Below are 57,124 nucleotides of genomic sequence, written 5' to 3' on the forward strand. Positions count from 1 at the left end.
TCCCACCCCAACCCCAACCCCAACCCCAACCCCAACCCCAACCCCAACCCCAACCCCATGACAAGTGTTAACGACCTTCGCATTGTGCAATATATTTATATTATGGATGTATGCTTAAGATTTTACGGTTTTAAATTTTTTGTGCAACAGAAGCCAGAAGACTCTGCGATGGGTGTTTTATGATATAATTTAGCAAACATGTGAATGCAAATAATCCCTGCTGTGAAAATTGAGGATTAAACGGGGGTTCGCAATGATGAAGCTATTTTAATTCACGGAAAATGGATGTATATGCCCCCCAACCCCAACCCCAACCCCAACCCCAACCCCAACCCACCCAACCCCTGCCTTTTTGTTTTGTATCTGTAGTCTTGGCATAAAATTAAAATATATTTAAAATTTATGTTATAATGTATTCCCCTTTTAGTTATAAGATGTTATAATTGAATTGAAAATTAATTCCTTTGCATAACGATGTAAGACGATTTTTACGGAATAAACAAGAAAATCTATAGGAAGTATCAGTTGCATAATGTAGGAACCCAAAGTAATAGCTCTGCTTCAAAAAGTACAACTCTCATAACCCAGCATTACAGACAATGTATTCTTACCTGGCCAGCCCGACCTCAGTGCACCTAACGACGCCTATGAACCTGTTCAAATCCCCAAACAAAACATTCTAGAGTAATCGCTCAGGAAATAAGTCGAGTATATCATTTTCGCTGAGACTTTCATTAACTTAATAGTTTATGATTCGAAAGAAGCTTCTCCCTACACAAAAGAGTTGGACCCCGCAGCCTACGGGGTCGATGTGCTTCCTTACTATATGCCTAAATCGAAATAAGATACCATTTTAGTCTTCGAGTCTCGATTCTAGTGTGGCAATCTGAGGAGAGTCATCCAAAAATCTGAATTCTAATACAATTTAATTTTAGCCACTGACTACAATACGAATGCGCACACTCAATGGTACTTCTTTTCGATAGCCAACACACGCAAGAACTTGGAGTATCGCTTCAACATTATAAACTTGTTGAAACCAGATAGCTTATACAACGTAGGAATGAAGCCACTGATATATTCTGAGAGAAACGCGTCCCAAAAGAATCTAGGATGGCACCGAGATGCAACTGATATATGTTATTACACCACGAATATGAAGAGAAAAAGTGCTGGTTACTACTGTAGTTTGGCATTCACTCTCAAATTCGAACGTATTTCTTGGATTATCCTAGATGATTACGACACGGTTTACATCGCTCACTGTTATCCCTACACTTATACTCAGCTGCAGAGGTTTCTCAAAAATATTGAGCAAGACCCCACGAAGAGGAATCGTTTTCAAAGAAAAGTGCTCTGTCTCTCAGAAGCCGGCAATAAGTAAATATTCTACTTACTCAAGTTGCGATTATCTGACGATTGGAGAATACGGAACCAACCTCAAGGAAAAAAAAGCCATCATTCTGACTGCCAGAGTTCATCCCGGCGAAACTATGGCTTCATACATCATTGAGTACATCATCGAGTTTCTCGTTAGCAATAACCCAGTTGCCAAGACTCTACGTGACAATTTTATATTCAAAATTGTGCCCATGCTCAATGTCGACGGAGTGATTGTCGGCAACTACAGATGTAATCTCTCGGGAGCTGACCTCAATCGCCAATGGGTCGAGCCATCGAAAAAGTCACACCCCACTATTTATTTTACCAAAATGCTCATACGAAAAATGAAGGAATAGCGCGAGCTGGGCTTCTGTTGCGACATTCATGGTCATAACCGCAAAAAAAACATATTCATCTATGGTTGCTCGGGGAAGGATCCGAGCAAGAAGTAACAGATATTCCCAATTTTGATGAAGAACAATTGCCCAGTTTTCAGTTTCAAGGATTGCTGTTTCGCGGTGCAAAAGGATAGAGAAGGTGCAGCCCGCATTGCCCTATGGAAATAGCTAAATATCATAAACTGCTTCACACTCTAGCTATCATTCTGCGGCTCTGACTTCGGCAAGTACGAATACTACCACTTCAACATCAATATATATAAGGACATCGCGCATGCATTTTGCCAGTCGCTCTAATAATTTTACGAGCCGACTCAAATCAAATATAAAAAGGCTTTAGAGGAACTTGAAAATTTATCCAAGAACCCCAAGCTCGAGGACAACAACAAGAAGTATACATTCATGTTATTTAGGGATTCGAGCGATTCTGATTACTCAGGGGATGAAACTGCTGAAAATGGGGCAGACAAGGAGAAGTAGAAATAGAGGGAGAAGGAGAAGGAGAAGAAAAGCAATAGCATGGAGCCGAGAGAGGTCCGCGACAGCACCACTTAAAAGCAAATCATGATAAAGAAGAAAGTGCCAGTGAGCATCAAAACCAAGAAAAAATGACCCTGCATGAGTCCTAAAATGTATAATATCATTAATACTATTTCTGTGCTATCACACCGACCTTTCATATTACATTCAATTATCTGACTATATACTTCAGGATCAATTGCAAAATAAAACTTCGGAATCTGCTTCAATGATGGCTTCATTTCAATGGTGGTGCCTCACATCCCTATGAGTTTGCAAATCACGTTTTCCATTAATGCCTTCAGCTTTTCATGTTCGTTTTATCTTTACTCGCACTAATTCTAAATTATGACATTGCAATACCTCTATAGACAAATTAGAGTTGGATTGAATTTCGAGAAGGGAGTCCTAAAATTCAACCATCCTTTCCTCCACATTGTAATTTTACTCGCTTAATCTTGTTTCGAGCATGAGGATTTCCTCGCCCATTTCGTTGATCAGGCCTTACCAGCCTTCTTCTCTCTATTTTTGTTCTTGCTTAATGCTGCGTTCCGCATTCTACAGCCTACGATATAAGCAATGATACTTGGACTTAGTGGATTGCTTGAAGAGTCGTTAAGTTTCATCGTGGCCTTTCTTTATACTCTTTTCAGAATCCCCGAATATACTCTGAATTTCAGTTTGCATTTAATTATACCATTTCTTTGTGCGATCTGATTGATGTATCTTCCGAAAACTGTCGGCCATGGAAGACTCACACTGTTTCAGGGATTCTGCTGATTTCAATTGCTATTACAAAAGCTATTCCCTTAATTTTCTGGTCGCATTTTATTGTTTGTGAGAAACGTCCAAGGATATTGACTCGAATGTTTACTTCACTTACTTCTGTTGCAATTCAGAATGCAGTACCATTTTACTAAACTCGTGATGCGTACTGTTTTTGTCTATGCTTTAAATAAATGTGCCCGCTTCGAGCATGTGTGCCATCGCCCATAGATTACCAGTTTATTGAAATGCTGTGCTATCATTGCTATAGATGAGTTCATTTGTTTTTAAATTGGAGTTCATCATTATTAATTATCATGTTCGAATTGTATGAAGGTCTGCAGATAATAGAGAGTATAATTGTAATATTTTCAAGATAATAGGAATCGAAAACGATAGAGACGAGATGAAGATAGAGATGGATATATTCATAAATAATTAGATATAGATATAGATATAGATATAGATATAGATATAGATATAGATATAGATGGATACATAGATAATATACAATAGAGTTTGAGATCAATAGCTTGCTGTAGATTCATCTCGTTTGGACAGGCTGACCACCAATTTTGTGGCCTATAAAGTTTATTGAATTTAGTCTTCATTCAAGGGCTAACTGCAAGTTTGGTAGTCTTTCCATTCATGTTCGTAATTCAGCACTTTGGATATAAATGTGTTCTTGCCTTAGTATGGACAGTCTCCCTTGAATGTCATTTCCATGAGTTAGGCGTTCCTGTGATACTCGGATGACGACTCGGAGTGTTCTTCAAAGGTGTTATTATGGCTGCTATTGATGTGACTGTGGGTGCTCACATCCAGCTCGACCAGTGCCATTTTGGAAATGCGGGCAATAAAATTTTATAGTTCCTCGATCCGTGAGTTTTTGAAGATGATTTATTTTTTAATTTGCGCCAGTTTCGATAAAATGATCGAGTAATTGTGGCAATGTCTGCAGGATGAACATTCATTGCTTTCGATTTCGTACTTCTCTGATTCTGAACAGGCAAAGGATGCTTTTGATGGCTGGCTCATGCTCATCGACTTAGTTATTATATCATTCAACGGCTATTATATTCATCATGCTCTATATATTGGATATATGGCTATATTGGAAACTTTCAAAAGCTTTCTATTTCCACTGGCTCTTCATCTTCATTTACATCTACTTATTCTCGTGTATGTTGATAGAAACTAGAAGCGATGTTCGTCAGCATACACACATAATGCATCATATCAAATTAACTCTTCTTCGAGCAATAGTTATTCATTAAATACTGTCATATTTTAATTTCCATTTCTTCAGGGATTCAGACTAATGCAATATAAACATTAGTTGAATTCGTAGCCAAGGTAATTTGTTTCTATTGCTGATTTTAAGTAAATTTTGTTTAGCAATGACTAACAATGACTAAATCGCTCCTGTTAATCACAATAATCCGCATAAATTAAAAATGATTTATTGCTGTATTTGCACTTTAGAATATAAGAATGTTATAAATTAACCTTATAGAACTTCGATGCAAACAAAAGATCAGTCGTTATTGGGTAAAGCATGGCTTCTATCGCATAGAATAGTAACTAAAACTGCCCAGAGATAATTTCAACTTGATCATCAGCAACATAGCCTCCAACTTTATCCAAAAGTATTAAAACAGAAGCAATCGCAACATGAGCACAATGTTAAGAGACTTAAAGCAAGCACTCAAGTAACTTGATCTCTACTCATAATGTAATTATGCGCTATTATTCAAGACGCCCTCGATGTTATGAGCAAATATAAGTAATTAAAAAGGTTAGAGCAATTGATGCGCAATGTCATCAACAGCCAAACTTCGTTGCTGAGCTATGTCATCGAGGATGTCGACACCCTGCTTGAAATCAAGGCTCAGTCCGAGAGCCAGATCAGTGAACTCCTTCATAAAGTGCACGTGAAGTGTTTGAGCTGCTAGAATAATGTGATGAAAAGCAAAGTTTCGAAAGCTCACGCATAAATTTCCATGCAATTCCATGATGTATTCTCCTACTTTGACTATGATCTCGAATAAATGAACAAATTGGAAAAATAAGCGCGTATCAACCTGTACAAACAGGATCTGAGTTTGGAGGGCATCACCTAGGAGTGCTACATGGAGAAGTTTATGCAACTCAAAAGCAATATGGATTTAGCAGCTGTATACCTCTCTTCCTCATTGTAGAGCATCGGCAGATTTCAAGATAAGTTTGTCTCAATTAAGCAATTCCATAAGTGTGCAGAAACATCAGGATAAGCGAAATAATTTGATACGAACAAGTACACGTTGAACATAGCCAAGCACTTCAATTCCAAGATCAAGACTTTGGATGGAAAGCTTGACAATATCCGTCGATACTTTGTCAAAACGGGTGACTGCGAAACGCAAACTCTCGGAACCGATGCTGGGCTCGAGAAAAAACTTAAAGCAATGAAGTTAAAAATGTCAGAGCTCGAAACCGAGAATAATCAGATTCAAGTCTATAAAAATTCCTTGGAAATGCAGTTAGCCTAATACAAGCTCAGAAATAAGGGCTTCGAAGATCATAAGAATACAGTCGAAAAGTAGCTTTAAAGATATGCGACCAGGGCTAAGAGCTTAGAGGTTTAATTGTAATCATATAAGAGGAAAGAAGAAATGTAGAGTTTAATATCCAAAATAGATAGTAAAGTCGCTTCAGCTTCGAACAAAGGTGAAATCCAAAAGAATAAATCGATCAGCCGCAACAGCAAATAAATTGAAGATGCCGCGCTTCTCTCCAACATCCTCGAATAAAATCGTGAAGGCTCGTCATAATAGTTATAGACCTCTTTTTAAAACTCTAACCAGCCTCCTGGGACTCTTCAAAATGCTTAGAACTAATCTTTTTCAGCCATAGTAAAGAGGAAAAACAAAACTTTAAAGAGAAAGACAACGAAGATAGAGCCTTATAGCCATGAACCCTAAATTAGCATGTCTCGAACCCTTGATAGCCAGAATGAACAAATAAACACCATTAAGACCAATAAGATTATGAAGAGCAATTTAATGAAAAGCAATAAGAATCTGAAGAGCTTAAAAAAGATTCAGGAAGGCTAAACCAAAAATGCATTATCATCAGCTACTTTCACGCCAATGGCCGCTTAAAATACCATTTTGAAAGAAGGAAAGTCACAAAGAACAATCCCTCAACCTATCGAAGGGAAATAAAATTAAATCAAAACAAAGCAGAACCGTCCCAAAAGCTAACTTAAGCCATTAAAAATCCATAAAAATATTCGCCAAATTTCCTCACAAGTTTCAATGATTGTAAACAAGACAATCCCTTCACTCCATCACAATAATAATGAGTAGCAAAATAAGAAGTATGATGCAGGCAATGACACAAAGATAACAGTAAAGAGCACAGAGAAACTGGGATTATTGTAGAGTTTATACTAAGCTTATGTGAACAACAATAAAATTAGCGGCTACCCTGATAAATTGAAAATGAACAATTTTATCGAGCGAATAGAATAATTCCTCACAAAGGAAGTGAATAATAATCTAAACTCGAGTACTTTTCAGAGAAACAACAGCACTATGCATTCACCTATCAAGTAGAACAGGCCACAACACAAGAAGAATATATCGGATCACAACTTTTTTAAATAGTCAACCCCCCAATCGCAGATAATTCTTGTGCGAAACATTAAGAAAAGGTTCTCATAACTCAACGACAACCTACTTCTGACTCAGCATCTCAATCCCGATGTCAAATCGACATCTATGAGCGGTTAAATCACTTATCGAGCCACAGTCGCCTCATTAACGAATGATCACCTGGCTAGTAAAGATAAAATGATCATGCATACCAACTTTAATCAGTCCGCACTCGGTTGCAAGATGTTCAATCCTCAGAAGGTCAAGGAGTTTAAAGGATCAGAGCAGACAATAGGAAGAAACAAAGAGATATTGGAGAATTATCAGTCTCTGCTTCAGCAAAAATAAGTATAATCGTTTGCTACTTCGAGTATCTATACTGCGGTAAATTTCAAAGTACCAAGCCAAAGTAAACACCAGTCAATTGTGAGTGGAGATGAGTTTGAAGAACAGGACTATATGATTGTGTTCGGATAAGCAGAAGGGAAAGGCTGCAATGGCGCATCTTTTTTGAAGTTATACGCCTCTTTTCATGAAAAGCATATGAAAAATGGTCAACACGAAGACAATCTCAACAAGGCAGAGATGAGATACATCAAATAGTTTTTGACCAAAATAGCGAATATCCACCTCAACGACATCAAGTCTTATCACATGATAAAGCAATTCATCATGAGTCCATTCTAGCCAAAGCAGTCGCTTGCTCTCCCCGACTTGGCGCCAAGTCCTCACCTGAGTAAGAAAACAAAGCATAACTCTCTGATCAGCAACTACCTGAGTTTCATCATCCTCATGCACCTCCCAACCCCAACCCCAACCCCAACCCCAACCCCAACCCCAACCCCAACCCCAACCCCAACCCCAACCCCCAACCCCGGGGGGTACAACAAAAATTAGGTAACAGGAAGTTGATACATTCAACAAATTTCATTTGATTCATTCACTTATATATATAAATTAATCTGAACTCGATCACTCTTACTACTGCACCAACTTATTAAAATCCATTTCGTTTTCGTAATCTTCCCCGAAGAAATCGTCCACTTTCTTGCATTCTTCCCGCAAATCCAAAAAACCTTCGTCTTCGAGCAGCTCGTTCAGTTTCATCTCGCTGTACCTGCTGAGATCATCCTTGGTTTAATTGATCTTATTCTGGGTGCTGTCGGGAGTGCTTAGGTCTATACTCTTTAGCAGTCCATCACAAATCTCCACATTGCACTCCTGTAGCTATTTTTATAATTCTGACGGATCTGTCGTGCCATAAAAGTGGTTGCGGAGATATATCAGGATGGCTTCAAATGACTTATAACGCTTCTCCATTTTTTGGTGGTGGCTTCTGCATTGCTCGGCTTACCTGGTGCCTAAGAATTTCTCCATTGTTTTGAAAATTTTGTCACTCCTCCTGAGATGCTTCTAGAGGAAGTGCTGGTGATGAATTTCAAGGAACCAGTGATACTTTTTGTTTTCGCCGCTATCCCAGTGGCCTGTCTTCTTATTTTGGTTGGCGTCAGTGGCTTTTTGGTTTTTAGGTTTTTTCTGTGAGTTCTTTTATCCTCTGGGACGACCTCTTTGAGTGTTTTTGTCTGCTAAGTTAGCAGGATCAAGATAGGTTGGAGGGTGGATGCTTTCCACTTGAAAATGATCAAAGAGTGAGTAAGGATCGCCGGAGGATAAGCTGTGGTTGAGCATACTGTGTTTTATTATATATAGAGCAGAGATTCCCAAAATTTATAATCTCATATATTCTGAGCATTGCCGAATTCCCACGCTAGCTCGCTCTCTGAAATTTATGGAAATGGTCAATAAAATAGAGCTTATTTACATTTATTTGAGAAGGCATTAAATTGGAACTGCAATATGTTGATATAAAGTAACAATGAGTGTATTATATCGAGTTAATTAAAACATTAACACTTCGGGTCATTGCATTTGGGAATAGTTTAAGAAACATAATTTATATCTCTACCAATCTAATGCTACCGAAAAAGTCTAATATCCGCCTCAAGTACTTCACATGCAAGGAAGGGGGAGAGCACGAGAGTGAAGCGCTGAATTATGTATGTCTTTAGAAGTCTTGCCCCAAAATAGGGCTCATTTGTTCAATTTGTAAAAACAGTCATCAGAACCACAACATCATGCCATTAAAACTGTTACTATCGACTCTGCACATGCACAAACAGTAGCCGATGCTGTCCTCCGAAGGATTTCAGGACTAGTTATAGCAATTGTAAAACGAGTATAAATTATTGATGTATGAACTACGTCTCTCAGTCGAAGCACTTGCCGAACAGTTTCGTAACCTCTAGGATCATATTAATGAACAATTCTCAAATACCAAAATCTAATTGTTGGAGAGAGTACATCTTGTTGTGATATGTGTAGGTGCAGATGAACATGAAATTCAATAACTTCGTCGAAGAGGCAATCCGAAACTAAATGTAGAATCGATAAGCATTCGAAGCGGATGTGAGCCGCCTATCCGCCATGATTTAGATTAATAGCACCACAAACTAAGTAAAATTCAACACAAATTTGGAGAACGTCGTCACAAAATTTTCGGCATTTAGGCGTCAGACTGTGGCGAAACTTGCAAAGATATAAAACTTTATCATCAGTTAAAAGATCTTGATTTCTTTGAATCAAATTCAATAGGAGCCAAAGTCAGCCAAAGCGAATGAACCCCCTCTTGAAAATAATATTAACTTTGTTCCGTTAAAGTACACATTCTCACTCCCTCCCAAAACGTACCTCCATTCTTAAAATAGCTCCATTGCAGTCGAAAAGAACAATCGATAAGCGAAACAAACCAAAGTGGGAGAGGAAAGGTTTATCTTTGTAAAGCAAGGGGTCGGGGTGAGCAAACAAAAGATAGTGTTTAAGGTCACATCTTTAAAGAATTGGGTCGGAGTCGGTATTGGCCTGACGTAGAAATTGAAAAAAGATAACTTCCGCTTCGAATGTACTTGATTAATTACACGCAATAGACAACGAGTTGAAGCATGGTAGCTACTTGGTGTCATCTAATGGCTACTCATGGTCGCACAGTTAGAAAACAGATAACATCGCGACAATTAACTTTAAGTTTGCATAGAACGACATTATCGAAGTGATTTTTTAAGTGAACAAACTCCTATTCACAAAACGGAGCACAAACGAAAAATTTACATTGAAGGTCAATTTCAGTGAGCTCTAGATGCAACAAGTCTGTTTCTGTGCCAATTTATGCTCGCCGGGGGACGCAGTCGAACTGATCAACTAATGACACTATTTTAATACCATTTCCCAACCCCAACCCCAACCCCAACCCCAACCCCAACCCCAACCCCAACCCCAACCCCAACCCCACAGAATCTCTGGTTGAGACCATCGAAATATAGAATCAGGCCAACCATTATAATAATGTGAGATGGCATAAATAAATATACTATTAACTAATCAAGGGATAATCGTTATGTTTCAGTGCGATCATGATTACTGCCCTCATCTGCATTTTAAGAAGTGCATGAAAGCACGTCTCTAAGCCATTCCTTACACTATTTTTCCAGATGGTCAAATCGATTCCTTCACAAATGTGCCCTTGAGATGTGCAAAACTATATTACTCCAACATCCCCACGGTTGCTTACGAAAATTATACGGTGGCTCGGGGCGCAGTGGATGATGATCGGAACTTTGTGAAGAACTATTATTTGGATAAAAACAAACAAATCGATCCAATTGTTAACAATATCGTCGAATAGCAGAGAGAAGACATGGCGACTCGCAGTGCTTATGTACTTGTCAATTGTATCTTAGGTTCTAGCCGATATCGCAACCGAAGAATATTCAGAGTTCTAGCGGAAGAGAAAATAAGCACTGTAAAATGCGAGAAGGCGGGCTGTTTCTACTTACAACGAGCATTTTAATTAACTGAAACTCAAGAAATTCCAGTAGGGCTAATAAAACGTAAGCATTCCTTAACGATAGAGTAAATGGCTCACCAAGTTGTATCGGAAATTGGAGGAGGTTGCTAGGCACATTGTCGAAGGCGAAGGCTAAAACATCGGCGAAAGATAAAAACAATTTCTGCTCTCCAAAAGCAATCTCAATGCAGCCTATCTGAGCCAAATTAAAGTGAGAAATCCGAAGGTTGCCTTCGAATTGCTGGAAGAGCTAAGAACTTTGATGCTGAAAAAGAAATTAAGGTTTGAAGAGCAAAGAGAACAACAATAAAACAATAAATCAGTTTCCATGAGCTTTGCCAGTGAATCAGGAATGTCTGGAAATACTTCTCAAAACTCAATGCTCTCTGAAGCTACATCTTTAAATGACTCAAATGTGTTTGGAGAAGATCAAATTGTGAAGAAATATTGTGACTTCGAAGCACTCAAGAAGAAATGGAAAGTCTAGGATGTTTAGTAAGTTAAGGAAATTCTTAGAAGAGTTTTGGCAAGATAGATAGTCTCAGATGCTGAACTTCATGCAGTGAAGAAGCGCCAATAAGCGAAAAAGATTAATGAGAGACTAGGTTCAGGGTAAAAGATTAAAAGAGGCAAAATCTGCAGTTGTCAAGGCGGAGGCTCAAAGAGGAAAAAAGAAACTCCATCTGTACAAGAATTGAAACCAAACATTTTTGTCGATCGATTGAAACTAACAAAGTAGTAAATGGCGACAAAGGCCTTACTCTTAAAAGGTGGACAATTTGATTCGATTGGCGAAAAATTCGAAAGAAACAGAAAGTATTTATTCCTAAATTCATAGCTATAGCGAAATGTTCAAAAGACGCGAGCAAAACAACACAGTGGAGTTCATTTATAAGTAGAAAATGCTAGATATCAGCAAAGATTGCTGTTCAACCCAAGCGTGAAATAAAGCTCGATTATATTTATTATTCTCATATTACATACATTGAATACAGCTAGTTGATTAAATAGTAACAACTAAGCAAGATGTTGAATATGTTAAAATCAAAGTATATATACGTCATTTCGCCACAACTGCTTCGTACATGTAGAATTTGAACATCTTGAGGATGAAATTTCCACTACATCTCTATTTGAGGTTTGCAGTCACTCCTTGCTCAACCAGGAAATTTTCGAAGTCTGATTTGTAGGTAATTTTGCCAAAATCAACAGTTGTCAAGTACTTCAAATAAGGCTTTGAGATCTCAATGATTTTGTTAAATATGGACTTTCTGTCATACAAGGTCAAAAGGAAGTAGATGCGGCCATTCTTTGATAAACGGTCTGAATATTATATGGTTTTACTCTTCGCAATTTCGAGTGCTTTGACCTGATCGGGCATCAACATGAAAGAGGACCCAAAGATAATGACATCGAAGCTTTTCCCTTCGAAGGCATGATCCATTTCATAAAAATTCATGAGCTTCACAGTCACATTTTATTTCTTGGCGAAGAGCTTCTGGCAAGACTCGACATAACTCTTGTTGATGTCAATAGCAATCACTTCGCTCTTCTCGAATGCATCCATAATGCTGTAAAGGGGCTCCCCAGTCGCGGTTCCGATATCGAGGACTGTTTTAACTGTTTTGTCGGAGTTCCTCTCAGCAATTCTTCTATAGGTAGCCCTGAAATAACAGTAAATTTACTTGGTGAACCAGTGAGAGTAAATAAAGGTATAGACGAGCGCAGGGATGTAGCCTACAATCGAGCTAAAGATGTTCATGATGAACAGGAAACTTGTTTTGATCATCTGGGGATGGTTTGGTGAGTTGATAATATTATATTTTGACAATTTTAAGCTGTCATTAATTCCTATATTTCTACAATCTGACGTGTCTGACGTGTTTATTTTTAATTAAATTTTATTCATATGATTTTGGCAGCCGGAAATCGTCCACTGAAGAAATCCAATAAGGTATATATCCTAACATGTAAATAGGTTTGGAATCGTATCCTCCGAACTGTTTTTCGTAATATTTAAAAATATTAAAATTTATATATTTTGAATATTCCTATTTAATAAATCTATTAAGTACAATTGTCAAATCATATTCATATCTTTGAGTCTTAGTAAATCTTTTTGGCCTGCTATTAGTTCATAAATCCTTGTTCAGTTTTATTGTTCTATAAATAGTAGTGAAGGTTGGCGTCGATCTTTCTTATTTTCTTAATGAATGGCTACAAATCCTACAGCTCTTTGGGAATTTCAATAGTGAGCGATCTTAAAAAGTTGGAAAAATTTATAATCGAGGAGTTTGTGTACCTTTATCTCTTAGACTGTTCATATTGCATGAGCCGGCATGTTAATCTGGACGGAAATATTTTAGGGTAGTATTTCGTTTTGCTGCATATCAAAATAGAAACTCTCAAAAAAGCGCATTCACAGAGCCTATAGTCCTCGCTTTTTTCATCAACAATCTTCAGACACGAATTCACACACTCTTTGAGAAAATGAACCAAGTCTAAAATCACAATTAGAGCTTCGATTTAAATTTCGTGAACTATTTCTGGGGTCAAAAGTATGCTTATTTTTTTTTATGACTTTTTCATTTCTTCGGATTGGAGGAGTTACAGAGTATATGGACTGACCAAAGTGAAGGGCATCTCTTCATAGAAATCAAGCAGCAATTGAACGAGCATGCTCGTTTTCAGTGATTCAACTAACTGGGCTTCTTGGTGGAAGAATTAATGATTGTTTATTTTATTCTGAATAGAACAATAAAAATACTTTGATTTACTGAATTTATGTTTATTTATCTTTAAGCTACTCCGATGCATTTCCAACGAGTGATACAATTATTTGCTTTCCTTAGGAGTTGGATAGTCTTTTCCTGAGCTCTGCCAAAATGCATGAATGAATGTAAGGCTTCTGTCCTGCTATTTTTTGCTATTTTTTGAGGAGGCTCACAGTCTGCTTCTGCACGAACTCTGAAAAGGATTTATAGCCAACTGGGCCGAAAGACTTCCATCTTTTCTTCAGCTCTAGTATAAAACCAAAATTACATTGTTAAAATTAGTGTAGAAATTATCTCTGAGATGACCGCGTCAAAACTCCTTGCCTTTTTGCAACTGCTAAATCAATAGTTGCCTGAGCTGTGCAACGATTGTGATAAATCAGCCATGAACATATCACCAGGAGAGTTCTACCTCGTCCAGCATGGCAATGAACTGAGATCTTACCTCCATTTTGGATGATTGAGATATAAAAAATATTCATGATTCTCATCATATGTTCGAATGTTGTCGCTGTCATGTCCTCCCAGCTTTCATTGAAGAACAAAATTCCATTGGCGAAAAATTATTATGGGTAGTAGCTAAAGCCTGCTTTTGATAAGAGCCCATCGCCACAAAAGGGGTGCTCTCCTGGTTCTTGGAGATTTAGAATAGCATTAATGTTTTACTTTTTGAAAGCTGCGTAAATATTGTACTGCTTGATGATGCGATCGCTGGGTCTTTGCATGGCAAGAATGTCATCATTGATCCAGTTAGAATGCAGCCCTTCGATAGCGTTCGGTTGAATTTTATTGGTACGAAAGTCCTCTTGGGGGCATGATTATCCACCACAGAATTGGCAAAGAAGTACAGCTTTTTCTTAAAACTACTCGGCTATGAATCTATGTCACTGAGTGAATTACTTTTTTGGTTTTTGTCCAGAGGCGTTCTCCGGGTGTATTTTCGACATTTAAATCACAATATTATACAAATTATACAAATAGCTTCCAAGTGAAACCCGATCCAAAAATGACAATCAAAATCTGCGCACACCCAAAACAGTCAATCTGCAGTATATATCGATGGTAGTTACAATTCGAATCTTAAAAGAACAGCCATTTGATACAGATTAAAAAATACAAGGTATAGGTATATCAATTCTTTATGATGCTTTCTGCGAACTTCAATTAAATCTTCTCTTTATGTATGAGCAAAGGCTCTAATGTCCTCATCAGTATTATTTTTTTTTCTTTGGTTGCTTCAATTCTATTCCTTACCTCTTCCATTTCATCTTCCTTGCTGTGCAGTGTACGGCTAATCAGCCTTCCCTCCTCTTAGAGAGTGCCAAGCTCATTGTAGTTTCTTCGGCGCTCCTGATGTAGCCTCTCTATGACTTAGTCCATAACCCTTTTTTGCTTTTTTTGCTTTTCGAGTTCAGCCTTTAAAAGTCTGCGTTCCTTTTCAATGATTTCGCATTTGATTCGCAACTTGGTGATGTTGGCCATTTTTTACTATTGGATTTCTTCTTACTTTACGGATTACTTTTACTTCTCTAATAGATGCTTATTGTTGGAGTAAGTGCAGATCAGCTTCTTCAAGTTTATGTTCTCGCTTTGGTCCTTTATCGTGAACTTGCATAAGGGACATATGTGAATTCTCCGCTTGTACACTTCTTTCTTCTTCTCTCCGTCTTCGAATAAGCAGACTTTGCAGACATTGTGCCCGCATGGGAATAGGATGTAAGGAATATAAGGAGGAATCATGAGCTCTAAGCAAATGCAGCAGATATTGCTTTAAAATTACTCCCCAATGAGTTTGGCATTCTCCATTGATATCGTGGCTGCGTCATTGCTCGAACTATCTATTTTTTCGATGAGATCCATTGCATACTTATGTGCATTGTCCTACGGCTTACCTATATAGCTTAGTTATTAATTTCTTTTGCTGCGAATGTCGGTGTTCCACTTCTTCCACTTTTCCTGATGCCTGCGGATTTATTGCTCACGCTCATTTAAGGCTGCATTAGACATGGAGAGGAAATTAATACAAATGATATGGCAATTTATAAGCTGTTTTCAGCTGACTATGATGCAATCATGCATATTATAATACAAAACATTAATAATTTGATGAAAAAGATACAACCTTTCCATTTGGCCATCCCTGTCGTTGATTTGTATAAGTCTGAAGCCTTTTACGGGAAGCTTTTAAAATGCGTAGAGGGCCGTCGAAGCAAATCCAACAAGTGGGTCGATTATAACTTCTTTGGACATCAGCTTGTTTGCCATGTGACTCCTCCATAGTATATCCCCAAAGGATATTGCAATCCTGTGGATGGGGATGAAGTGCCTGTTCCTCACTTTGGAATCTGCTTAACAGTCACCCAGTGGAAATAAATCAAAGCTATTCTCCTTGAGGCTCAGATCAAATTCATAGTCGAACCCCATCTCAGATTTTCAGGATAGCCAGGAGAGCAATACACCATGTTTTTCAAAGATCCATCAGGAAATAACATCGAACTCAAAGCAATGACAAACGAGGATAACCTGTTCGCAAAGTATGAAACGTAATGAGTGTGTCTGTGATCGAGTGATCTCTGCATATTCAAGTATATCAATCTCAGACCCTATCAATTCTTAAAATAAATCCTGAGGATAGCATAGATCATCAAATTTACAAATTCATCTCGGTCACTTCATTCTTTATTATTTCCTCTTCGAAATGGTAGGTGATTTCCTTGATTTTTGCAACTATTTTGCCCATTTTTCGCGTAAATAGGCCGAAGAATGTGGATTTTGTAGCCCTTTCTGCCTTTTCGACTTTGTTATAGTACCGATCAACCAATATGGCAGATTATTTTTCAGGATCCTCAGAAAAAGAAACTCGATCTTTCATCAATTTCTCCAGCTCCCCAAATATTTGTGTTTCGTCCTTTTCAGGCAGTTACTTTACGATATTTTTGAAAATACTGAGACCTCGCTAAGTCTTTGGCCAAATGTCCTTGATTTCCCCATTGCACATACCGTAACTAAAGTCGGACACTAAATTTTAAGGTACCTTCATTGCATTTTCCGAACAAATGTAGAAGACCTTTCCACTTCGCATGCTATAAATAACTAAGTTAAAGGCAGCGTATTATTGGGAATGAGCCAGGATTTTACTGAGCCTTGCGTGAATCTTGGCATCAACTTCTTCGATATTCGAAGCGTCTTCTGCAAATTGAGAAGTGAGAAAGCTATTCATCATCTTTCCTCTCGATTTCCCGTATCTAATTTCCTATAGATCGTAGTTGGTGAGCACCGCCATGATGCCAGTTTTAATATTCAGGCCCAGCCATGTCCCTCCTGACTTTAAGTCCTTCCCTGCAAAGATGTTTGGGTCATTTGCGAATTCCCCGAATTTCAGAGTTTCTCTCTATACTTGTTCATCCCGATTGAAAACAATGAGGAACTAGATGTTTTTACTCTCTCCAGTCGAAGGTCTGATGATGAAGAATGTTATGCACATGGTTATATAAATGATAAAATATACTAAATACGAGTTTTGATTATATAATATGTCAATTTTGTGATATTATCATCACATGACGTCAATAATCTCGAAAAAGTAATTGCATTCATGATACTCTCTCTCTATCAAATGAAATAACTAGTGAGCCAGCATTATATATAAAATAGAGCAAACCCTGAAAGGTTGGACGTTAAAATATCACTTCATTAACGAACAAGGGAAAAAACTGACTATTTGAGCCGATTGATTTGATGTTGATACTTTTCTTTTTATTATGTGGTTACTTTCTTTCTTCTCATTCTTTTTGCTTTCTGTTTTGCAGATGCTGATATGGTACCCAATGCCTTTGTAGTAGACATTCTTCTTGCATTTGTAGCACACACAAAAGCAACAGAGGGTATGATGATTGTCGATTTCGTTTCTTTTTATTTCTGCCTCACAGCGCTCGCAGGAAACCCTTTACTCGCCACAATAATACATTTCATGCACTTTTGCATTCTATTTATTTTCTTCTTCGAACGAGCTGTGGTGATATTATTTATGGCATTTGTTGCAGGATTCACGGTTCGAGTGGAATAAAATATTATGAGAGCTTAGTCTCTCTTAGGAGGGGAAGGATAGATTGCAGGCTTAGCAAGATGAGTGGGACAAGGTGCATTGATGAGGGACTGCAGGACTACGAAACATCCCACATTTATAGCATATTTCCGTAAATAGTGGCTATTTGATTTGTGTTGCCTTTTTGGAGAGCGGGAGATGTGATTTCACGCTGATGATGTTGTTAGAAATGGATTGATGCAAATCCATGAGTTCTCTTTTGGTGATCATCAAATCCTTGTAGGCCCTTGCAAGTGAAGTATTCGGTTTCCTTCTGAACATTTTTCGAATAATACAAGTCCATCAAATTGTGTTTAATAGTTCAGACTAGCCAAACTTAATACTTATCCACCGATCAAGTGCAATAATTAAAATATAGATAATTAAGGTCAGTTTTCACGAGATTCGAAATTGCGCAAACTGTGATTCATTTCAATTAGTTTCATAGGATTGCAGTTTTCTTTTCTTTTCATTTGCCGGATCAGTCTGGGGGGGCTTCTCGGCGTGCTCCATCTTAGAGAGTGGAATTGACTCTGCTACATGCTCTCAGTTTCGAGAGGCATCGAAATTGGTGACTCTTCTACCATAGAGTTTGTTTTCATGAGTTTGGACTCGTCTTCGATTGCTTCATTGAAGACACTATCACTTTTCAGAATAATCTAATAACTTTTGAGATCTTTTTGCACAAATTATTTCCAGATCTCGGACCTCTGCATGAATTTGTCGAGGTCGCCTTCTTTGCTCATCTTCCCATGGATGTATTTTGCCATTGTGAATAGGAACTATCGATCCCCTTGGTGGCACATTCGCATAGTGGATAGAAACACATGCCTCTTGTTCCTGGAGTTCGTGACGATGGTTTCTATTAAGGTTTCAGGGGAGTTTTTTGAGGATTTGCTATATAGATGGTGCAGGAATCTCTCATAAAAGTTCTCGATGTATAGTTGGAACAGTTTGACCAGTTATATCTGCATAATGTTATTCCACTTGTTGACGTTGATTGCTTCGATGATGATTGGCTCGATGTGTGGTAAAATGAGCTCAATTCCTAGCAGTTTAAGCGTCGAAGAGGAATGGTACTCCATAATGAACAGCATCTCTGCAAGTATCTTAATTGTGTAGAGGCGTGATAAGCTCATCCTATTCACTTCTGATCCTGATGATTGGGGGATCCGATAGCAGAAGCTTTGATTCCGAAACTCTGATCCTAAACGTTGATCAGCTAGGTTTTCATTGATCTATTTCAGCATTTTCTCACACTTTATCTTAAGCCTCTAAATCCCCACACATCCATTTGTTTAGTTTCTCTTAAATTCTACTGATTACTTCCTCGGCTTACTCTCGACTTTATTCGACGTGCTCCCCTCTTTCGAACCCACACTGAACTCTGAGCAATAAATAACCCTTCCTGAACTCATGCTGATTTCCTCATATGAAGAAGAGATGATTTCATCATAAAACATAGTAATGTTATAAACTATCTCGTAAACTAAGTCTTCTAATTCGCCAAAAAGTTGTTTGACAATGGCTTTTTGTTTTTACTTCTGCGCATCTGGTTCTTATTCGCATAGTTTAAGAATCGAGCTGTCGATAAGACTGAGAAACAGGAACAACTTTGAAATATAATGTTGTTCGAGGATTAAATCGATGAGCAGTTAAATAATGCCCTTATGAATTTTTTACATACCTTTCACGATTTCTGAGAACATGCTTGAAATATTGGCAGTAATGCCGATCAGCTATTCTAGGAAGGCTTATAGCTCTTCAAATTTATGAAATGTAAACTTGCTGCTCAGATTTTATCTTCGTTTGTTTTTACTCTGCTGAGCCAAACGACATTTCAAATCACATAAATGAGATTCTTAATTTTCACTCGTACTCCATCTGATTTCGCATGTAGGTTCAGACGGTAGCTTAGAAGGACAGCGTTCCGCTTGAATTTCGGATGACCTGCTTTCTTCAAGGATCGACTAAATTGGCTAATCTTGCCAATAGTCTATATCGAACAGAGATTCCCCGTTTTAATCCTCGAACAAAACAACAAGTAATGAGTACAGCACTGGAGTTAGAAATTTCTCATGATCAGCGATAGCTTGGCCGTTGAGACAAAATACCATCGTGTAAATAATCCGATATACTTCGGGTGTTTTCATATTATCAGTGAAGAGATGCTGAATGTTCTCATCTTTGATTAGCAGAAGCAGCTTTGATATTATGGGATGTTACTTTATCGGGGTAATTTCTAGAAAATGCCAGGAATATTGCGCTAAAAATAGCCATGGCACTTTCTGAAGTTGCTTTTTCGTCTAAAAAGCCAAGTACCGACATTTTATCGAAGCTGGCATTGTGCAGCATGCATTCGATGAAGCCGCTCCCTGACTTAATAATATTCACTAGCCTATTTGCTAATTTGAACTCCTCATCCGTCCGTCTTTACTATTTTGGGAACACGTGCTTCATAATAGTTTCTCTGATTTCCGGGCTCATACTGAAATTATGCACGAAGTTACGAGATGAAGAGTTCGGAATCCCCTGCAACAGAAGGCTCTGATTAGCAATAACAGATTAACTACTCAAAAGTCATTCTTTAAATGGGGGCCTTTTAAAAGTAGGAGCTGTGAAAAACTGACATCGAATTCCTCCGGAGCTGCTTTCTTTTCGACATTTACCAAAAAATGTTTGAATTTAGTTATTAACTTTATTTTTATTTCAGCTACAATCACCGCAATTGCATCAGTTTAATCTGATCACATATACTTATAAAACATAATTGAAGCAGTAATAACGAACATATATGCATACGGACGAAATATAGGCATTTCTTAGCTCACGTACAATTTATATTGAATCAGCTCATCTAATCGTCTCAGTTCTAGAAGAAAGATTTCAAATCATCTGTCACTCAAACCTACTAATTAAAGATTAAAACTCACATGCAAAGCCATCTCTCTTGAGACCTCATACAAATTCAGTTCTACCCCCAGAAAGTGTGACACAAATTTAGTAATATTGTTCAAAATATGTGCCTATTGCTCCAGTGTTCCAATAATTCTCAAGTATCGTTTTTTTTAGTTAAGGTAAAAGGCAAGGGCAGGATGAAGCTGCTTCTGCACAAAATTAGAGGTTTTGGGGGGCCAACGAGCAACTAGAAAGAAGACTCGAGGAAGAACTTAGGAAACTAAAACAAATCGATATTTAAATTGACAGCATTGTGAATTAAGAATTTGACAAATGCAACGAAATCGATGGAATTTAGGAGAACATCCGAGTAATTCTTAATAAAAAGCAAAGCGGCCACATCCAAAAAGCAGAGCCATTTTGCTAGAATAAACAAAGATGCATCGAATATCTCAAAAAAATAGCAGCACATAAGTAAAATGCAAAATCCAGGAAACTTGAATCTATTATAAAGATCCTCAAGCTCTTGTCAGATTTAAAGGAGCATCGCGAGCAAGGCTTTAAACTTTGTTCTCAGGGTAGTTTTCTTATGAAGCAAGGATAACATACAATTCCTTTGCTCAAAGATGCAATAAGCTAGTTAAAAATAGTAAACATAAGATTAGCCTTAGATCATACAAAACGGATAAAAAATGCATTCATTCCGTTCGTAGTAGACAATGATGCTAAAAAATGTGATGAGCCTGCAAGATACAGTATGAGTTTGATTATTTTCGTAGGTGCAAAGTTTATCAAAGGAGCTACTTTTTTGTTTGGATAAACAAAATCAATCGATGAAAGAGTTTTCAAAGATTTTTATAAAGAGGAAAGAATTGTAATTGTTTGGCATGAAATTTTTAGAGGTAATAGGCTTGAAAAATATGCCTGAAGCAGCACATTTGTCCTCACTCCTGGCAAAGTATGGGAGTATTGTTACGTAGGCTTGAGAATTATGAAAGATAGGAGTTCGACAGACAAAAGCAAATGTAAAAAATACAAGCTGGAATCCAAACAACCAATAAGACGATGGAGATTTTCGAAAATATCTTTGGCAAAATCGAGAATGAAAACCTTCGGAGGAAAAAATTACTGTAGAGTATATCCACAATCCAAAAACGGCACAATGATCAGAGCAAATCAAGGGAAATGCTCGCATAAAGGTAAACCGAGGTCTAGAAATTGGTCGTTAAGAAGAACAGGCTTGATAAGAATCTATCCAGCACAATAGATGAAGCTGATGTCGCAGCATACAAGAGTATCCATAAGTAAATATAAAGTTTGAGCCACGTCATCAAAGCCAAAGAGACCGAAACTCAGAAAATGAAAACTGAAATAAGCAAAAACGCCCAGAATTTGTTCGATGAAACCGCAAAACTTCAAGAATAGTATTCGGATATCCTTAGTGAAGTGGTCCCAAATGATTGGTTTCAAGACAATGACTTTACGACTGAAGAGGCAATCAAGGATCTGAATTTATACTTGATGAAGACATTCAAGAGACTGTCTATCGCTGATTGATCGAACTCGGATTATTTTGAATAATTGTTAGCTAACTTATCTTAAAGTTTGAGAATGTGCTGGTTTTAGAACAAATATTTATTATATAATTTGAATTTCGCAGTTATGCAGGGATAAGGAGAAGTTAATTTGCTCGACGATGCTGAATACGAAGAAATAACCAATAAGAAGGTCCCACTGATCTATGCGTGGGGCAAAAACGAAGACGGTGAGCTTGGAGTGCCTGGCACAAAAAATGCATTAGCCCCAAGTGTATGCCGTGGGTTTAAGGGCTATGCACGGCAAATAGCAACGGCAAGAAGCCATTCGGTTGTTTTAAATGAACGCGGGGAAATTTATATGGCGGGTTCTCTACTTTTTGGGAAAATAGGGATATCTGCCCAAATCAATAATTTCAGGGAATTCCGACTCCATAAGCAGATGTTGCAATATAAAGTAAAGAAAGTAGCCTGCGGAGACTATCATACCCTCGCGCTCATTGATGACGGTAGCGTGTTTTCATGGGGAGGGACTCTTTGGGAGAAAACTGGACACAAGACTGGGGGAATAAATCGGATGGAGCAGCTCACCAAAGAGAAAATAGTGGATATTGCTTGTGGTGACTTTCATAGCATTGCGCTCACGAATACAGGCAAAGTCTATTCGTGGGGTGGCGGAGGTCAGAATAAAAATAAGGGTCAATTAGGCCACTCCAATAAGAAGGACTTATCAGATCCTCTTTAAATTAAGTTCTTTAATGGGATGAAAATCACTAAAATAGCATGTGGGGATTATCATACCATCGTTATGACAGACAAAGGTGATCTCTATGCCTTCGGTGAAGGCACTATGGGACAACTCGGAACTGGAGGAAAAGATGACTGCGCCATTCCTAAAAAAATGAAGATTAGTTTCGAGTTAGCACTCGAAGAATATTTCAGGTCAGACGTCGCGGATGAAACGAGAATTGAGCAGATGGCTCTTGGAGGACACCACTCATTACTACTGACAAATAAAGGCCATGTTTATGGGTGCGGATTCGGGTCTCAAGGCCAGCTCGGCTTAGGGCAGGGCCAAATTGAAAATAAATTCGAGCCCGTTTTGATGAAGATGCTGCTCGGCAAACAAATCCTAGCAATTGCGGCAGGCGCAAACCACTCACTCGCCTTATCTTCGAAGTATAATGTCTATGCTTGCGGGTATAATGCAAAAGGGCAGTTAGGCTTAGGAGAGGAGAAACCAGTGACAGTTTGGACTCATGTAACTGCACTCTAAAAGAAGAAAGTAGGCAGAATTTACGCGGGAGGTGACCACTCATGGGCTGTTATTGATGAGCTTTCGCCGTTCATTGAAGATTACGAGCCCCCCTCCCCAATCCGGCTCAACATCGACGAAGCCACTATAATCCGGCAGAACGAAAATGAGTCGAAGCCAGACAAAAGCAGACTCTCCGGTAATTCAATGGACGACATTCTCATCTCTCTCATGCCCAACCGGAAGCTCGAATTGATCCTGACTGAAGTTGAAATGAGCCATCGCTTCATACGGTTCATCGCAAAGGACAATTGCAGCAAGCTCAAGAAGAGAATCGATGACTACATCGACTACGTGTATGAAAACTAAAGGAAAAACATGAAGTACCATAAACTGACCGACGATGAAGAAATGTATGATGAAAATGGCAAGGTTGTATTCAATGCCAATCCGAAAGGCATCACTATAATGCTTGTCTGTGAAATCCCCGAGTCGGCCAACGAGTTTCTGTCAGCCAAACCTAATCGAACCTCGATTGGAATAGGGTAGCTGATGATCCTGGATTCTTCCATGCTGAGGGCAGAGGGGAACAAAATACCAACGCATAATATGTGGTTCTTTAAATTCAACTAAATGTTCGATGATGTGATAGAAAAGGCCAGATTCTACGAGTTGCGGCCCAAAACGATATGATATACATTCCAATTATTGTTGTTGCCCATCATCAATTCCTCATCATCAATTGCTCATCATCAATTGCTCATCATAATTTATCTCTCGAAGGTTGAGGGTTTGTCAGATTTGGAATCCTCTTGCAATTTATATCCTTGAGCTTCATGTAAATATCGGGCTTCAAAATATTCGAGATATTTTCTTGCATATTCTGTTAGCATTTAATTATGGATGTCGATAAAATCGTAGATGGCGAAGACTCGCATATTTAAATACATCGTAAGGTCCTTACAATAATTACCAATCACAAATCTTATTTGAGAAGGCTGTTTATGGTCCTTGGTGTTAATAATACATTCTCTAGAACTGCAGTCAGGCTCAAAAGAAGCAATTTAGTGACACATATCAAACTGCTGGAGGTGGTTAACCACTCTGAAAGCGAATGATGTCTTGCGGAGCTATCTGACCAAAGAATAGTTTAAATAGACCGATTCGGCCATCTGTCCTGAAAATTGCTTCGATTCCATACAATCCAGAAGATTTGAACCAGCAAATCAATGATAACGCAGAGAGTAGCAACAAGGAGTGCTCGATCTTTCGGTTCCACCAAAGTCCACAATGAAAAAGACCATGAGGCGCCTCGGAATTTGGCCATCAAGTATACTCGAGCACTTTCGGGGGGAGAATGCAGCAGAGAAACTGCATTATTAAAAAAGATTCATCGCCCAGATTTATGAATCTCCTTACTTCTTGCACTAGCATTGATAGCTTTGATAACAATTTAAGATTTATACTAAAAAATATGCAGATATTTATATCATTCTGATGATGCCATTTGCTCCTTCTGTTGTTCTCCGCTTCTCTCCTTTAGGACCCATTAGTATTTTTTGAGTTCCTGCACAAATCCAGAATTGGGATGGATGACGATTCTGATATTTTTCACATATTTATGAGCCTACTCGTACGATTTACCCTAATATCTCATCAAGTATGCAATAACGAAACTGGCGCTTCTGGACATCCCTGCTGCACAATGCACCAGAACGTTCCTACCCTCCAGAATCCTCTAGTTGATCCACTCGGTGGTCCCATCCAGCAGGTGCATCAACTTCTGTTTGGGGAAGTCATCAATGTTCAGCTTATGATATAAGATCTACTTGAACTACCCACTCATCTCCTCATTCTCGAAGGGGGTCAGCAATGAACTCCCACAGACACACACGGCCCGTATATGCTTATCACCTATTACTTTCTCATCCAGGGCTGTATCTTCGTTGCCCAGAAACATTTGTGGCAAAATTTGGTGGAAGTCCACAAAGAGTTTGGGCTTATTTTTTTTGAAATCAATCAGCCTGTCGTTTTGTTGAGCATAACAGAATGAGCAGATGTGTTAATTATTATCGGAGAACTCAATTAGTTATGGCCGCCAGATTATTCAGTCTATGTGCAAATGAGGCACTCTTTGACATGCTAGGTTTCTGAATCCTTCATTTAAGGCGCGTAAGTGAAGTGTCTATGTATAAATGTACAATAGTATGTATACTAGTATGTACAGTATATTTTGATTATATATTGGGAATTATTATCAATTCAGGCTAGTGATTGTGGTTTGGTAGGATTCTAATTTCGGCTGATTAGAAGTGTCGAATAATCAATACATGAACAACTTTGAATTTTCAAGCGAGAACAAGTGGGATAAATTCTAGGACCCCAATATCATGAAGCCTGACTCTAGCTGCCCTCTCTCCAAAGAGGAACTCTAAATCATCAGCTATATGGATATCCATGATCTTAATCAATGCATTGATTGGAATCGTATCAAGCAATATCTTAATGCCTACATCAACGGCACATTTACTGAAGCCGATTCTCTCCCCTACTTGCTCAAAATCATCTACAACCTCCTCGAAACCAAGCGCCCTTTATGATAGTCTGAGACATGAAACAATGAGAATGCATCCAGAATGAACATGATATTTGTTATAATGTGATGCCATAATAAATATTAAAGCTATGTATGAGAAATCAATCGATGATGGTTCGACCAGACTGTCAAGAAAAGAGTAGATCAGTCACGAATAACAATGCGAGGGGGGATCAACCATCTACACGATAACTGGCTTCTGCGAATAAATCAGAAATATAATTCTACCATATTGCGAATAGAGCAAATCTCTATCTTTGGACAATTAATGCTACTTTGATGATTAGTAGTTTATAACTTTAATCTCCGTATCATTCATAGACAGAATAATATATGAATGGCTTTGGATTATTTTGAGATGAAAGAGCCGCGTCAGATGAAATGATGGGGTGTGTAGGAAGCTGGCTATTTGAATATATTGGTGATATAATTGATGTAGTTGACATACGATATGATTGATACTTGATTATATTTATAATTCTTTTGAAATTCCAAATTGGGACATTGATAATAATTCGATAACTGCAGATGAAGAGCAAACCCCAAGGTACGAGTATGGTAATAGAGACTTGATTGTTTGCAATCACTTTAAGCTTGTCCGGAAACTGGGCACTGGAGCATTCGGAGAGATCTACTTAGCCGAGAATAAAAGCAACCCCAATGAAAAGTACGCAGCCAAGCTCGAGGAGGCAGTCACCAAGTACCCCCAGCTCTACTTCGAGGCGAAAATGTACAAGTATTTGAACTCCTCCCCGCACACCCTCGGGATCCCCAAAGTGCACGCCATCACCACCTAAGGCCAGTATAACATCATGCTTATGGACTTGCTGGGGCAGAGCGTCGAGGACATATTCGTCGAAAATAACAAAATCATGAGTCTGAAGAGTGCGCTGATGATTGGCTACCAAATGCTCGAAAGAATCGAACTGATTCACTAGAGGCAGCTGATTCATCGCGATATCAAGCCCGATAACTTCCTCATGGGCATCAATAACAACTCACATCTCCTCTACATCGTCGACTTCGGGCTCTCCAAGAAGTACACCAAGGACAGTACAAATTTCATCACTCAGATAAGCACATCCCTTACAAAGAAGGAAAATAACTGACTGGCACAGCTCGATACGCCAGCATCAACACACACATGGGTGTCGAGCAGTCCAGGAGGGATGATATTTAGTCCATCGGTTATGTCATCATGTATCTCCTCCGGGGGATACTGCCCTGGCAGAACATGAAAGCTAAAGATACCAAGGCCAAGTATAAAATGATCATGGAGAAGAAGATCTCCACGCCCGCCGAAGTCTTGTGCAAAGGATACTCACAGTAGCTCGCAGCCTTCATCAACTACGCCCGCAATATGAAGTTTTAGGAGAGACCAGACTATACTAACCTCAAGAACTTGCTCAAGTCCGCCATGAAGAACCATGGTATCGAAATGGACTATGTCTACGATTGGACCAAAAAAACTGTCAAAAAGGTCGAAGAACCAGAAAAATATTAAATTACCAAACACCCAGCCATCATTCTCATTGATAAATAAAAGGAAAAGGAAAAACTTATAAAATAAAAGTTAAAGCCATCTTCCAAGAAAGAGGAGTTCAGGGAAAAGACGAATGCTATGTAAGGAGTGCAAACTCGTGCTCAATGCTACAAGTAAAAATCCATCGGGAACAATACGAGCCTGAACAATAATAACACGACCAAAGTCATCAGCATAAACAATGGCACGAGTAAAGGCTTGGATTAGATCATAGGCCAGAGACTGACAGCCCCCAAAATAAGTACAATCAAAAGATGATTCTGTTGTATAAATGAATTTTCAATAAGCAGCACAGCAGTTGAAATAGGTTTAAATAGCCCTAAATAGCTAGCTCATAATAATCAATGAAGATATATTAAAATAATCAAGATAATAAAGGTATTGCATTATGGAATCATTCCTTTGTGGATTTTTTAGTACTTATTTTAGTAGAGCCGAGTTGTTGGTCGTTGACACGAGTCTCGTGCAGCTTGCGCAGAGCATTTTCTATGAACTTTTTATGTCTCTATTGTCCTTTTTCTTACTTAATCTTAGAGATCATCCCTAAGAGATAGCTTTCGTCTCCCTTCTCTTGACTTTTCTTGCAGAGATACTCGAGGGCCTCCATTCGGGTATTAGCATCGTTGTTCTCATCTTCGAATATGAGTTCATAACTGTGCTTGGCTGCTTCGTTATTGCCATTAGTAATGGAGGTCCTTGCCTTGGCAATGATATCTATTCTTGCTAGTTCTGATTTGATTTTAACTCGTTCCTCTTGCTGGGTATGGCCCTCGTAGATTTTGTCGACAATGATGCTCTTGATGTGCTGGTCGAGCTTCCGAAACTCCTCCGGGATATTCTGCACGACGGAGTTCAAGATGATTTTATACCCATAGATCAGGTATTTCTTATAGCGGCAGGCCTCCTCGGGGGTTAGCTTTATCAGGATTTCCTCGCACTAGCTGTAGGCAGCATATGACCTGTTGTTATGGTTCATTTTCTTGATAAACTGCAACAGCCTTGTTTCTGTGTCGCTTTTCAGTTCCTTTTCTTGACCGGCCTTGGCGAGGCTAGTGGAGTACTGACTCACTACCATTTATTTGATGAGCCGAGAAGGTTTCCTCTGAAAGTGCTGGAACTAGTTGGAGGAGAGATACTCGCAGTGCGTTTTATAGAGAAACTATGAAATATAGAGCTCATCATTGTTCTGCATCTAGGACTTGACAAATTCCACAGGCGTTATGCTTTTGAGGCGCTAAATAGTCCTATGAGGGCTGCTGAAGAGGAATCGATGGATGATGTCTTGCGGTATTTTCTTATACTTACTCATCACGTTTCTTATCTATCTTATTATATTATCGATTTATGCACTGCAGCACCTATTACTTAACGATAACCAAGTTTATATTTGTATCTGCTGCCTTTACTTATTATCATATTCATAATTATCTCCTACCAGCACCCATTATAATTATCTCCTACCAGCACTATGAAGTGTATTTTGGCTTTTCTGTTCGGGCTTCTTCTGCTGCAAGCTCAAGCCATGAACCAATCAAATGTTGGCTATCGAATTGGTCAAGTTAATGGCTATAAGCTGCTAAAATAGTATAAACAATCAGCACTGTATTAGGTCGATTGCCCTGAAATTGATGATGGAAGGCCGATGAAGCTGCTGAACTTAGTCGGCACTCACTACGAAGCAGGCTATGCATATGGGATGCTGATGAGTGAATAAATATACTTCACATACAACACTTTTTTCCATAGCATGCTTGACACTGAACTTGAAGTCAAAGCGGTCTAGATGTTTCTGGATTGGCAATACGAGTCTTATGTCAGAAAGCAACTACCTCCAGAATTCTTACAATAGCTCAAAGGGTTGGCAAAAGCTGGTCAGCTCAAGGAAAGAAAACTTTTGGCTGTGTATTTCGAAAGAGTGTTGGTTATCTCGTCGTTTCCTGGAGCAATCTAAAATGACATAATTTCGATTCTGGCTGATGAATTTCTCAAACGAATTGGAGTTCGCAATGAAGAATTAGAAAGCTGGATACAGCAAAACTACTTACAGTTTGTCAAAATCCTAAAAAAATTCATGAAAAAGGTATCCATTAACTGCTCCTTTTTTGCAGTTTGGGGCTCTCGGACACTGAACGGGCAACTTTATACCATGCGAAATTTGGATTGGGCTGAGAACACAGGAGTGAATCAAAACAAATTAATTACTGTCTGGAAAATAGATGGCACAATTCCACATATCACATTAGGATACCCAGGAATCTTAGGAGCACTGACTGGCATGTCAGCGGCTGGCATAACTGTCCATGAAACTGGCCTAAGCAGCCATCTCTCAACCGAGTTAGGATTCCAATGGACTTTGAGAATGAGATATGTGATGATGCATGCCGCAAATTTAGCAGAAGCCCAACAGATTTGGAAGACAACCAACAATACTCTTGGGATGAATTTTATGATTGCCAGCGCAAATGACATCAAATCAGGCCATCCATCTTTGGTGCTTGAAACTATGAGAGGATACACGGCCTATATTCAAGATAATGATTCTCGTTAAAATGGCACAGTATTCAAAGATCCTAAAACGAACAAGACATTCGTTGCAGGGTACTCGATGCCTTAAGTGGTCTTCAGGACAAACCATGCTTATGACCCAATAATTAGAGACCACCTACGCTCTCAAAGCGAGGCACATGATGATTCAATGATCCGATACTTCATTCTGAAGGACGGATTCAACTGGTATCAACAAAATAAGATTGAAATGGATGTTTTAGAGAGCGTCAATATGACAGCAGTTCTTGGGGATAAAGGCAGTGAAAAGTTTTTGACTTGCGAAAATAACTTTAGAGGGATCAATGTGATCAGTGTGACTTTCCGCCCTCAGGATCTCAGAATGTGGGTCGCATTTGAGTACGGATACCAGGAGACCTTTCGATCAGCGTGCTGCGGAGTTTACGCTGAGATGGACATGAAACAATGGCTGATGCCCAAACAATTGTCAATTCAATAATGATAGATAGCCATACCTCGAATAAAATAATAGATTCTTCAGACGAACAAATAAATTTCATTGCAAGAGTTTATCCGCTTCTCTTTTTACAATTTCAAGGCTGCCTGGGTCGAGCTATCTCATCAGCGACAGTATAGCCATTAATACATTTTGGTTGCGAATGATATCTTCCTATTTTGGATAGTTATCTTGCCTTTTATGCTGCGCTGGGGGTTGCTGAGATACTTTTTTGGTCCACTTTTACTATGAGGCAGTAACCTTTTCCTCGAGGTGGTAGCTTTGAGGGGGACTGAGGTTGGGTATTTTTTGACTGTTTTTGGAAGGATTTATCTGCTGCTGCCCCTCCCGTTTTTCTTCTTCATAGCTTGCATAGTGATTCCTTCCCTATTCTCCCGTGTTAGTATCGAGTTTAAAATTGATTTTAAGACTGGCTGACTTTTCCTCAGGAGTCACCGGATGGTTGTCGAGTTTGGCTAAATTTGGCAGGCACCGAATGACAGTTTCTCGATAGTTGACAACCTGAGATTAATTAAAACATACCTCTGCACATGGGTTGTCATGAAGCCACAAGACCTTCAGCGTTGGTAAATTCACAAGGTATTTAAGTTCTTTGAGATCGCATATGTTATTTTTTCTCAGGTAGAGTTACTAAATGAGACCCAAATGATACTTGCAGTTTCATGCAGCCGGCAAAGTCTTTGAGGCTGTTGATTTTATTCACGCTTAGCGATACTACTTCCAGATTTGGCATTTTTTATATCAGTTTCAAATCTTCAAGCTCATTGCCCCAAAGGTTAAGATTCTTTATATTGTGAAGGCTGTCAGACTTCGTTTTAGTGAAGATCAAATCCACAGTGAGAGGCTTCCCGACACTCTTTGAGCTCATTCAAATCTAGATAATTATAACCTAAATTTGTCTAATTTGCACCTCATTTAAACGACTTTCAATCTGCAATATTCAAATATAAGGTAATTAACGATAATCGGGCAATTATATGATGAGAGGATTCATTTCATTGTTGAAAGGCATTTCTAATTCTCAAAATTCGCAATTTCGATCAATACATCATTATTAATTCTGGAAAGCCTGAAAGAGATCCAATAAATCATCAATTGCAATGCTTATCACTTTATTTTACATATAGCAATTATAATGATAGACAAATACTTTATTCTAATCAGAGCATGAAAGCCTTTCTTCTCGCATTTATTTTCTTAAAGGATTAGATTTCGCATTCGTTATAGTTTTCGATATTGAGCCGCAGTTTCGATTTTGGAGTCATTGGGTGATTCTTTTTTTAGCCTTCGAACGACATTTCTTGAGAGTTCAATTTTAAGCCACTAAAAGAATTATCCCAAACATTTGAATTCCTAGACTTGCTTTCATTAAAACTGTTACGTTACTTTAATGTATGATCAGATATATTTTTGAACTGTTTGGGAATACTGCACTCATGAAGACTATTGCGCTTGGTTTAGAGTATCGATCTAATAATTAACGACTCTTTCATTCCTTCTTTTTTCGAAGGCGTTTCAGGAACGAGCATTTTGGAGGTTGGGTTCAAATTATTCTCGAGTTGTTCACTGAGCCTCTCATTGATTAACTTATAATTCTGCAAATGGCTCATCAAGTTGCGTTAATTTTCCTTCATAAAATTCAATTCTAACTGCAAGCTTTCTATGCATTTTGTTTGTTCTTCCTAAATTATGATTTGTTTTACCTGTTTTTAGACCTTCGCGAGCAGCTCCCGATTGGTTTTTGTAATTACTCTCACATATTGCTGAGATTATTGGAGTTATAAGAGCAGTTACGCCATTTTGGAGCAGTTCGTGCATCTAACCGCATTGTTATTTTTGGCGTAAGTTGCGTGCTCCTGCATTTTAGTGTTCTGGCTGAGTTGCATCGAACTAAATTATAAACGTTATTTTTGCTACTATAAATTCGTACAATAAACACAAGTCGCGAATATTTATGTGGATAATAAAAATGAAAGTCAGCATTTCAGAGAATGATTAGTATTTTTATTAGCTTGCGCATTCATCTTCAGAGTCACATACTCATATATCTTTTTAATTTTCTCATCCTTCTACAAAATTCGTTTAACTTCTTCCTCAGCTATTTGCAATTTGCCCAGTTCCGTATTTTCTTCAGTAATGGACTGATGGGTTGATTTCTTTTATAGCTTTTCTTGTGGTTTTGCATAAAACTCGCTATTCCGGCCGACGCTGGTCAGAAGTGATTAATTTCCATTTGCTATTAATATATTTTTATGGCTTATCGTGTCAGGATCGAGTTTGACTACTTTTTTCTAATTCGCTAAATACTTTTCACTCGCTCTCTTCGGAGTTCTGATGCACTGCCCCATTATTAAACTATGCAATTTTATATTAGTTAAGCTTTTAAATATGTTCTAAAGTGTATCAATAACAATATACTCATTCATAAGCCAACATTGAGGTATCAAATGCTAGCGGAGTACCCTCCTCTCCTAGTCAGCTGAATTAAATATAAAACATGATTCAATTTATTACTAAGTATTATTGCTCAAAAAACATTCATAATTTATGTTTTAGTAGCCAGGAAAGTAATATTGATTCAGAAGTTCAAGTATCAGCACACGCGATATTATAAATATTTCATTTGTGATATCATTCATTTGTTTATTCTTTTCTTCGCATAGAAATCTCTCGGATTTTGGCGACTCAAGCAGGTGCCTCCTTTAGTCTCTCCTTTGGCTTCGCCTTTTTTATCTACTTTGTTTTATTTGTCAGTTAGGGATTTCATGATTTTGGTGAATGCGTATGATTCGATTTTATGAATTTTTGTTGAAGATTTCGACAGTTTATGCATTTTTTCCTAAGAGTGGGCGGATGAATGAACTTCTGTTGTGTGCTTTTTATTGAAGTCAAAGGCCTATTTGTGTGTGTGTACGCTTTTAGTTGATTTTCCATTGCTGATGACGGTCAAGCCTTTCCGCGATTTCGAACTATTTATTAACTAGGGCCTTTTTAACTTAATTTTTGTGCTGTTGGAAGGAATAGTTTATAAATTGGCAGTTTATAAATTGGCATTATTGACCAGCTAGTTCATTTTAAGAAACGCATTGCTCAGGGGATTCACAGACTTTTCTGATATTAGGGAGTCTTTTAGGCTTCGGGCTTCCTTTGACCTTGTATAATTATGTTCGATTTTCCTCAGTCCACGTATTTTCTTGCAAGAAGCAGTTTACTTTTCCTCTTTCTTATTTGCTTGTATCCCTATTTCGGCCAATACATTTCTGTTGTAGGCCTAGCAAGTGTTTGGAGAACACTAATAGACTGAAGCTAATTGGGCTTCAGATTGAGTCACGCTAATCCTGCCACTATAGCAATCCTCCTGGGTTTGGGTTTCTTCGATAACGGTTGTTAGTTTATCTTTGATATGTTTCTGCTTGAGATTGATGTTAATCTTATACTTTTTGGTGTTCTTCTACTGTTCGGACTAATCGAACTCAGTTTTGAGATGCTAAACGTACATGTCAAATGCATCCTCCTGGGGCTAGGTGAGGGTTCTATTGATCTTGGCGATTAATTAGTTGAGGTGATTAATGCTCAGGCCGAGCTAGTTCTGACCCTCTGAATGGGGTTGGGGAGTTGAAGAGGGGATGGGGTTCATCCGAGTAAAATCAACGAACATATTGATAAGTGTATATTATGAAATTATGGCAATATGGATCACTCATTTTTTTTTCTACTTCTCCTGATCCTTTTCGTCAAATATGGCCTTGTTTTATTCGAGGTCCTTCATGATCAGCTTCTTGTTTGATTCGCTGACGTAGCCGGCGATAAGTAGCTCGTCCAGGATGAAGTAAGTCTATGTAAGTGTTGCCGTACCTTATGGAAATTGAAGATCAGGTCGAGTTCGCAGACATTACCGAAGTACTTGTCGAGGATCTCCACGAACGTGTGGATAACTTCTAATACGATGAGCTCGTTATCTGATTTGTCGACGATGGTGATAAAATAGAGACTGGCGTATCTTTTGTACACGATCTTGTATTATTTGTAGTCAACAAAATTGCACATTTTTGGTTTACGCGTTATGACCAATTGATTCACCTGCGATCATCGATGGAATACTTCCTTCAAAAAGCGTTGCTTTTCCTGTTGGGACATGTTCGAGGAGTACCATTTAGTCAGTCTGGATCGGCCATGACGGCTTATCAGAAAGAAGCAATGAATCATTTATTTTAAATATCATACATATATTTTAATGCATTTATGGATTTAATCGCCTGTCTATGTCTGCTGTGTAGACCTGTTGCCTATGTATGTTTTGTATGTTTATTGCCGATGCCTGTTTTGTGTGCTTATTGTTTAATTTTTGTTGGCTAGGGCTATGTCTCTGCTTCACGTTTTTATCTGCTTGATGTTAGCACTCTGTAATTGAGATGCAAAAGCTTACAAGGCCCATTTCGAATATTAATGGCACAAAATTCATACAATGAGTCCAATTAGTAATAGTAAAAATAATAATATTGATAAAATGGAAAGTAAGCTCTCGCCTTCAAAATCAGAAGAGCACCAATATATACTCAAAACCGGTGCCCACAACCACATCAAGATCACATTCCGATATTTATCTTCAGCAATTTTAGGGAATGATTCAGTAGTTCAGAATCGCTCAGTGTCGACACCCAATTTAAGTCGCGATTAGAACAGACTTCTTTCAAACAAAACTCACCATAACCCATCCAAATCTCCATTGTTCTACAGGAGCAATCGGCTCTAAATTCAGTTCGGCATATCTGACTCCTACGAGAAACTGCACAATACCCTATTATAATATCAGCGAACCTCAAACAAACCAAAGACCAAAATTAAACTCCATAAGAGTAATGCTCTCAATAGCAAACGAAACCTGAATGCAGAGATCAAAATGTAGAAATCGAAAAGAAAACTACGATTGGTAAGGGCTGCACGATCATATCCAACGAAAATGAAAGCTAATTCCATTGTTGCATTCTAATTCGAGGAATTTCAGAAAACATAGCGAAAAATGTGTTTCAGAATTAATCCGTCAGGGGATGAATCGCGACAAAAATAGGCGCAATAGGAGCAATCGGAAATGCAAAAAACATTAAAAAATACGTATCTCAGTTCAGTTAATGATTATTTACTCGATGCAGATGCGAACAACAGAACAATGAGGAAGACAAGAAACACGAATAATATAAAGACTCCGAAAAAAGGAATCACTATTCTAAGTGCGCGAAATTCTTCGAACAAGCACAGAAGTGCTACCAATAAGCAACCAATCAAACGCAAAATAACATTATCTCAACCAAATAATCATTTCTAAAGAGTACTTCATTTGTCTCCTCAACCAGCCCCCAATTATACGAGTAAAAGACTACACAATACAAACCAATACAGCAAATTTTAATAAACTCCAACTCCACATTAATGATGGTCGCAATTCTTAAACTCGATTGAACACTGTGAAGCAATAGAATAAATTAAATTGATGAATATGCATTTGGATTAGTGTTATCCTGTCATTACTTTTCATTTTTGCCTCTCATCGATAATTGTTATTATTACTCCTCTTCTTCGCTTTATGATTCGCATTGCTTCTCGTAGAATTATTTCTGCAGTTGAGGCAGATCTGATTGCTAATTTCGAGCCATATTGAAGTGCTCGATAGTCGAAATTAAGACCATTTATTTCCTTTCGAAGTCTTTCAGCTTTGTTTACATTTTGTTAATCTTCTCCTTGAGCCTTTCATTCTCAGCAAGTCGCGGTACATCTATGACTTTCTTTTTGATTTCGTGGCTTACCTTCATGCTTTTATGGAATTGTTCGATTTATTTTTACAATCGGGATGCCCTTGAACTTTCTATTTTCCATTTATCGTGGTAAGCCATTGCTTCTTATGATATATGGATAATGGCCTCCCGAATATAGTGCAGCCATTGGCTGAGCTTCTCCTCTTGCTGGCTGATCATTTCGATGCACTCGAGAACTCCACTCAACATTTTTTTAGTCGACTTTTTTCCATGACCTATCGCATCTCTAAATTTATTGGATATAGTTTCGTCCGCTGCTTTCTTTTTGGTGGATTTGCTGGTCCTTCTTTCCTATCCAGCTACCAGACTGTGACCGACCCTATTCTTCGGAGTTGATAGGCCCGAAATGATGAGTTTGGTCTTAGTTTTTGGATGATTAAATTTTTGAAACGTAAATGTTGGTTAGGGGTGACAGCTTATTTTCGATTTGGATTTCTCATGTTTTAAACTTTTCTGAGAGTTTGATTTTTTGCGGCTTGAGCTTCTTTTGAGGACTGAGCATGGAATTGCTTCAGCCTGTTCATCTGACTCCCTTTTTGTTTTTTTATAGAGTTCCAAAGCCCTTTCACCATACTTTTACAGATAATCGTTATTTTTCATAAGATTTAATTACAATTAATACTGCCTCAATCATACACTGCTTATTTAGACGATGGCTGATCGCATTGGATTCGAATGCTCCCAATATGCCCATTCGCCATTTTGAAGTGCATTCGGCCCAAGGCAGAGAAGTCATATGTATTATAGATTTGAATATTATTAGATATATAATTAGGATAATAATCGGTGTTCGTGCTCATGATCAACCACAACTCCATTTTAAAAGAATAGCTGAAAAAACTATCGAATTGCATGAATAAAAAATACACCACACTCAGAAAATAAGTGACGAAGACTGCGTAGGTCTTTGATAATGATAATTTGCCTGTGTTTCCATACGAGGTTTGCATTGGGTTATTCAGGCAATTCTCCGAGACAGCCAGCCTCTCCTCGTCGATGCAGTTGTTTCCCTTTATTCAGTCGCTCATTAACCTGGGATTTGCCGGCCCATAAATGTCAAGGGAAATACTCACGTTGCTTCTCCACACCAAGTCGATCCCTAAGTTCCAATTGCTCGAGAACGAAATAAGGCTTCAGCAAATTCTGAGCATGCTGATTTCGAAGAAGAACATTGAGCTCAACAACATTGGATTCCTGCAGAGTCTCATAAACCTCTATCTCAGTCTATAGAACAATCGCTACCGAGTTCTATGGCTCAAAACCACCTCCGCGATTTTTCAGATAACCCTGCTGCTGACCAATGAAATCAAAGACAACCCCTCTCCGGAGAAAGAGAAGGAGTACGTAAACTACCTGCAAAGCCTTGTGAGAATCATCAATAAATAGAAACTGCAGTGGCTGCTCGAGGATGGAGACTTCTATATATTCCTGCAGGTGTTCGCTGAAATCCTCGATGAGAAGTACTTCCAGGAGTATGCAGTGAATGGCTTGAAATAAATGCTGATGCTGCTCATGCCCATCATCAGGAAATAGCTCAAGAAAGTCATGGACTATTCGTCTGACAACCCGCTCCATTCACCAACAAAGCAACAGGAGCTGCATCATAACTCCTCGAGCCACCAGCACAGAATCTGGGAACTCTCTTACGAAAATAAAATGCTCATCCTCTTGCGGACCGGCACGAAGATCAACTTGCTGATGAAAAGTGGGTTCGATTTCCTGGAGGAGATCATTAAGATCATCACTCAGAAGAAGAGCAAGAGTCTCAAGATATTTGGGTATGAGGCTATCAACACGATGTTCAGGAATATCACATGGATGCACGAAATGCTCGAGTCTGACTATGCCGACTTATTCAATTTCTTGCTGACCACGGAGTTCAATACCATCAAAGGTATCTATGCCGACAACAAAGACAGTAAGGTGGACTTGGTCTCCAACAATGAGGCTGGTTATCAAAAGGTCATGGCGAGCAACCACATCGACCTGCCCAAATTAGAATTCAGTTGCTCCCACGAGGTGAAGCTGATCATGAAAAATTTAGAGGAAGTCACTTACTCCCTCTATTCGATATACTCCCAGATTTATAAGATCGACCTGCATGCCAGATCAGGAGTCAAGCCCCCTTTATAAAAAACATACAAGTTTTGCCAGAAGACAACTTTTTAAATAATTAAGGCTATAATCCCTAAAGAAATGTCCGAGTAACTGCTTCAATCCTTGCTCAAGATCTCGGAGAAGTTCATTAACCTTTCGGGCTGCTTCGCGGACTACAGTGTCACCGCCTTATACATCAAGATAATGTGCAAGTACTGCCTCCCGGTTTAGTTCAAAAATATAGGGCATCGCCATATTCAAATTAATAAGATGATCCTCAACACAGTCAACTGCCTCGGTCACCTCCTCACTGCCAATTGCTGGGTTATTGTCTGGAAAGCCCTGTAGAATTATTCCATGTATTACAACAGGTATTTGCTGGGCAAAGAGGAGCTACAAGCAGCACGAGAGAGCGATGTGCAAATCCTCTACAAAAGCATGGACTCGATCTTTACTGAGACTCCGAAGTATGACGACGCATACTTGTTAGAAGTCTTGCAATCATTGATCGAAGTCGGGTACTAATGCTTAGAGAACAACTACAGCGAGTAAACGAGGAAGATCTTCGCATTTGAGCGGATTGAGCAGATTTATAGGTTGAACTTATTCAGAATTCATGTGATATGGCCTGAACTTTCCTCCAGCCTGCTGTGCATAATTACGTCGAAAGTGCTCTATTTCAGATTATCCGCCCTCAGCTTGCTGAACACCCTCATCCCTCTTTCATTGAACCATCTGAAGTCACACCCCTAATTCTGCAAATCCAAATTCACCACTGATAACTACGAAATACTGATACTTGAGCCATGGAACAACTTGGGCAATTGCAACATTCAGGAAATCAAGTAGGAGTTCACTCTTGCAGTCAATAAGCTTATTATTGACTACGGCCACATTATGGTCAATGGCTGGAGGTGTGTGCTCGAAATCGTTAAGAGAATTCGAGATTTGAAGTCACTGCAGGCCATCGTTGAGACATTTTTGGATAAAGTAAATGAAAACATCATGGACGTGCTCACGGCTGTTGATCAGCTCGAGAGATAGTTGAAAGACACCAATCAGAAGTACCTGTGTCTGACGATGATCTGGGCCATTGGGGACTACGCGCATAAGAACCAGCAGGGCAACGTGCTTAGGAAGATATATGAAATACTCTTGGTCCCCGAGGAAATGTTTAATTTGGGCACAGAGGCTCGGCATTCCTCCTTTTATATATTCGCAGAGATCTTGGTGCATAACTGCTCTGAGAAATCGCAGGAGTTCTGGGCGTGGATCTTCGATGAAATTCGAAAGTTCTACGAGTATGGGTTGTGCTAGTCAATAAAAGAGAAAGATAAGCAATTCGTGGAGGAGGCCCTGAAAACTTTATTAACAAACTTGATAAAAATTTATAAGAAGTTCTTCCTGGTGGCCAAGGAATGGCCTGACACTTCGCTTCTGCTGAAGATACTGGGAGATTTTTATATCTTCTGCCAAAAAGTGCTGGAGTTCCGAAACCCATAAATCTACCAAAGCATAATGAAGCAGATCAAGGAGATCCTCATCGCCAAACTCAGGTAGTCCCTCAAACTCACCCACTTCTATGAGCTCATCGAGGCCATTTCCAGAATCTACTACGTTGAAAACGACACCAAAATACTCAAATGCCTCATCACCTACCTGCCTGTATAAATTTACGACATCCTCAGCTACTGTGTTTCAGGCTTGAACCCAGATAATTTTATTACAATTTACAGGCTGGTGTAGAAAATATTTTTGCTCCGTCTGGAAGTTCAGGAGGCAGAGATCAAACTGCAACAGCTGCGGATATTCTTCGAGTAGAAGACCCACTACGAGTTCATGAAGAAGGTCTACACGTTCATTCTCGACGAGAAGAATGAGCTCATTCCGATATATATCGAGAATGTTGCGAAAACAATACACAAGCTTGAGCTATACGATGACTACAGCTCTATTTGTAAGAGTCTGCCATCGCTGAGCATTGTTCATTTGAAGTCTCTCAATGTTCACTCGGAGATGGTCCTTTAGCTCTACAAGAAACTGATAAACTTGCGATCGCAAGAGAACTGGCTGAAAGCGGCAAGTCTGTCGAAAGACATCCCTGTTTGGTTGGTTGCCTTGCAAGATCTCATAAAGATTAGCTATGAGTACATTGCGAATTCGTCGAATGCTGATCTTAGAGCATACGCGGTGCTCAAATAATTCTTAATGGAGTCCATCCCCTAGAAACTATAGCTGCTCACCCAGGAGAAACTTGTCCAGCATTATGAGATGGACACTGAAGTCGCCTACTTCATCATATAGAACTACATTTTTAATCCCAAATATGAGGCCATTCCGAGCACAGACCTCGAGGCTATCATCGAACTCATGGGCAACCGTAGCAAATCCTACAGTCCCACAGATTCTACTAAAAAAGGAGCCAATGCCTATCAACTCCTCTTCAAACTTGCTTAACAAAAGGAAACCATCACCGAACTGCTCATAAGCAAGCAGATCATCATTGCAAGCACACTCTTCACTCGAATATCGTAGACCTTTAAATCGAAAACGTAGAATTAATCCATTGCCATATAGAATGAAGGCCATGTTTCCGAATTGAAGTTCGTGATCAAGAAACTGATCGGGTTCAAAATATCAGCGAAAGTGACACAACAAATGATGAAATTGCTGAAAAGCCAAAGCCCCCTAGAAATCGCAGCGAATGAGTTCGTTTTTGGTGGTTGTTACGCGCACCTCTATTATTTTCAGCCTCAACTTGCAAAATGCCTCAAAGTAAAGAATGACGAGGAGCTGAACAACCTCCTGAGTGACATCTTTTGGAAAATCGCGGAGATTACTTTGGGCGCAAAAAAGTAGTGAAGTAATCTGTATCGAAGAGTTATATTTTACTTACTTATACTATACTAAACTTATTGCTATTATATTTATGCCTAAATCAACCCGACTTCAAATATTGGCGACTGTTTCGAGGACATAAATAATATTTTCATGCCCAAAAAGCCAGAGGAAGTGCCGACTTACATGGAGCCTCTCATTTCGAACATTATTGCCACATGCACATTATCGACTGGAAACACTGAGCCTATGGATTTGCAGCAGATAGCTCAGAAGGTGGAAGGGTCCAGATTAAATATACGAAAGTTTCCTGGCCTCATCATTCGAAAAAGCAGCCCCAAAGGCACAATAATTCTCTTTAAATCGCGCAAGGTTGTCGTGATTGGCTGCTCATCAATTCAGAACTGTGAAATGCTTTCCCGAAAGCTAGCGAAAGACCTATCGAAGATATTGAATATTAGTATTAGGCTTGAGTCATTCAAAGTCTCGAACATCATAGCCAATGCGAGGCTGGGCTACAAAGTGAACCTAGGGAATCTGGCATCACAAAGGTATGCCCATAAGGATGATCGAAATCCTGGAGTCCTCGTCAAACTTAAATAAATAAAGTCTGCGATCGTCTTCACCAGCGGAAAGGTCATCCTCAATGGAGCGACTAAACTGGAGGACATTAACCAGGCCTTCTACAATTTGGAAATACTACTCCGAAATTTTAAATGCAAGTAGTATTTGCCGAGCAATGAGAAAGGTTCTGGCTCTGAATAGGGAGAGGAACAGGAACAGGAATAGGAGACAAATCGATAAACTCCAATCTGATATTGTTTCATAACTCGATAATCGATAAGATAATAATTTGTCTGCATTCTGGAATCGTTTGCACAAATAAATGTCTGTGACTACGGGCATAAGTGTTTCGGCGATTGATATTGGAATCGGCATATATTCAGTAGTTCTCAATATTCAGTAGTTCTCATATGATACATTTCATGAACTAATGAATTTATTGGCAAATGAGGGCTTATGACAAACAACACTCGACGATGATCAGCATTATGGGCAGCAGTCGAAGAGTGATTTTTTTTGTTACACTTCGATCCCTGATTCGCTAGACTCAGATAACCCTTCTATCTTCTGGTATTTCCCAAGCGTATAAAGCTGTTCTTGCTGTTTCAACTTCCCCTGATTCATTTCCCTGTCTACTTCTCGACTGTTGCTATAGTTATAGTATTATGAGTATGCTGGCTTTCTCATTGAGTTTATCATTGAGTTTCTCATTGCATTACTATCTGTCTTGTGCTGTGCTAGTGCCCCCACACTATAACCAACGCTATTATTGGCCTCGATGCTATTATTCGAGCCACCCTTGTTACTATAAACGCCCTTGATATGAGTAGTGCTATAGTTGCTATTTCTTTTCGGGTGCGAGGCGTGATCACTTGAATAGAGTAAAGGCCTGCTACTGTATTTGGTAAACTGATGGCAATTCTGCTAATTCGCATTGAATGATATCTAATGCTACTTGTTGGAAAAATTGCGATCGTTGGCTGTGTGATAGATTGTGGAAGGTGTGCCAGTCCTGTCATTAGTGGATAACCGCTTCGGTGACGAGTAACTGTTTTTGTGCTGAATGTTGTTATTTTTCAGGTTTATTATATGGCTGGCACGATTCGAAATTTGGTTGGTGTTTGTGTTGTGATTGAAAATATTGTTCGCATTGATAAATTATGAGGTGTTGACAACACTCGACCCTGGAAATAGATTGCTCTTCCTACTTTCCTTTTTATTGCTGCTCTCCAACAACAGTAGCCTTTTTGTGCTGTCAGGTGAGTAGTTATCTCTATTTAAGTTAAATGTGTCAAATATCCGTGTGCTCATTGGTCGATTCAGGGAGTGGCTATTTCGGGAGTTGCTATTTTGGGACTGGCTATTCTGAGAGTAGTTTTTGTTGTTGATGTTATTTTTGTTGATAGGTGAAATCACTCTTTCGGTCCTCAGAACCTTTGGTGAGGGTTGTCGTATAAAGAATACATGTTCTGAAGTTATTCGAGGAGAGATCATTTTAGGGTTGCTCAAAAGCATTGAAGATTGAAATTAGTGATTACTGCTGTCAGTGTTGTGATGGTTGTTGCTAATGACTCTTGATTCTGATGTGGCAATCTGGTTGGTGAATGCATTGATGCTTGATGTTTTATAGTTGGCGTTGCTATCTCGGTCTAATCGTTCGATGCTGAGGATATGATATAAAATACATTGAGGATTTGTTCACATTATGGTCCATGCGGATGCTCTCAGGCGATGGATATCGTGATCTGCCATTTTCAGCATTTGTATAGACAGTATTCATAGACCTAAAAGTGTTTCCAGAATGAGGCTGCATCAACGAGTTCTCGATGTTTGCATGCACTTATGCCTTGTTGCAGTCCTATGCATCGCTGTTATTATGGATAGTCTTATGGTCATAGTCTGGCTTGCTGAGTTTAATGCTGATGAGTTGATTGCTGTTATACTCCTCTACGATATTTTTAAAGGGCATTTAGCTGTTGCCAAATGAATGAGTTTGCTATTTTTGTGACTCCTGCTATTGCTTTAGTTTTTACCTCACCTACTCTTGATGTTATAGCTACCCATATTCCCTTTGATTTGATTGGTGCTGAAGATTTTTGTGCTTTTGTTGATATTATTATTGATGCGTGTTGATTTCTGATTGAGAGGGAGGCTCTTTGATTGGAGATTAGGAAGAGTCGTTGATTTCAGATTAAGAGGGATGCTCGATGAGCTTGATGCTAATGGGTGTGTTCTTGTAAGAGTAGCGATTGCTCGCATTGCCAGTATTCGAACTGATATAGCTGCTACTATTATCGATTCTTTATGAGACAAATATCTGTTCACTTTTGTTCTAGCTTAGTCTCCCGATGATCCTCGATGCTGATGATGCTTCATTTTGGGTATGTGCTTATTGTTGGATATGTGCTTATTGTTGCCCATGTTGAGTATGTGCTAGATCTTGCCCATGCTGCGTATGTTGTGATCGAAATGACTCTTATCCCTTACTCTATTAATGTGTCTTATGCTAAAGCTTATTCTGTTGAGTGTACTATTTGAGGTTGCTAATAGAATTATCGTCGGTAAGCGAGTGCCTGACATATGTGATGCGATTGCTATTCGTACTCACTGCTTTAACACTCGGGGAATAGTTGGAGACAAGAATGGCATTTGTTGTGTCAATATTTGTGAGTATTCTTGGCTGATAGATACGACTATTGATATTATTTTCCCGAATACTGCTCCTCTCCGTACTCTGCCCATTGTCTGCATGGTATATATGCGAATTATTTATATGGGTACGCTATTCGTACTTCGTTTATGATGTTAGGCATTTGGCTCGATGTTTGGCCCACTAATTTTCTAATGCAGTAAGTTGGGCCTTCACCTATTCGCTGTCTCTCTCTGCTTTCAATTTCTATACAGTTATTGTCTGGATATTCTCAGACAGTTGCCTATTCTATGATTATAACTGCCCTAAATTAGCCTCGAGTTGGTTGATTCGTGCAGATAAGTCTGCATACTGTTGTGAGTATTAGGACTAATGCTCGTGCTCCAGTTGCCGGGTATACTATGCATGTTTTGCGAGCTGGGTGGTGAGTTGGTGTTCGATTTGTTCAAGCTGTTGTATTCGAGTGCGATGCGATTGCAATTAGGCTAAGAGATGTCCCTCCTATTGCGCACGAATGCTCGGCTATGTTCTGACCAGGTGGTATTCGCGATTGATTTGGTCGAGTTTGGCTAGCAGTTCGCTGATCTGCTGCTATAGTTCGAGTATCTTGGTCCGGTTGAACTTGTTGCGCTATTCCAGTTAGCTTACCAGCTGCATCTTATTGCGCAGTTCTGCATCTTTATGCTTGATTTGCATCTGGCATTCCACCACTTTCTGGCTGAGGGACTATCCGTCTTGCTCTGTCTCTCTGATTGAGGCATGGCTTTTTGGAGTGAGTGTTTTGAATATGTATTCGCCATGCTGCTGTCTGCTGGATTCTCTCATCTCTCGGTTGCTCGATCTACTGCTTTGCTTGATCCCCTCGTCTATGCTCGATTCACTGAAATGAAGCTTGGAGCGACCAAGCGATGCTTACTGATTGCCCTCGTTCACTATTGTCTCTCTTTCCTTCAATTCTGCCTACAATCGGGAGATTTGTCTCTGCAGTGTGGCCAATTCTGTATCTTATCTATGGAGTCTCTATGAGTGAGACAAGGCACTCTTGCGATATAAATCAATCTCCTGTTCAAGCTGCCTTCTCAGCGTATCCCACTCCTTCTTCTCCCCTTTCACTTCACGCATTGCCATTTATAGTTGCTCATTATTCTATCGATACAGCTGCATTTAAATTTAAAGCCTATCGATTTCAGCAGCCATTTTCTGCGTCGTTTTGTTATGGTTTTCATAATGCGATTGCAGTTCTTATTGCAAGTTTCTGTTTTGATATTAGGAGTTCGCGAGCTGCTCCTCGAACTGCCGGTGCTTATCATTGAGGGTGTCGATTTATTGGCAAAAGAGCATCGCTTAATTGTTGGTTTTGTTCAGCTGCTATTTCAATTGTGAGACCTCAAAAACAATGTTTGAATTTGCACTATCTAGATCGAGTTGCCGATATTTCTATAAGAATGGCCGTCCCAATTAGTGCACCTTAGTTCTCCAATTTTATAAAAATGGCTCATCTAAACGATGCTATTGCTGATTGATGTCTGGGGAACAGGAATAATTGGCGTCGCAATGTAGAAGGTGTACATATCGATTAAACTATTATTCTTTGCATTTCATCAGTAAGTCGTCAAACTGTTGGCTGTTCATTTGCGTTATCATCTTAATGTCCAGAATCTAGGTTTAGGTTGGGAAGGATAGAGATGCCTGATGAGCTGTGGTATTGTCAAAATTTTGTGCTGAGAAGTCGCTACCTTGCTGGGCTGATATCATCTTTTATATAATTCTCTTAATTTCTTCGAACTATAGTTCAGGGTCGCCCAGGAGTTTCCCCAACACTCGAAATTGCTTATTGTAAACGAGGTTGGCTTCGTGTTCAAATTGGTAGTCTTCCACCTCCCTCTCCAACTACTGGACCCTGCGCTCATAGTCGATCATCATTCTGTTGGCAGTGTGGCCATGTATCTCTACGCTGGCCCGCTGCATTTACGGAGGGTATTGATCATTGCTTTCGGGAATTGGATGATCCCGAGTGGGTTTGATTGTTTCAAGCGAATGCAGTTTTTCCTATTTTAATTCATGAAGATGTACTTCTCTGAATTATCTGCTAGTTTCGGATTGTGAGCTTTTGTTTGGGCTGAGTAGCTTCGACTGGCTAGTTTATTGTAGCATTATCGTCTGGGTTAGTTATTTATTTTGTATTTTAAAGGCAATGCTATAAGTCACACCTTTATTATTATACGAAATAAGGAATACTCTTAGGCAAATTTTGGCTACACACACTCATGAACTCTCTTCCCTAAATCTCTGAGTCTTTCATGTTTAATAGAGAAGAGTTTCGATCTGCATTATACAGTTCTTTCAAATTACAAAATATTGAAAGTTTTCATTTGAATATTGGCATAGAGATTTAAATATATTTGCACTTATAAATAATAAAAATCATGAATCCTCATTGTTCCGAAACAACTCCACATCCGATTTAACTCTCTTATCCTGCGTGATACTCATTTTCCTCCTTTTCATCTAATCTGCCTCCTCGTCACTATCATTTTCATTGATGATGTTGCTAAAGCTGACCTAAATCGGCTCGATCAGCCCCTTCTCATTCGCGATGCTTTCCGAGAAGAGAGTATCTCTGGTTTCACTCTCCTGATTGAAACTATTGCTCGTAAATGATTTTGAGAAGAGCATCCTCGATTTTCTACGTTCCAGCTTGTCATTTAGTTTGTCATCTTGGTTCGACAGCTGCTTCTTTATCTTATCCTGAACAGCGATGCTTTTGAATTCACTCTCATGGATCATTTGTAAGGCTTTGCCCGCAGTGGCCACCTCGGCGGTGCTTTCTAAGACCAAAGTAAGCATCTTCTCTTGCTTATGCTTGATTTTAAATGCTTCGATTTTTTATTCTTCCATATTGCTTCTCATTTTTTTTTTCAAGGGGCTGTCCGAGTCCTAGATCGATTCGGCACTAATGGCGGTCAGAGTGGCAGCCGATCTAAAAATCTAATTCATTTTTTGTTCGAAGTAGAGGTATTTATGGCTCCGAACGGACTCGTAGTACTCAACCCCTAAAGAGTACAGCTCAATGAGAGATTTGACGGTGTTCTTAGAAGGGACATTGCTGAGCTTGTATTCGATTTACAGCTCGAGCAACTGGTCTGCGAAATCCTTGGGGAGCTCTAATTTTTTATGTGATCTTTTCATGATTTCGAGTGGCTCTGCACCTGACAATATAAATATTCTAGCGTTCAACTTAAAGTCTAATAAGTGGGCAGTAAGATAGTTATATTATTAGGATGACTTCGCTTGCCATTGCTAAAATAGAGACTTACAAATATCAAATATCAAATATCAAATATCAATAGAGCGCCTTCTTTGCTTCTGGAGGCTTCCTCAATGTCTGCAGATCCCTCCATATTTATTCATCCATCCCTGGCTCATACTTTCTCTCCTTGTATTAATTATGACTATTCAATTCTACTCTCGCGAGATTGATTTGTTCATTGCAATTGATAAGATTGAACTGTTTGTGAAGAGGCTGCTCTTGGTGGAACTTCGTTCGATCGAACCGCTCCTTAGGAGACTACTTTCGATTGAGTTGTCCATTCTCATATGATTGCCATTTCTAGAAAGATTGGCCTTTCGAGGAGTAGGATTGCTTCAAAGTCTTCCTTTCCTGCTCTTATAATGAATAGCCCTTATGGGTAGATTTGCTAAAACTAAACTCCATTTATTTTTTTAGAGAATAACGCTCGTCTGCTCGTTTTATCCCTTCTGTGTAGTCTTCATTGGATTAATATTTTGAATTAAGAAGCTCAAGGAGTTGCGGACTGGTGTACTCTTCATTATCCTGAACTGATTGATGGCTCATGTTGCTCTTGTTATTCTGATGGTTGTCCTGATGGTTGTCCTGATGGTTGTCGAGTGGGAATCTGGTGTCGAGTGGGAGTCTGGTGTTCAAATTGGACGCATTTTTGTTGTTGTTGGATATGGAATCCATTATAATTGACATATTATTGGGCTTAAATGTCGCTGTAGACCGTTCGACTGGTCTTTTATTGTGCTGGTTATGGCTATTACGAGATTCCACTGATTCCAACGAATGCAAGGATTCGATTGATTTGATCGGTTGCATTGATCTTAGGGATTACAGTGGCTTAAGCTAGGAATCACATACAAGTTGCACTATGTTGGGTTACTTGCGGGCTGAAACATTGTGTGACCATGCTGTGTTGCTTTCTATAAAGCCCTATGTTGTGCATAAATGGCGTTCAGGAGGTATGTAAACAATATTGTGCAGCTTCGGCGCAAACTTGACTCTTGACATCTTCTTTAGTTTGGGATGCTGTTCAGTTTAGATTTTATGGTTGGGTTGCACGAATTGTGTGGGCGTGCTCTTATTTGAAATTCGTTTGAGTTAATTATTTGTGTTTGGTTTTATTTTGTCCTGGGAAAGTGGCAGGCTTCTCTGATAGGCAATCTAGGATAAGGGGCGAGAACTTGCTACCTGAGCATCCCCAAATTCAAGGTTGCTTGTTCGATCCCGGCTGATGGGAATAGATTTTGGTCTTTCTATGCTCTTCAACTCGATGTTACTTTTCATTTCGACATCACTGCTGGGAAATGATCTTAATATCAACTTATTTTGACTGTTGTTGATGCTTTTCATAGGACTACTGTTGCTAATGCTTATCGCATGCTCGTGGCTCTTGCTACTGATATTGCTATTGTTACTGATATTGTGATTATTATTGCTTCTGATGTTGTTACTTATATTGTTACTGTTACTGCTGCTAAGTTCTAATAGGTGATGAATGGTCTTTTGTTTGCGATTGCTAATTGAACTTGGATTTTGAGGAACATCTGCATTATAGATGCGATTTGCCCGATGTGTTGGATCTGCAATATTTTGAATTTTGTTCTTGCTATTGCATTAACTACTATGACTATTCATGTTCTGAATATTGTGAATGCCCTGAGGGATCAAATATTTGTGGTACGTTTGAGCGCTGGCATTGTGATACTATCGTTTGTGACTATTGCCGATAAAGTAGTGCTATTGTAAGCCAGGAGAAATGCTCTTGCTGGTTTCGATGGCGTTAAATTTGGAGATGATATTCGAGTGGTGGTTAGTGCTGCTTACACCCATTTTTGCACGATCGATAATGCTACTATTGCTATAGTTGTTATGTATGTTATGGTAGCTTTAATTATTTTGGGTAGAGATGCGTTGCTGCTCGATGCGCATCGTCATTGGTTCCTGATAATTATTGTATTATGCGATACTGGCTTAGCGTACGTGCTTTTTCTGATTAAATGTGTGGAGAAAGGGACTGCTATTACTGACTTTGTTAGGACTTTAGGCATTCCATTGAAATTCTTATGATTGAATAATATCTGCTGTGTTCTTGCTCTGTATGCTCAATAGTCTATCGATATCTTATTTGCTGAACCCAGCGATACAGTTGAGTCTCTCCGGAATATGCCACTTTTATTATCTGCATATTTCGCGGAGCAAGAGTATGGCTTCAGCAAATGTTTAAACTCTTCGATTGCTATTATGTTTGGTGTTATATCTTCTGCCGGGAGAGTTGTTCATGGCGATTCTCTCAGACAGCTTCTGCTTGAGGTTGTTGGGTTCGGAGTGGTCTGCATTTTCTTAGATGATATGCATGATGCGATAGACCATGTCCTCCTCGTTGCCGGTGGCATCGAGTAAATAGTCCTCAGGCCCGAGTTTGTAGGCCGCACTATTACACCAAATTTTCATCTTCCCGTTTTCGCAGATATAGAACATATCCTCAAAAATATCGAAATATCCATACTTTCGATACAGGATTGCGAACCCATGCAGAGCAACGTTATACATGTAGAGAGTATCTTCGAAGGGGATGTCATTTATCTGGGATAGTTTTGCGATTGGCTGCTCGAAGTAGATCGCCCCGCTGTATATCTCCCCGCATCCCTTTACGCCCTACTGCTCGTACGACAGAAATAGGGCGCTCACGAAATACAAGTGGTCGTGCCGGAACAGGAATTTTTAAAACACCCTTTGAAGTTAGAGCTCACTGTTTACAACTATCTTGCAAGAGAGTAATTAATTGTATGGGGAATTACGGTTCTTCCAAACGGTGAGGGCTGAGGTGGGCCTTGATTTTATGCCGTACTGAGACTCAGGGAATTCGTATAAGACCGAGTTTGGGCTCAAAGCCGAAGATTACTGCCCCATTTGTTTATTATTTAATATACATATTTTTATTCACATTTTAAATGTTCTATCTCAATTTGAGATCAAGTGTACATATATAAAAGAGAATAATCGCAAAACAAATTGTGATGCTAATAATATTGAATAATATCGCATACATAACTTTCCTTTAATATCTCGCAATATCCTTCATAAAGAGAAACATGCCCATCTAATCCAATCACCAAGGGGTAATGCTGAGCAGCAAGTGCGTGAGTTGCGCAATATCTTCCGAGTTTGTGCTATTACAGTAGAATAGGTGCCCTTGCTTCACTAGCTCTCCAAGCTCGCTGTTCTTGTTCTCCCCTTCCGAACATTTTATGAGGTCGTCGCAAACTGAAGATCCTGGCACGACAATCAGAGGAATCTCATTCTCAATGCAGAGCTTTATTTCATCGAGGATGTCAAATGTCGCATCGCCCATGATGATGCTCACAATTTTGCAGCGCGCCACTCCTTTGGGCCTTTTCTTGCCTTATGCAATTTTAATGCAGACATCCACTTTAAATGAAACTTAGCCGCCCCATCTGAGATCCTTTGAGGGATTATCTATTTTAGGGGGTATATTTACTGACTAAAAACAGATGGGTGTGCCCATTCGCCAACTAGTTTGGCTCAACTTGAGTGGGGTTGATCCTTGGGAACTTAATTTAGCCCTCAGGGGCGATCCCTACCAATTTGACACCTCTCCTTAAACTGAACTTTTAAATTCCCGAGCTCACTCCATTGTCGACAATGATGGCGTCCGTGTTAAATGCTGCTCTGGCTATTCCAGCATAGAACTTTCCTCTGCCTTTTTCCATGGCGCCAATCAGATTAATCACGGGACTGTGCTCAGTGTACTTGAACTTCTCAAGCATATCCGACACGGGCAGGCTTTTCTTATAGATGTTGTTGACTTTGATGAGTTTTGCTAGTTTTCCGCCGGGGAACAAGAAGTCATATGCTTTCCATATTTCCTACTTGACAACAGTGCGCACCTTCGACGCATTCATCCGATCTGCTTCTGCTTCCTCGTCTCCTGGCTACTTGCCTTATGATTTCTTCCGAGATTTGGATAGATCTGCACCATCCGCTTCGTTTGGATTTTCTTATTGGTTTGGCTACTGCAGCTATTGCTCGTTATTTTCTTCCCTTTATTCTGACTTTAGTCTCTCTGGCTGATCTTAGTCCATTATGCAACTGACTTATATTTGCGAAGATGATATTAATTATGAAAATTAATAGCTTATCTGCAATGCATCAGCCTAGTCAGTAAACTGAAAAGGCTAGCCAATAGTTCAATATTAAATATATAATTTTGTTTTATTGTCCATACCTGCACATGTTTATGCATGTCTACCCATGCCTCTACAGTGAAATCTATTGATACTGCCCGAACATATAAAGGTGGCATTTAAAGTTTGACGAATTCGGCACAATCTGAATGCAATTAGAAAATGATTATAATACGATACTAATGAAAGAAAACAACGAAACCACCCCTATCGACATCGACAAGCTCATCAACAGACTAATAGCCAAGAGACCCAACAAGGAGGTCAAGCTCACTGAGAATTAAATAAAATCTGTCGTCTATGAAGCCAGGAAAATATTTAGTTCCCAGCCCATGCTCCTTGAACTCGAAGCGCCCATCAAAATCGTGGGAGACATCCATGGTCAATTTTCAGACCTCATTTAAATATTTAAGAACGGGGGATTTCCGCCTCAATCGAATTACCTATTTCTTGGTGACTATGTGGATCGGGGGAAACATTCGCTCGAGACCATCATGCTCCTGTACGTCTACAAGGTTAGATATCCTTAAAACTTCTTCCTGCTGCGGGGCAACCATGAGGCCGCCGAGATTAATAAGCTGTATGGGTTCTATGATGAATGTACATACTTTAATGAAATGCAGGTAAACAGAAACAAAATGTAAAAATCTGGAAGCTGTTTGTCGACTGCTTTAACACGATGCCTGTGACTGCTGTCATCTCATAAAAAATAGTCTGCATGCATGGAGGAATCAGTCCGTAGCTCAAAAAAATATCCAAAATCAAGATGTTGAATCGGCCTACGGAAGTCCCCAATTCTGGTGCGCTTTGTGACATACTTTGGTCAGACCCCACTTCCGAAGTTAAAGGATTTGAGCCGAACGTCGAGCGTGGTATCAGCTACTTGTTTGGGGTCGACGCATTGACTGCATTCCTCAAGGAGAATGATTTCGATCTGGTTTGCCGATCTCATCAAGTACTCGGTTTGTAATACTAGATAGTCGAGTAGGGGTTCGAATTCTTCGGGAAAAGACAGCTAGTCACAATCTTCTCAGCGCCGAACTATTGTGGGATATTTTAGAACTGGGGAGCCGTTATGAATGTGAACAGTGACCTGATCTGCTCATTCGAAATAATTAAGCCCGAGCTGGGCAAGAAGCTCCCTGGGAATAAGAAGAGGCCAAAGACTCCCAAATACATAAACTGAGTAACGAGGCACTCTAATTATTCTCAAAAAGTATATCTACTTGATAATTGTTTAAACTAGTATGAGCTCTCATCAGGATAAAAATGGTGTCGACTATCGATCAAGATCGTCGCATAAAAGACTCCAAATCTATCAAGTCTTCCACTCCCATCAGTTACTCTGTGGAGACATCTGAAATGTCGAGGCTGAAATTGTTCGAATGCTCGGAATCTGTCAATGCTTCGAACTCATCTTTTTTTTCGATGGCTCGCAGATGCGGCTTGCCACTTCTGGATTGCAATGCTTATTCGTCTTCGAGGCTGAACAAACTGTCTTCTTTACTGTTTGGACTGTGATTGCAGATGCAGGTAGTTGTGATTGCCTTGCGGGTTTGGATTTATATTTATTTTTGCTTATAAATGTTTTTCAATTCCATGATATTCTTTCGCATTTTGGCATTGCTCAACCTTGCCTATTGATTTTCCTGGCTCAAGCAAACATTCCTTTTCTTGAGTTTTGCCACTTCCTCGCGTAACCTGCCATTGATTAGCTTCAGCTCCTTGCTCTACTATCGGTACTTGTCGATGAACTTGGCCTTTACTTACAGGCCTTATGCAAGCTTGGCTTCAAAGAGGCTCCTAACTCGTAGTTCCTGAATGAGCAGCTCATCGGCCTTTCTCCTATTGACGATATTCTCTAGTTAGGGGCAGAGCATTGCCCTGAGAATAATTGGCAGTTAGGCTGGCTTACATTTAACGAGTTCAGCATGGCTTGGCAAATGGCTCTTGATTATTTTATTGATTTCGACCATCGATTCATCCAGTATTTGCTTGAGTTAAGAATTTTCGATCTTCAAAGATTATACTTACGCTCGCAAACCCAACACAGCAGTCTTGCTGTCCTTTTACGTTCTCTTTAATCTGTTATTCTAATCTTCAAGGATCATCAGCTATTTACATTTGATTTCGAGCTAGAATTATAAGTCACCTGATATTACTGTTTTTCCTTAAAAAACCTTTACCCTTGATTCGTCCTCATTGTAGTTAGCCTTCTTGCTAACAGTTTTCATTTATCGTTCAATATTTAGTGCTCCCTTTGTTTTTAGTTTCTGCGCTGACACCAGATTATCAGGCTGTTGCGTACGATCATTCTCGATGCTATCAGCACTTTATTCGCCAAGTTCATCGGAGTTCCTATTAATTGGCAGTATTATCTCACATTTAATGGTTGAAAGTCTTATATTCTGCTCTTTACTTGGATTGTTCGGGATCGAGTGAATATATGCGGTGCTTCTAATGGCTTGATGCATTTAACTTTTTTTCGATGCTGTTGGCCTTTCGTGATACTATTTCGCCTTGGGGTGCAATTATCGCTCGGTGTAGGTTTACTTTCTTTGACATTCCTTGCTTCGATGCAATGATTAATTTGAATATTATTGCTTTCGGCTGAACCTTTTGTTCATATTTTGTAAACAAATGTGCGATATTTGCGTATTGTCGCCTAGTATTTCACTCTCCCCCGCCTTTTCACGTTTTCTTATGCTCGAGGCCAACATCAAATAAATCAAATTGATAAATTTATATAAACAATAAAGTTTGACCTGAATCGACTCAATCTTGCCGCATGGCTTATGTGCTCTGTCGACTTCAGTTTGTATCGCATTAGCCCCAACCTTAGTTAACTTGAGTTTCTAATATATTGAAATGTCCATTATTTATGCATTAATTGCTAGCGTGTGATGGTTACTTTTACATAATCCTTACATAACTTTCCTATTTTTATTAGTTTGTTAGTCACATTCAGATGTTAAAGTGAGTATAGAAATATCATAGTAACAATAAATATCATTGATTTAGTGTTAGTATGTGAGGAAGAAATGTCACTCTTAGTCTTAGAGCAGTCTGATCGCTTCAGATGGGGAAATTCTTTTGTTGAAATCGATTTCCAGCATGCCTTTGATAACTTTGCACGTGGCGGGGCTTAACTCGATTTTAGAGTAGTTTTAAGTAGATAGAATTTGGTCGAGACGCATCATTGCAATTCTCTGTTTCTTTATTATTTAGGAGAAGACTCGGCCTTTGACTGCGAACAGCCCCTCCTTCTGGCAGTAGGAGGTGCCGGACTTGTTGGGGACTAGCAGAGGGAGACTCATCCACAAGGGAACGCCAACAACTATCTCCAGTAGCACGCACCCCAGCGAAAATATGTCTACATTCCAGGGGTTCTTGTAGTTCTACATAATTTACTCATAGAGTTCCTCTTCATACTCTCCCTCATTTTCATGGATGATGTAGTTTAGGATTTCGGGAGGCATGTACTCAGGAGTTGCCATGGAAAACTGGGCAATGTTATTGAATTAAAAGCTCGAGCCGTAGTCGATCAGCTTCACTTAATTGAGTTGAAACTTTTAATTATTGTTCTCATACTTTATGAGCAGATTCTATGTCTTCAAATCCGAATGCACTATTTTGCAGCAGCTGAGTACTTCCAACGGCTTACATATTTAAATGATCAGAGATTTAAAAAGTGAAGAATCTCGTACCAATGCTTCATAAAAGGGCTTATAAAAGATCTAAATAAGGCAATGTTTACTCTGTAGAGCCTTTGGTCTCCATAGACCTTTTCTGAGCGAATGTCGTAGAGATTGCTGCCGAGAGACTGTCCACATTTCTCATAGAATATCCATGTATCGCTGTGATTGATTTCGTAGCTATACATTCTTGCTAGATTCTTTATGCCTGGGTATTTTGAGAATTCAAGTTTTGGGACTCCACCCAGATTAAAGAAGTTCGTGCCGAACCATATTTATTTTATGTGGGTTTGGTGAGTGTTTTGCGTGATGATTTGCTTGATGGCGAACTGCTTTCCGCTTTTTATGTGCTTGCCTAGCCAGACTATACTGAACCCTCCTCGGCCAAGCAGCTTAATTTTCTAAAACCCGAATGGGAATCTATTTCCGAAAGTTTATTATTATTCTTCAGTGAGATCGAATCCATCCTCTGAAACATCATCATCTTCGGACTCCTCTTTTTTAAGCTGACTCTTAACTGTGTTTTTAATTTTGCTTCTGCTTTAGTTTTCGTTTCTATTGTACCGATATGATCTGTTCTATCTGCCTTATTTGCTTTATCGAAGATTCGTCTGCTTCTTTATGGTTTTGACCGTATCTTTTTCCTCGACAGACTCACTTTTTTTTGGTAAAGGGTACGAATCTAGTCTAATGTGATTCTTCTTCAAGCTTGTGCTCAGCTCACTTGGTTTTTTATTCTGACAACTTGTAATTACAGTCCGCCTTGGCTTTGCCTTGGATGTCGACTTCCTAATTTTTTCGTATAAATTCTCTAATCGCAAGATTTGAGCAGTGTACGGATTCTATTTCGATTTGTTGTTCATGTACTTGAGCAGAGGGTGGTGCGCAGTGTTATTTTTCTTAGTATTTTTGTTGATGCCCTCTTCATGCTGCTTCGATTTGTTGAATATGACCCTGAGCTACAGGTTCCGCTGTGCGTTCGACTTGGTCGAGTGAACCTTCGGCTCTTGTTCAGCATGCTTGGTGGAATAATAGTCTTTTTCTCTTTGATTGTTGGAGTAAGAAGATGTGTCATTTTTCCTCTCTTAGAAGTTGCGATAATCGTGCGAGACATAGTCAGTATTGAGTCTGAGCTTTTTATTTTTTCCATATGATGATGATCGCATATGAGTCTGTATGGCGAGACTCGGCGATTTCGGCTGATGTTCAAAAGATGAAGTGGGCTTGCTTTCAGATACTTTCTTTTTTTATACACTTCTCTGTGCTCTCATTGGTTAATCGTTAAGTAAACGAAATATATAACATAAAGTGCATATGTGTCATAAGTGACATCACTTTATTCGCAGAAATTAAAATTGGCCTTATCACAAATCAATACTAACTTTTAAGCCAAAGTTTAATTAAATTAATTAAAATAAATTTATCAACCTCTGAAGCATTTAAATTAGGCAAGAGTTGTAGCATTACATCTGATTCCATTGTGCAAATAAAAAAAGATGATGGGATAAAGAGCGAATATAATGTAATTTTTTACATCATCATATAATAAATGCATTGAGTTATCAGTTACGATTCTTTAGGATTGATTTCTCAGGGGTTGGGGTTGGGGTTGGGGTTGGGGTTGGGGTTGGGGTTGGGGTTGGGTTGGGA

At 39.1% G+C, this 57,124-nt stretch overlaps 1 protein-coding gene and 1 pseudogene across 1 annotated transcript; both read left to right on the top strand.

Moving 5' to 3' along the window:
• Positions 1 to 619: 619 nt before the first annotated feature.
• Positions 620 to 2,261, top strand: LOC148299692 (cytosolic carboxypeptidase 3 pseudogene; annotated as a pseudogene).
• A 19,893-nt stretch (positions 2,262 to 22,154) lies between these two features.
• Positions 22,155 to 23,519, top strand: LOC148299693 (RCC1 and BTB domain-containing protein 2-like). The gene is made up of 3 exons (XM_088275808.1): positions 22,155 to 22,602; positions 22,711 to 23,016; positions 23,251 to 23,519. The coding sequence occupies exons 1-3, from the start codon at positions 22,257 to 22,259 to the stop codon at positions 23,517 to 23,519; spliced, it is 921 nt and encodes a 306-aa protein (XP_088131934.1). The 5' UTR covers positions 22,155 to 22,256.
• The last annotated feature ends 33,605 nt before the right edge of the window (positions 23,520 to 57,124 follow it).

The sequence above is a fragment of the Brachycentrus maculatus genome, unplaced genomic scaffold (assembly GCF_059751285.1).
Source record: "Brachycentrus maculatus isolate JH-2025_06_01 unplaced genomic scaffold, ASM5975128v1 h1tg000993l, whole genome shotgun sequence".
Lineage (NCBI taxonomy): Eukaryota > Metazoa > Arthropoda > Insecta > Trichoptera > Brachycentridae > Brachycentrus > Brachycentrus maculatus.

Bases quoted from the DNA above. Each gene is read 5' to 3' on its own strand.
- LOC148299693 (XM_088275808.1), top strand. From the start codon at position 22,257: ATGGCGGGTTCTCTACTTTTTGGGAAAATAGGGATATCTGCCCAAATC. The intron at 22,603-22,710 runs GCCACTCCAATA...TCGTTATGACAG, and splicing joins TAAAAATAAGGGTCAATTAG to ACAAAGGTGATCTCTATGCC. The intron at 23,017-23,250 runs GCAAACAAATCC...CGTTCATTGAAG, and splicing joins TTTGATGAAGATGCTGCTCG to ATTACGAGCCCCCCTCCCCA.